Here is a 72,089-nt window from a genome sequence, read left to right on the forward strand (position 1 = left end):
TTCTGAAGGATGCCACAAAAGATCTGTTACATGGTTTTGACTCAAGTCCACGTTGTGACAGCAGAAAAGAATTTCATGAACGGGAAAATCAGTTCACACAAGCTCTCCTTGGGAATGAAAGCCAAAAGCATACATTATACACATTTCAAAATAATATATTGTTCTCTCTGAACCTTCCCCTTTAAGGAATATGCAAAAGATTAAGTGAAAGAAACATGAGAAAAAAAGAATGTGAGACAGAAAGATCGTGAGAGAGGTTACTCTCATAGCACTTTTGATCTGGCTGACACAGAGGTGTAATAAAAATTCATAAGAAGCCTGTTCTTGCTCAATTTCCAGGACAAAACCATTTGGATATCTATCCAAAGATGACTCAGCCTTGACATCTTTTGATTCCAAGTGCCCTATTTCTTTGTAACCAAAGGTATTGTGAAGTATTCACAGAAACACACACATTTCCCAGTGGGTTTTGGTGTAGCCTGATCAGAGTGGAATGGGATGAAAAACAAAAGCTAGAACAATCCTGGATACAAAAAGCCACCCCACCCAACCCACTACAGGAAGAGTTAAAACCTTACCATTTGTAATATACACATAGTTTATTATTTATATAGCTCTGCATGCACGCTGTACATAGTGTTTGCCTTGCACTCTCAGTATTAGAACTGTCAGATAATGTGATCAATACACACAGGCAATTTTAAGAAGTAGGATTTTTGCTATACAAATGAAAGTGAGGAATGTGATATGTCTTAAACCAAGGAAAGCTACAAAGCAAAATCCACACTGCCTGGAGAAGAGGATGTGGGAGGTGGGAATTTCAGAAGTGCATACACAGGGTGTTTACAACACGTCTCAACTGACTAATTATACTTTACACATGCCAAGCCTTTTTTGATTTTATAATAAAATCAAGAAGATAAATACATGTTCCATATATACCTGTGTTTACAATTTAGAGGACATGGAGTTAAACAATCTCTTAACAGCACCTGATGTATGCAACTGTATTACTGTAATACCTATGAGCTTTTATTATGGAAAAAGCCCAAATCTACTACCTGCTGTACTAATACAGAATAAAAGCAATTAACTAAAGAAAACATTACTTGGGTAGAACGATTATAGAAACCCTGGTGTATTTTAAGTTAGTAAATCAAATGTACACACATTTCTTGATTTCAAGCTATTGGTCAGCATGGTCATATTTTGCTCTGACCCTTAAGGCACTGAGCTGAAATTTTCATAGTTTTTTTTTCCTCATGTTATGTTCTCCAAGCCAGTCTAAGAATCATGATAGTATGGCCTAAGTTTTAGAGATGCTGAGCATGGGTAATTTTCACCTCCAATGTAATTCTGAAAAGTTCATCCCATCTGATATTAGATCATTTAATCAAGATACCTAACTGACTTTCAAGCTCAATTTTAATTGACCATCTCTGAAATCTTGACCTAATTCATTTCAGCTTCAATTAAAATCTGTTTGATATCACTATATATCCAGAAATAGTGCTACTTCACACAATCTGTGCCAATGAGATTGCAACCAGAATCTAACATATGGATTGCATTTAGAGATGTACTGTTCTGTTTCAAATATTATTTCAGTTTCCACTCTTTAACCATAAAGACACACACTACTGTGTATTATTTACACATTTGTATTTGCTGTGTCTCATAGCTAGGAGCTTTCCTAACACTGGATTTATTCAATAAGGAAGGAAACTGAGAAAGCAATGAATTATAGCAACATTTTCACATGGCGTGTAAGTCACCTTATTAATACAATGGAAGGCCAAAGACAACTGAGGTTGAAAATGACACAGCATCATCCAAAGTTTATGTTGGTGACTGGAATCCATGTAATTTCAGAAAGACTTGGATTAGGCTGTTTGGCTACCTTCCAACTAACTTTTTATATATGGGGAAAGCAACAATTACATAGCCAGCAAGTGTGGAGTTTGCACACATATTCACTTTGGTATGCTTATATTGAAGACTCTAACAGAGTTTTTACTGTTTAAAGCTGCTGTGGATGAACTAGAATAACCAAGACTATCTTGGAGAGATATACCTAAAGTGCAGCACTCTTCCAAGCACACTTAACTCTACATAAACTGTGAACAAAGCATGGAGCACAGAGAAAGCCAATTCTTTTTACTGGTAAGCTTTGTTCATGTTACCACGAAGCTTTTAGGACAAGTATACCCTGGGTTTCCCTCTGGCTTACACACAACATCAATTAAGTCCATTTTGGTTGCCAAATTTAAAACTGTTGGTGAGAAAGACAACCACCTTGGGGACATATGCCAATTTGAGTTCAGAGTTTTTTGTTTCCTACTTGCAACTTTTACTCACATATTTCTCTGGAAAAAGAACCCACAGAAGGAATCAATACAGAAGGTCACAATATCCCTTTTAATTTATTATTACTGCTATGCCCAGCATACCTACACTTTGATTTCTTTGGTGTGTTCTCTTTTCAGAGACTATGTGAAGCGTTTGTTAACAGTGCTGTGAGGGCAAAAGGATGTCCTGGAACTGGAATGTTTCCATGGGACAGCCAACTGTGGGCTGATTCCTGAAGACAGTGACAGGATCTAAGTTATTGCAGTTGTTTAAATTGAGCTGGGAGCATCTTAGAGAAACTATCACTAATGCCAGTAGAGAGATGGAACTGATTATTTAATAAGTATTTCCAGCTGTTCTTTCTAGTTCTTTCAGCTTGTGTTTGACAGTTGAATACTTCAAACACATTTGTTCTAGATCAAATAAATTAAAATCTAGTAAATAAGTGAGAATAAGATATTGTTAATATTCCCAAATGTGGTTATATGGTTCTCTCACAGACACTTACAGATTCAAAATACAAACTTTTTGCAATAATAAGCTGATGTTTAAAGTTCCAAGTGCTATTCACAACAAATATAGTTGAAATATAAATGCTATTAATTGTCAGGAAATACACCTGATAGGCAACCTATGACTGTCTGGATATGGTCCTGAGCAACTAGGTCCAGGTGGCCCTGCCTGAGCAGCAGGTTGAACCAGATGACCTCAGAGTTGCCTTCCAACCTCAATTATGTTGTGATTATGTGAATCTATGTACACAGAATTGGATATACAAGTACCTATTTTGTTTGGGAATTCAACATTTTGAAGAAGTCCCTCTTTGAGGGTCCAAATATTAAAGACATAAAGGGACTTCTCAGTAAATTAAGAACATTAAGATGACAGGCAGAATGTGAAAATCATACGTTATTAAAATACTGCATGAGGAGTGGCAAAGTGAAAATTACAGGTTTTGCACAGAGATGAATATTATTGCTAATAAAACCTCTAATGCATATATACTGAAGTTTGTTTCTCAAAAAAAAAGATTACAAAAAAGAGAGTACTATCAATTGGGTCAGTTATTTCCAGTTTCTCTGTATTCGGACTTCTCTCTCTAGAACTCTCAGTCTCTGATCAGGATGCAGTCCTACCATGGTACCTATATGTACTGGGTTTGTGTGGCAAGGTTTTGGTACTAGGGGGGGCTACAGGGGTGGCTTCCGTGAGAAGCTGCTAGAAGCTTCCCCCATGTCCAATACAGCCAATGCCAGCCAGCTCCCAGACAGACCTGCTGCTGGCCAAGGCTAAGCCCATTAGCAACGGTGGTAGCACCTCTGGGATAACATAGTTAAGAAGGGCAGGGTGGGAACAACAGGACACAAACTGCAGCTGGAGTGAGGAGTGAGAATATGTGAGAGGAACATCTATGCAGACACCAGGGTCAGTGAAGAAGGAGGGGGAGGAGGTGCTGCAGGCACCAGAGCAGAGACTCCCCTGCAGCCTGTGGTGCAGCCCATGGTGAGGCAGGCTGTCCCCTGCAGCCCATGGAAGCCCACAGTGCAGCAGATATCCACCTGCAGCCCAGGGAGGACCCCACGCCAGAGTAGGTGGATGTGCCCAAAGGAGGCTGTGACCCCGTGGGAAGCCCGCGCTGGAGCAGGCTCCTGGCAGGACCTGTGGACCCAAGGAGAGAGGAGCCTGTGCTGGAGCAGGTTTGCTGGCAGGACTTGTGACCCCGTGGGGGACCCACGCTGGAGCAGTTTGTGAAGAGCTGTAGCCCATGGGAAGGACCCACATTGGAGAAGTTCGTGGAGGACTGTCTCCCATGGGAGGGACCCCACGCTGGAGCAGGGGACGAGTGTGAGGAGTCCTTCCCTGAGGAGGAAGCAGCAGCAGAGACAACATGTGATGAATTGACTGCAACCCCCATTCCCTGTCCCCCTGCTCTGCTCAGGGGAAGGAGGTAGAGAAAATTGGGAGTGAAGTTGAGCCCAGAAAGATGGGAGGGGTGGGGGGAAGGTGTTTTAAGATTTGGGTTTATTTCTCATTACCCTGCTCAGTTTTGATTGGTAATAAATTAAATTGATTTTCCCTAAGTCTGTATTGCCTGTGACGGTAATGGCTGAGTGATCTCCCTGTCCTTATCTCAACATATGAGCTTTTTTTTTTTTTGTTATATTTTCTCTCCCCTGTCCAGTTGAGAAGGGGAGCAATAGAGCAGCTTTGGTGGGTGCTTGGCATCCAGCTAGGGTCAACCCATCACACTGTACAAAAAATATTCTCATAAGCTAAGACCTGGCAAACATTCATCTATGCACATAATTTTACTAGTAGCTGCACATGCCTAATTTCAGCTACACAATCACAAGGACTTTAAAGGTCAGCTCCCTAACCACAGCAAGACTGAGGCACTCTTTAAAACTGACAGTACCTGTAAGTAGATAACATCATGCATGTATCATTCTGTATCCCTCTTCCCCACTCCTTAAAGGCTCTAAGTCTTTTGGAGCTAGGATCAGGACTTTTTATGAGTTAGCAGACACGCCTAGCAAAATGCCTTTTCACACCAAGTTGGACACTGAACAAATAAATTCTTATACAAAGTAGGAACATGTTAATAAAGATGGCTGAAGGCAGAAAGGAGGGTATTCAAATCATCACATTTAGGTGCCTATGTTAGGAGGATGATTTGCCTTTACAGTAGATGAAAAGGGATCTCTCTCCCCAGGGACTAGGAAAGATTCTAGGCAGACCACCCTTCTAGCTCAGGTGCATCAATTATGTAGGATGAATACTGATACCTCCATTCATTCATTGCTTGTATTTAAACGTTGTGAGAACACTTTCCCTGATCAGACAAAACAGGACATTAGTTATGCCACCATAGAGATAATCTCAGAAGGAGAACAGATAACCTTTAAATACAAACAAGATTTAAATGTAATATGGACAGCAAGAACATGCATTCTGAAATAGAACACAGAGGATTTCACTAGTGCTTTGTGCAATGGCATTAGAACTTCCCTGTATCCTTGGGATACACTCCTACATGCTGTTGCATCTTAACACTGCATTTTCTGCACTGAACTTTAAAGGTCCCTTCCAACCCAAACTATTCTATGAGTCTATGATTTGTTTCAAGTTGTTGGTTTGTAGTCAAATGTTGACTAAATACTGCTAGCCTTTTTTTTTTTTGTCATTTCTGACTGTCCTTGTTTACAACAGAAACTCCTATCCAGGGTTTCTGTTACCCATAGTCAGGAAAGAATCAGTCAGGCAGAAACGGGTAAAGAAGAATGATAGGTTCCCATTTAACCTGTTGTAAGAAAGACATATAAGGCAACCTAGTTTGCTAGCCAAGCAAAATAAAGTCTGCAAGAGAAGTTATTTCTCTCTTTCTAAACAACACAGATGAACAAAAATGACCTAGGTTAAATAAAATGTTAGCATAACAGAAATTTTCTTCAATGAAACCCTAAATAAATTTAGGCCAAAAATTGGAAGAGTATATTTTGGAACACCCTTTAATTAGGAACTAGGAGGGGCAAGAAACCTAACTGGTTTCAAGGAGGACCACTGATAGATTCTTGTAATGCACTAAGTGATAAGGTTGTCTGTGACAGCAAAACCTGATCCCAGTTGTCTGGAGATTCTGGGTCCTAGATTTCCAGTTGGTTTGTCTGACTGCTCTCCTAAGATCAATAAAAGCTATGTTAATGAGAAGAAATATAACTCACATTAAAAAGAATAATAAATTCACCACAAAATTTATGAGCAGAAACAAAATAAATTTCTGCCTACAACCTGGACTAGGGAAATTGAAGCTAATGCCTAAGTAATCCTTTACAAACTATTATATTACTCATTCAAGAAGCACAGGACAATATTTTTTTTTTTTTTTAATTCTCTTTTGGCAATAAAAATATAGGCGAAGATCACAGCAAACTGTTGTTTTAAGCAAAAGAAAACCTAAAGGACAGGAAGGGGGAAAGATGTGTTCAGCTGCACACATCCAAGAAGCAGCAGCATTTCTTCAGAGGAAGGGAAGATTAGTGAGTTTAGTGAGTTTTATGTGGAGAATCTGGCACCTGCTAAGAAAACAAAAAATTCTGGAAATGCAATAACACAAATTACACACACTAGATAAACCAGGGAACTACTAAAACCCATTAATTTACAGGTAGAACAAGGTCTATGCTTTGGATTCATGAGTGTTCTCAAGAAAAATACATTTAAAAAATATTACTGTGAATGAAACAACTGCATATAAATTAAGCCAATTTCACTGGCTCTCAACATCGGCTTATGTCTGAGACTTGGTAAGTCACGTTTTTGTATGTTTGAGAAGCTTCTTTAAACAAAGCCCGGTCTGGTAGGGCCAAAATGCTGTAGAAAAGGCTGTCTGAATGGCACTTCCAAAGACAGAACATAGAAGTGCCAGAAAACTTTCAAGAAGCCTGGTCTCCTGAGGCTTCCAGACCAGTTTTGTTCATCTCAGAAATTGGCATATGTTTTGGAGAAGCATCAAACTTCCACTCGTTACCTAACAAAATCTTAAAGTTTGATGTGTAACAATTAATGTAAAATCTGAGCACACAATCCTGTTGTGTTCTCTATAGACATCATTTTCCCTTTGATCACCTTTATAATTTCAAAGCAGGGAAGCATTAAGAAGCTTTGTAGTCAACATTGGTCCTGGTAAAGATTTCCTTTTTATTATTTTCTTTGTAGATTTTCAGTAAGATCATCTTATGTTTAGTTTCAAGTCTAAAACTTAAATAAAAGTAAAGATCAGTCTAAAATGGCTTCCCACGTTTTCAGACTACAAATGCTACATTTCAACTCGATCCTCTCAGACTATTTCAGTGTTGACATACCCAAAATGTGCATAACTGCCACTAAACCTTTTGTTGAACTGGAATCCGACTTGTAACAGAAAGCTATGCAGAACAGGGGTTTCAAAGGCAAACTCAACCATTTAATAAGAAAGGGACCAAACCAGAGTCATTCCTCTGCTATCCCTGTGCAAATCTACAGCAAGTCTATTAATGTCAATGTTGACAGAATTGTGAACATATCTGCAAAATCAGACAATCAATTTAATTGAAATCAATGGAATTCACCAGGGTAAAAAGAAAGGGTGTGTCCTTGTATGAATGTGATCTGCAAGGCAGAGTTTTGTGACCTGAGGTCATTGCTACCTATTTTTCTTACAAGTCACATAGTACCATCTTATCTCTGCATCTAGGGCAATGCCACTACACACTGGACTAACCTGAGATATGAATCTAGACCACTGAAAACTTTCTAATCATCGGTTCCAACTGACTTTACATGATGCTGGTTTATGGTATATAGGAAAATTCCTTTTTTGCTTTTTTTTAGTCCAGTTAGGGAAACTTCGCACACATGGGGTACATGTAGCGATACAGTCATTATACATATTATCGGTAATACAGTAAAGTAATATTTCAAAACACTGTAGAAAAAGCAGTCTTCTCCAATGCAATATAGTATCGGCTACCAGGGCATGGAGCAGTTAGACCAAGTAGTTTGGGTTGGTCTCATCAATATCAACAATAATGGAAAAAATTGCCCAAAATATACAGTGCATTTTTTTCAAATATGTTGCACATAACATACTTCCCCAAACCAAATGCAATAAAACTCAGAAGTAGGATGAAAACATCCAACAGGCCAAACTCAACTCTAAGCACACTGAGCAGAACAGTTCATTATGGTTAGTACAAAGTGGAGGCTTTGCTGAGAGCACACATTGCCCGTTGTCAATAATGTTACGAAGATGTAAATAACATTAGGTAAATTCCACTCGTCCCAGGAGAGAAAGAAAAGTTTTGCTATCCATGAGCTATGGAGCTGCTTTATTCAGGATTTGTGTGATAGCTTCCCTGTTACATTCCATCTAACTGTTTATTTTACACGAAGCAATTCTAATGCAGCTCATTAAAAGTTCCACAATAGCAGCATGAGCCAATGTAGAAGCACATCAGGTGGGAATGGGAATATATATTGCTGCTCATGGGCTTCTTCATGTCCCTTTGCTTTAATCTGTTGCATTTCCAAGCCTAACATCACAATGCAGAACACATCAATTCACTTTACACTAACTCATTGCTACAAAGGCAGATGGCAGCTTGATCACTTCAACTTAGTTTGAGGATCACCAGTTGCATAGTTACCACAATTTAGGCAAATTCTGAACTAACAGACCAAACAATCAAAATTTCTCCTATAGTCTGAAATAATTCTAATCAGAATCAGCTATTCAGAAAAATTAAAGCAGCAAGATTCAGGTATAGGCTGTGCACTTTGATTGCAGATAGGAGGCACATAACAGCTACCACCTCATTAAGACTTTTTTCAAGGTGTAATAGAAATGTGAAAGAGTAAGAAGGAGCAAGGAAGAGACAGATACATGGTTCAATTCCTTACTATAGGCTAGCCAGAAAAGCCATAGGATATCACAGAACCTAAGGAACAGGTGGAGCAACAAAAGAATTATGACATACAATTGTGGAAAACAGTTTCTCTCTAAGGCTACGTCTGAGATGCTGAACTTGCATGCTACTTTTAACAAAGGTCCGAAGATAGTCTCTCAATGACAATGCTAACACATGTGATGCTACTCACGTACAAGACTCCGACAAGTTTTTTCCATTTTCCTGTCATCCCCCTGTACACATTCAGCTATTTTTGCATATTTGTTTATAAGTCAGAGACTGGCTGTTAGTAAAAGAAAATGACATTATAACTCCTACCAGCAATGGCAGAACTAGCATACAAAACAGCATTACCTAAGACAGAATAGCTTTAGAACTGCCAGAAGTTTATTCATAGGCCAAATTTAAACATTCCATGGTTACATATCTGGCTCCAAGAAATGTTAGTAGTGATACAGCAACACACTATTTTTGGTTTTTTGCATTAGGAAATTTATTTCTTACAGGTTGTGTGCTCTGCTAGTAATCTCTCTGTGACACACAAGAGCAAAAGTACAAAGTTTACAAGAAGCAAGCTGCTAATTTAAGGGCACATATATAAACCAGAAGCACTTTACTGGAGGAGTTTGAACTTACGTTGTTTGATGGCACAGCAATTTGCCCAGTGATGATGCAGGTTTTTAATACTAGCCTATGGAGAATTTCAGACTACTTAAAGTTACAGCCCAGTACTGATACACATCCATAATGGTAGACACTGAAAGATTCAGTCTTCATGTTGAGACAAAATGTGAAGTCATGAACCAGAAAAAGGTCAATTGCCTCCTATGACGTACACATGTCTTTCTCAACTCACCTTTTGGAGTGTTTTACTATATATTGCAAAATACACATTTGAAATTTAATTACATCACCTGCTTCCTTCCTATAAACAAAGTGACAGGAAGCAAAGGAAAATATATACTGGCTGTGAGTCTGGCACCTTCTACTGAAGAAGCATACCTGGTACAATAACCCAGGTACAGGGATAAAAAGATGTATTCAACTCCACAGGGATTACATATTTCCCATGCCATATAAACATTCAAATATAAGCTTGTTCTATGGATTGCAAGCTATCATTTATTATCTACCAGTTTTACTTTCTGTAGTCATACTTATTTGTGGACTATATTATCGGACACACTCCACAGCATGTCTCTCTTCTGAAAGGAATTTGGACTGGATTTATAACAAAGAACATATTATCCTTCTTGTAGATCTGGAAATACAAATAATTTTTCTTGGCAAGATATATCCTGTGTTTTTCACCCTCCTTCTGGGGGTCTCTACTATCTTTTGTCTTAACATCTGTATTCAGTCCAATATTTTATCCTGTGCACTTTCCAAAGTGCTACAATTTACTTACATGGTAAGGAAAAAAAACCCCAAAAACCCCTTGTTTGTAACATTGACATGGCTGGATACCCTTACATCTGTCCAAGACAAGCTACCAGTTCTGCATCCACAGTATGTCAGATGCAGGAAGAGGAAAGAGGTTTAGAACCAATTAATCTAAACCAGACCAAAAGCTCCCTGAAAATTGCTGAGATTTTTAAGTCCTACTGACAGCAGGTCTCTAAAGTCATCACTTTGATGGCTGTGACTTCACTAAGCATCCCTTCCAACATGGAGCTCATTAAGTCTGTAGAGTTAGTGTCAACCCCCACAAATCTTGAATGCTGTGGGTGATTACCATCAGAAAGCAAGCACAGATATTTCCTTGATTGAAAATGAATTGGTAGCAAGTAAATGGAGGGAACTAATCAGCACTGGAAATGCACAAAGAAATACTTTTAATGTGTCCCATTTCTATTCTGCAAGGGGGTTGTAATTGGCAGTCAGAAACCCTAATGCTTCTAATGTAATGTCAGTGAAAGAGCCATATGACTCTAGAAATCATGGCTGTTGGATTTGCTGTTTTTCTGTTGATGCAGCCAACATTCTTAATTCTTCACAGGAAAAGTCCTTCTGTATATAGTCTTTACCGTACCGTCACAGGAGCATGGACCCTTATGTGGCCTTCTGTTTTTCAGTGTGAAAATTTTGAAACCCTGTATTGGCTCTCAGGCCTCCATAACTAGGTAGAGGAGCTGAAGAGAATAATCTGGTTTTTGATGAGTTTGAGCAAGATGCCAGTTGGAATGTATTTTAAAGTTTAAAACAGGATAACAATGTAAAATGGCAATCTGACCTCCTCCACAAAAAGACTGATCTCTAAAACGCAATTTAGAATAGTGTAAGATTTGAGTCACTTGGGGTGAAATTCTAGCTTCACTGGAGAGACAAAAAGAATTTTCCGAGTGACTTCAAAGTGGTCAGGATTTCATTCCTGATATGCTTTAGATATTTTATTCAGAGGAGAAATAAGCTGTTGAAGTTTAAAAAATATGCTTCATTTAGTTAATTTTCAAATGTACCAAGATGCTGGAAGCATACCAATTCTTAACTTGTAAATGGGGAAGAAAACCTTTGAAATGTCACTTTAAAGAGAATAAGCAGGCTTCTTATTAAAGGGTCTTATTTGGCAACAACAAATTGTAGCATGCCTTCCCATTCCTCATTCTCTTCTTATAACTATTATTTATTGCCATTACTGGGATGTGTTCTATAATTGGATTCTGGCACAGATGGGTGGAAAGAGAAAAATCTTTCCAATCTGATTCAAAATAGGTTTTACTTTGTAAAGTACACATGCAATGAGTGAAAGATTATCTCTTTGCTCCCCAGTAGTTATTCAAACCATTTAGACATTTTAGTCTAGGGAGACTTTAAACCTGCAATTTCTGAAGTTGTTTTTTATAAACTATCTGTGCGATTTGGGGTTGGGATAATATTTTTCATATTTGTTGGATAGCTTGCTACTAATGGATTTTGGCTGAGCAAATGGCATGTTCCTTTCAAGAAATACACTTTGAACAAAACTTGCCTCTCACTAAAGAGTCACATACTTTGCAATCATAAATAAAATAAATGTACTTTACAGTCAGACTTAACAGCTGAAAATCACACATGTTGATTAGGCATGAATCAGTGATTCTACTTCAGTGTCTATTCAGAAAGCATATTGAAGGAATTAAGAAAAAATAAGCATAAAAAAGCATAATAGTATAACATAATAACAAATATAAATAACAAGAAGTAAGAAAATAGCACAAGGAAAAGCTAAACCTTCTCCCTCTGTTTAGAAGATGGTCTTCCACAGTTGAAGAACTTTTTCAATCAATTGATTACAATGTAAATGGCCAAGCTGAGAACTGTCAGCACATTCACATACTCTTCAGCAAAGCACACTCTGTTTGGACTTCAGTGTAATCAGGACAATACTCAGACAAGTGAATAAGAAAGAAAAATATAAGGAGATGTCAAACCATGCAAAACAGAAAGCTGGAAACATTTAACTAAAACATCAGTGTGTTTCAAGTTTTTTTTCCTTTCTATAAAGCTTAAGCTATAGCAACTGCCAGCAGATGCTAGTTAATAGTATCAGCTGCTTAAAAGTACTTTGTAGTTTTTACATAAAAATAATTGAAAACTTTTCTGAGCTTTATAGCACTCTTAGACTCATAGCCACCAACTAACATCCATTTTGGAAAAAATTGTGCCTTTGAGGACGACTTTACCCTTACCTGTTTGTCACCACTAACTTTGTTCTACAAAGGAGGCTAGCCCAAGGATCCCTTTATTTGTTTCAGACCAACTCAGCTGCCTCAGTTTAATGCATAAGTGCAAGTGGGTATTACTATCAAGTGGACTTGGTGTGAGGCGAATTAGAAATACATACAATATGTCTTCTCCTAACAGAGCTTTAGGAGAGGGATATGTTCAGCTTCTGATTGGTGACAAGCAATGGATGGGTAGTACCATCTTAAATTTGGGCAACTACATTGAGAAGATGCCTGTTTGTGGCCTACTTTGAACTAGGAAAGAAGAGCTCTTTTACTTCAAAGCAATCAGAGAGCAGATTCTTTATACTAGTTCCTCCTACTGAAAACCCAAACAAATACCACAAACTTGCAGAAATATTCCAATTTCTGTGCAAAGATATTTTTCTAGTGCCAGCCATTTTGAGTCTTATTTTAAAAGCTTAGTACCAGCTTGTTTTTATTAAGTGGTTGAAAACATTTGACTCAACCATTTTAAAAGCAAAAAACCTTAAAGTCTTTTCTTTCTTTAAAAAAGCCACAACACTGCCACTGAAAATTTCATATGCATCTACAGTGATGTTAAATACAAAGAGTGTATTTTTAAAAAAATATTAATAGTTTTAATTCTTCTGCATGATTGTGAGTACACAGAGGAGAGAAATAGATATCAGATATATCTGAAAATGTAAATGTTTAATGGAAGATCTGGTTAAATTGACAATTCAGTCTTTTGAATGCTTTCCAGGATAAACACAGCCCATGAGTATTTCTCTGAGTATGATTTATCGTGTATGCATAAGTAAAGAAAATGGCAAAGGACCCCCAACCCTTCAGGTAAATGCATGCATATCATGAGTTGTCTTCTAAACAGAACAGTGGCTTTCATCAGAATTTTGGATCTATCTCAGCTGTTCATTATTCAAAGTTAGCATTCAGTTTTCTGAAACTCTAGCAAGCAGGAACAACAAAGCTTAAAACCTTAGCAATAAGTATAGTACTCTAGCAATATATGACCTAAACAAGATACTGTAAATAAGTCACAAGGATTCTTTGTAATGAATACAGTAACGTAACGTTTTTTTCAGAAGTGCGTGACCTCTAAGAAGCATAGACTTAATCAAAGCAAACAATAATACACTACAATGGTAACTTTTACAGCAATACCTCAGCAAATGGGTTAAACTGATACATACTTAAGTACAATTCTTAAAATACAGGCTAGCCTGTAGAATACTGTAGGTTACGATAGGGTATATAACCAAGTGAAGTAAGGAAAATATCATAAACATAAATATGCACAAGCAAATTAGAGAATAAGAAAGCACGAGAGTTGCTTTCTTTGAAGAAGATCTTTTCTAAGATGGTGACTGACTGATGTGAAGACTTGTTTAGCAAGCCTAATGGCGTTAACCTCAGCTAGGGTAAATATTAGAACAGAATAATGCTCTATGTCACTCCCTCTGTTTACCTGTGTTTACAACTGTTCCAAGCATGCTTTCCATAAAGGAGTGTTGTGATTTCTATAACAAACTTAAGTCCCCAATAGGACTATGGGTTTTCACATAAATGGTTTGATAGTGGTTAGATAAGAGACCAAAAATTGCTGTGCTCTACCAGAAGAAATAAAGAATTAGTTAATATCATTTCATATCCAAAGTCCTAAGTGAAAAGGAGACTGTCTCTGAAAGTATTATTCATCCACCTTTCTGAGCACTTGAGATGCTCAGTCAAGTATGGTGTTAGTTGACAGAACCACCAGGTGACAACGGAGGGCAAGGTCTGCTATAATAGAACAAACTTATACATGGAAATAGCCTGAATCTGAGTCTCATCATTTTGATATAAGTTGCCAAACATATCTGTTCAAACCAGCATTTTTTAACATACCAAGTCATACCAGCCCTCCAGGGCAGAAGGAATTAAACTATCAGTTCCTATTCACCACCAAAAAAACCCTTAAAATTTGTTTCATGTTGAGACACCTCATTAGGGGTGGGTACTTAAATCTACAGACAGCATTATAATAAGTAATGATTAATTAAAAATTTTTAAAAACACAACAATTGAGAATTTGAACCCTTTAGAAAATTGCAGAGACTAGGCATGTGACTATCTGGAGGCAACAATTATTGTTACTATCTCTAGACAGTACTTGGCCCACACATGTCTATTAATACCAGACTTATTAGGTCTTGACAGCTTCTAGGACATCTGTTTGTTTCATTTCCCTCTAGTCTCGCCAAATGCTAGCAGCGAAAATCATACAGACTTTTTTCCTACTTCTGCATAACTTGAAAGACTTTTTTGCATATATGAATTTTGACAATAAACAAGATCTTCTAGTGTTCTGTATCTGATATATATGTACAGGCATGTGTATTCAAAGAACTGCAAAGGTGGGTAAATTTCTTTAATCTGAGGACATTTATCTAGGAATAAAGGTGCAGTTAGTGGAGATAACAAACATTCCTCAGAGGTAGGACAGTTTTAATAGATTTGGTTTTTAACTTGAACTAAAAAAGGTTGCAGAGACCAAAACATCTCAGCAGAAGTTTTTCACAAGCAAATCCCTCAAGTATTTCAGTATATTGCAAAATTCCAAGAAAGCATTACAAAATTTCAGAAAATAATATTGAAGCTTTTGGTATGGGTTTCCCCATTTTTCCACTTTTTAACATTAATTGAAGCAAAAAAGTCAGCACAGAGATCCTGACCCAAATAAAGTTCAGTCTAAGGTATAAAGTACAGGTTCTAAGCTATGCTGGAAGCAGTTTTTTAGTCCATCTTGCGTTTTGCTAGACTGTCACAGTATGCTAAATCTATATCTGAAAGGTATTTCTTTCCCATATTGTTCACAATTCTTGTAAAGCTTCTGTTGTTCTTGGCCATTATTTCAAAAGTAATAGTACAGATGAGGTTTAAATAGCACCAACTGAAAAAAAAAAAAAAAAGGAGATAGCTACTTGTATATTATAAATCAATCACAGGCAGTTGCTGATGCTTTGATCCAGATATTTTGCTATGACTATATGCCAAACAGCTAAACTATTTAGTTTACAAGGATCCAATTTTGCCCACTCGTTTGATCTTCACATGGCTGTATAAATAATTTGTTAAAGTTTTAAAAAGAACTTTGTGTTTGATTATAAACTTCATGTGAACAATATAATTTCATACATATACATTATTTGTAATTATTAAAAAAAATTTAGCCTCACTCAAGCTTTGAGTAAGGCCCATTCACAGAGTCAATACGTATTTTTTTATCTCAGTTTAAATTTTTCATCTTGTTTGGATGCACATTTCTTTAAATATTTTCACTCCCAGGAACCTCATTTCCAGTAAGAATGTTTCAGATTACAGATTATTTCAGAATCAAAATTTGATTTTCAACTACTTTTCAACATTTATTGAAAATCTACTGATCTAGATTATTGTAGCCACTAGTGAATTAATAATCATAAAAAAGTCAGGAAGTACTAAAAAAATTATGCAAATGAATCAAAATTCTTAACAAGCAGAAATAGCTTTTGCAGAAAATTGCAGCAACTGTCCAGTTTCAGATATATTTTGAGATACATGTACATGATGGCATGGTTCCCTACAAAGTATATTAATATGAGTCGGAAAGAATGACATCATTTATGATCACTCCCTAACAATACAAATAAATGTATTTCCATTTCCATCAAGAGATTTACACTCACTACGCCAGCTGAGAGTCTGATCCAACAGTGTTGTAAGAGTCCCACAGTGGGTCTGAAGTAAATAACATTTGATCACAATAGTGATATGTGTTTTCAGCATCTGTTTCATAACAATATGCATATTTTTAGTATATTCATAATACACTATTCTAAATAACTACAGAACTTTCATCATGCAAAAGAGAACATTACATTCCCACCATCTTAAATCTGACCTAGTTAAGATGTAGCATTATCCCATTTACTTATGGATGAGAAAATATGAGTTTTACATCCATAAGGAAGTGGAAAGAGTTTTTCCAGATGTTCTTCCCTAGGAAAGTACGATGCAAATTATAAACTCACTTGTTCAAAGAGTACATAAACTTATATTTGCATGCATTTATTGGTTGTACTTTTTAACCTACTTCCTGAATAGTTAAATTGAATAGCACATTAAATCAACTAAGACTTGATGAAAGTTTATGACTAGGATAAATAGTAGTTAAAAATTTAAAACCTGAGCTACACTGGTTCTTGTTACCTAAAATACATTATTTTACTTAATTACTAACAATAGTTTGCTTTTTGCTATATTCATAAGAATTATCACAGAAAGCTAATATCATTATTTACCCTACTGTGCCCAGGAACTGCATAGGTCTCAAATTTTAGTTTTTTTATCTATACAAACAGAATAGTCTTGTGTTACAGCTTGATACAAAGGACTTGTTGTAGGACTTTCTTCTGTATGTTATTTATGTTCTTATTACTCTGGATTTTAATATGACAAAAATCCAATATTATAAAATGGAAGACCTTATAACTGTAGTGGAATATTGGACAGGAAAGGGAGACTGGCAAAAATATCTCTTGTTCATTTTCATTTCACATTATGAAAAATCTGAAAGTACTAACTGTGACAAGAATAAAAATAAAATTAAATAAAACACATATTAATATGCCTATGTATTTTAACAGCATTATTAATTTATCTTTCCATAATTTCCCGTTGTTTGAGAGGACATAGGTTAATTCACAACAGCTTGACACATATTTTCTAAGACAAAAGATTGTTATCACCAGATAAAGAAATATTTCTGTCCAAAGATAGCAGAACTGAGTTGGATCTTTTGTCTAGGATACTTGGACTAAGACACATAAAATCACTCCCTGTTCTCTTTCCAGCATGCTCTCCCTCTGTCAGGGAGCAGCAAGGGCTGGCTGCTCCCTCAGAGCTGGGGAGCTAGCAGCCAAGGGGGATACCACAGACAGCAAGGCACGGCCCTTGCCAGCCAGAGGCTTGACATTCTCCCCATTTGCTTGTCTGTCTTTCCTCACCATACCAAACCCCAGCACTGTGACTGGGATTAAGGGTAAACTAGCAAAATTCATCCATTTACTGTTTACTGTAGGAAGAAATGGGCACGCTACCAACTGTGTGAGAAACTATGGTAGATCATCAACAGTGGGTAGGACAAGGATCAGTAGAAGGAAGATGGCTGATGAACACTGTTGTCAGTATTCGATGCCTACCAGGCATATGCAGAAGATATGAGTGGTTCTCACTGGAAAGAATACAGAAAAAGAGATAAGGCTCTCTATGAACAAGCTGGGATGGAAGAGGCATGAAAGGAGCCAAGATTAGTTGGCTCCCAACCTTCTGAATCCTCAACACAAGTTCAGATTTCTTGACAATTCTGAAACTTAGTATCACTGGATTGTATTAGCACAGCCAAGTACCACTAAAACACTTCTTCCACATAGTGTCTAACTTCAAGAAACACAGAACAATTCCCAGTGATAAAATGGGTCCCATGGCACTTTCATTGTAAGAGAGATTTTTGGTGGATTGGATTCTGTTGAATCCATCTATGGTATTTTTATGGAAAACAAACAAAATATAATTCTGAATTATGTCTCTGATCAAAATACAGGATTTCAAAATAGGCCCATAACATCACTGTGTTATTATTCATTGTGGATCTGTATATGACTGTTAAGAAGTTCCTGGATTATGGTAGTTTTGTATCAGTCATGCAGAAAATGCTGGATTTGGTCTAATAAAAAAGTTTAGTATGACATTATCCTGGATTTTTTCATGAGATTACTGATATTTCTTTACTGAATGAAGTTAAAAAAAACCCCACAAAACATGTATTTAGGTACCAACTGCAAGGAACTAACTTGAGGCCTTAGTGTAAGGACTTTGTCTCTTGACATAATAACATTCATGCTTGGTTTTTCACGTATGCATAAAAGAGGGTGAAAGTCATTGCAATGGAAGTCTATATCACAGCGAGGTAATAAAGGTAACTTGCTTAACAAAAACTATTGCTATCTCCTTTAATCAGTTATAAGTATCACAATTTAGGCACTCATTTGCCTCATACAAAGGCCGTGACAACACGTGACAGCACATCATACCAATCCTATGCCCGTGAATCCAATCATATCTTAACCCAGCCCCTCTAAACATGGGATACAGTCAGCTGTACTGTTAAAACAAACAAACAGAATACTCCACATGCATAAACATAAAAATAGAAGGATCATTCTTGAATGGTTAGAAGAGTTTTATCACCAAAACCTAAAGAGCTGTCTGCTCCTTCTTTCTCTAGTATTACAAACCTAGATTTTTCTATTTACACTGTCTTAATGCTATCCTAGCTACCTAAATGTGTGCTTTGGTGTCCAACAAAGAATGTTTTTCTAGATAGCGGAAAAGAATGGTGCAACCTTTTCCAGAAACCTTGATCATTTAAAGTCTTCATCCTAAAATTGAGTTGCAGAGCATTCCTTACATCTGTAAAAACATGCAGAAGTTTGTAGATCTATCACTTAATGGTAAGTCTGTAAATAGGCCTACATGTATCACTTACGGTAAGATAATATGTGAAGTAGTATATGCGAATCATTAGACATTGAATAATATAAGTTTAATGTATCAAAGTAAATGTAAAAGCAGCTTATTCCAACTTAGCTTTAGTTAGGCTAACAAAAAATTAGATAACTTAGAAACATTAGAAATAAGTGAGATGAGTCAGGGTTTGCCATGAAAAACAGCTTCACTGCAGAGTAGCCAATAGAAATAATTTTAACCTTATTTAGATTAAGATAAAAATGCATTCTAATATCTCACTTTCTTATCTAGATAATTTTATTAGTGCTTAAGATAATAAAAGAAGCATCTGGCAGCAGAACAGCATTCCTCTATCACAGAACGTGTGTTCTGCACAGGCTCCCATCTGCAAATGCAGATTGAAACTTAATTTTGTGAACTAACCTAAGTTATAGAAGATTTTCTGATATAATATATTGTCTTACTCTTAGTGTTCTTTAAATCAAATTTTGTCTTTAGAGCTATTCTTCCTTCTTCCATTTTTTTCTTTAGTATGCATACAACTGCTCATCGCATAATTTCACTCATTGCACGATTATGTAACAGGCAACTTCTATGACATATCTCTATTTCATTGTTCTTTATCTATACATCTTTACTGCACATTCAAGGTTTTATGTAAAAATCTGTTTGTCTATTACCATTGAAGACTGGTCTTTTTGGAGCAGGCTCCTTGAACTCCCTTAGCTCACAGCTAGTTTCAGGGCTGCTCAGGGGATGGAGCAATGGGGACGGAGAATGAGAACAGCTGAAGATCCCCAAATGCTCTCTACAGTCAATCGCTTTGCTGTCTTGGCCTCAGAAGAGAAGAAAAAAATAATTTCTTTATAGAGTTAACATTTAAAAAATACACTCTTTGCTAAATATTTCAACAAACATCACACATTATTCTTTTGGACAATATCCAACTTGCCACAGAATATTAATTTCCAAGTACTCTTTTTAGTGTAGTTCATGCTAAATTCAATACCATATAATTTTCCAATAGAAATAGTATAACTCAAAGTATTTTGAACACTATAATTCTAAAGATCAAGTCAAAATACTCATGACATAATGGAAGTTTCATCTGAATCACAGAATCCCAGAATTGCAGAGCCACTGAGATTGGAAGGGACCTTTGGAAATCATCTAGTCCACCCCCCTGCTCAGAGTGGGGTCACCTACAGCAGGTTGCTCAGGACTGTGTCCAGTTGGGTTTTGTATATCTCCAAGGATGGAGACTCTCCAGCCTGCCTGGGCAACCTCTGTTCCACTGTTTGATCACCCTTACAGTGAAAATGTTTTTTCTTATGTTTAAATTGAATTTCTTGTGTTTCTGTTTGTGCCCATTGCCTCCTGTTCCATCACTGAGCACCACTGAGAAGAGTCTGGTTCTGCCGTCTTTACTGCCTTGCACCAGGTATTTATACACATTGATAACATCCTGCCTGCACTTTCTCTTCTCGAGGCTGAACAGTCCCAGCTCTCTCAGCCTTTCCTCATATGACAGATGCTCCAGTCCTTCAGTCATCTTTGTAGCCTCTTGCTGGACTCGCTCCAGCAGGTCCATGTCTGTCTTAACACAGCACTCCAGATGTGTCTCATCAGTGCTGAGTAGGCGTGTAGGTTCACCTCCCTCGACCTGCTGGCAATACTCTGCTTAACACAGCTGCAGATCCAATTGGCCTCCTTTGCTGTGAGAGCACGTTGCTGGCTCATGGGCCAGGAAACCCAGGTCCTTCTCTGCCAACTCCTTTCCATGAGTAGCCTTTTCATGAGTAGCCTCACCATGACATTGGCCAGCTCCGTCAGCACTCATGGGTGCATTCCCATCAGGTTCTATGGAACAAAAGCTTGAAAATTAGTGTTTCCATCTATGGAGATGGAAGCCAACAACATTACCTCTCCCAGTAAATCTTTCCTGAAATGATTGCATTTAACACAGTAGAAAAATGATCCCCAGAAGCAGCTAAAATTCTCAGTAATTGAAGGGAATTAACGATACATGTTACGACCATTCCAATCTGCACACTAAAGGTCCAGCAACCTCACTTCTTAATAAAACTTTTCTATCATGATTCTGCAAAATCTATATAAACCCAATCCACAGTTCCTGACTAATATTTCCATCTGGGGTGCAACAGCTCCTGCAGTTGTTTCTATATGAATTGTTTGGCACTGTGGTCTATTTTGTCATTTAAATTTCAATCCTTTTTCCCTTTTGATTCCATCACAGCTTCAGATTTCAACTTTCCATAGCCCAAGGGCAGGAATATTTCAGTGGTTCTAATACAAATACCTTTCCAATTATTAGAATAAACTAATATAACAGTATTCTCCCTGTAATTCTCTTTGAATTATAAATTCATATGGTAAATTGCCAAAAATTTCTAGCAACATGACTGAAACAGAGAGACAGAGAAGTGGGAAAAGAGAGATGGAGGGAGGAAAAGTGAGAGGAAGGAGGGAGGGAGGCGCAAGATACTCTTGCCAGAAAGAGGATTTATTTGTGCTATGCACATAAAGAGAGTTATAGATATGCCATTACTAGAGATACAATTTAAATAAAGCAGCTACTGGGAAACAGAAATGTTATGTAATAGAAGCAAATAAATAGTTCAAAGATCACTGGAAAGAATGGGCCCTGAGTTTCAATGAATTTCCATTTTCTGGTAGGTACTCTTTCAAACTGGATTATTCTAAAGCTGCTGCATAAGTGCATCTCTTGTCAAAGAACAGAAAACCTACACAAGATAGAAATACTGTCTATGGTTTGGATTCTTCTTTTTTTTGTCAGTGAGGTGCAACTTCTACTGAACCAAGGTTAATAAAAGTTGAGAAACCTGCCCACCAAATATTTTTCAAACTGGCACGTTTCTATGAAAAGTTTTGGATTTGCCGAGTTCCTTTTTATTTCAGAAACACAAAGCAAAATTATTCACTAGATCTACATACTGAATTCAAAGTGAAACAGTTATCCAGTATTTTAGCCAAAGTATCTAGGTTCATTTTTCCAAATTATCCAAGTGGCTCCTGACATAATATTTGTTATTGTTTCTTGAGGGAACAAAAATTATATCGGAAATCAAGTGGAAGAAAACAAAACAATTAGATATTTACATACTTTGCCATGAGTATCTCTTCCGATTTTCTGAAAATGCTACAGATTATAAATACATCAACTGACTGCTTATGAAATGCCCATTATAGACAACACCTTGTTTTGATTTTGGTCTTTTGAATCTCAGGAATGCAATTCAAGACTCCCATGAGCTGATGAACATATGTTCCTATTTCATACCAAATCTGAGGAGATAAGTGGCTTAACAGGTAATATATCTGCTAAACATTCATTTCCATCAAATAAAATTAACTCCTCCAAACATAGAATCATAGAATGCTTTGGGTTGGATGGGACCTTGAGAGATCATAACTAAAGATCCTCTTTTATTGCCTCTGAGGTAGGTGTATAAAAGGCACTGCAGATTTAGTTTCATTAGGCTAGTAACACTTGCAATAAAGTATTCCTTTCTCATAGCTGAAGGCTTCAGGAAAATTAATAGCTTTACAAAATCATAGAATCATAGAATCGTTTAGGTTGGAAAAGACCTTTAAGATCACCCAGTCCAACCATTAACCTACACTACCAAGCCCACACTAAACCAATCAAGGGTAGACTAGACTAAACCATGTCCCAAAGTGCCACATCCACCCACTTTTTGAACGCTTCCAGGGATGGTGACTCCACCACCTCTCTGGGCACCCTGTTCCAATGCTTGACTACCCTTTCCGTGAAGAAATTTTTCCTAATATCCAATCTAAACCTCCCCTGGCGCAGCTTGAGCCCTTTTCCTCTCATCCTATTGCTAACCAAGTGGGAGAAGAGCCCAACACCCACTTCACTACAACCTGCTTTCAGGTAGGTGTAGAGGGCGATAAAGTCTCCCCTCAGCCTCCTCTTCTCCAGGCTAAACAACCCCAGTTCCCTCAGCCACTCCTCATAAGGCCTGTGCTCCAGACCCTTCACCAGCTTTGTTGCCCTTCTCTAGACATGCTCCAGCACCTCAATGTCTTTCTTGTATTGAGGGGCCCAGAACTGGACACAGTATTCCAGGTGCGGCCTCACCAGCGCCAAGTACAGGGGGACAATCACCTCCCTGCTCCTGCTGGCCACACTGTTCCTGATACAAAATGACACAAATGTTGAGAGTCTTCTTGAAGCATGACTCCAGCTGCAAAATCCAGGTATCCTTAAAACTGAAGTATAACAGGTTATTTTGTAATGAGACGAATATGTTACCCTTACTCTGAATCTTTGAAGTTGTGCAAGACAAGCTAAGTAGTTTGTTGAAGACACAAACCAGAGGAGGTCAGAGGAAACACTTCCACTGTGCTGAATCTGGAAGAGAGAGTCCTCAGTCAAGAACTCTTCCATAAAAGAATGCATGCACAGGATAGCAGTCCTACAATGATGGTGAAAGTGTCTCTAATAGCTGAAAATGTCTTGATATAAAGAATTGTATTTTATCACTTTTCTTAGTATCTGAGGTCAACTGCATTTGCAGCTGTGATTTTTGGATAATTCATATATGATACCTTCCTTTTCCATGTTCCTTTCCTGAACACAGTAAAAAAACCCTAGCAGGAACAATTTAATATAACTTGAATTTAACTTAGTTTAAGACAAGAATTCAACTCAGTTTTAGACACCGAAAAGATTAAAGATGGAACAAAGGTCCAATTAATAAGCAACAATAATAAAAACAAAGAACACAGAAGTGAGCAATTCAGTAATTTCTAATAATTAATACTACTTTTGTGCGTTGGCAATAATAGAAGCATTCACAATAGTAACAAAGAGCTCTCTTTTTTCACATTTTTAAATAGGTCTTTAACAGTGTTAGTAAATTTGGTTATTTCATTTAATAGTAAAGGTAGTTATGAATGGTAGTGTCTGAATATATGATGCAAACCTTCCAAATTAATGGAATTAGGAACTGGAAGGACAAATGTATGTTTGAATGAAGTCAGAAATATAGATTTCATTTTCTTTTAACAACTCTAGTTGCTTAGACATAAAGGTCAAATGATCCTAAGAAAGGAATAGGGTGTTAAGAATGTTTAGAGAAGATAAAAGAGATTTAAGAATCGCATCCGATAAAGCACTCCATAAAGTATGCATGATCTTTTAAGTATACCCTTTCTATCTCTTCAATAGTTTTTCCAACAAGTTATCGTACAGATGATTCTTAACAAAGCAAATCGTTAATACTATTGATCTATGACCAAACTTTAAAGAATTTAAAATAACTTTTACTAATATATGGACAATTTTGTGGCTTATCAGCACTTACTCAACTTCAGGGCAACTTGAGATTTTGAATTAAACTTTTCTACCTGATTTGCAAACAGTAGGCTTCTTGTGATTCTCAGCCTGAACACTTATGTTCCTTCAAAGATCTTGTGTTTTGACACATCATTTATGTGATGTGTCTATGTTATGATGTTATGAGATGACTTTCTAGAAGAAATAAAGTATTGCTATTCCAGTTGATCCAGATGCTATTTTTTCCTGTTCAAGATTTATTAGATGATTTAAAATAATGTCTACAGAAACATTATTTTAACTATGCAAAACTCATAAAGTTCGAACAGTTTCTTGCATGATTTTGTGCCAGATATTTTAATTCTGCAGGCCACTAGCATCACATTTTCTATTGTTCTTTTCAGTCTGTTTGTATTCTTTTAGGACCATGTATTTTTATATCATTTTTAGGAAGGCTGCCTTTTTGTATTCAAAAGAAGCCCATATATGTTTAGAAAATAATTTCTGTGGTACGGCCAGATGGAAACTTGCCATGAAATGAGGATCCTGAAATGATCCAACAAGGACTCAAAATTTCTTGAACTTGCTAGCATGAAGGGATTGTGAAATTATTTCCACTACAAGCTGCTCCCTCTGGTACACTGGTATTTTTTCATCATGAGACAAGATTGTTAGCTGTAAGAGAACTTCCCACTTTTTCTGCGCAAGTTTTTTGTACCACTACCTTGACAGACGAATGGTATTAGGAAACATAGGAAAGCCAGAAAATGCTACACTTTTATTACCTTTGTAAATGCATTTTTTGTCTTGAAAACTAAGAGGTATTAGCAAGATGTGTCCTGGATGGACCACGGAAATTTTCACCCAGGAACAGTCACTGTTTACAGACCGAGCATTTTTGAAACTCTTACACATGGAGTTTTACTGGTCGCCTTGGAACCATATTATAATCCTGGCCAAACCTGGGGAAAATGCAAAGTAAAAACCGTGTATTTCATCATGAGATTTTTTTTTTCCCCCTGCTCTGCTCATGGCTCCTACGTCGTCTGGTTCGATCAGATGCACAGCCTTTCTGAGAACCCTATGTGCTATTAGCAGGCAGCCACAGTAGTGGATTCCCAAGGCTGTTGCTTAGATGAGTCCAGCAAAGTAGCGCAGCTCAGTTTCAGCGAGGAAACAGTTAAAGCGCTCAGTGCTCCCCTGTGCCCGGGAGGCAGCCTTTGTGTTTAACATTGGCAGGGGCTCAGTTTGGGCTGGAGGTTTGTTTTAATTGGGGGAGGGGGCAGAAAAGAGGGGACGCTCTGACTTCTTCAGTCTGTCTCTTTCTTTTACTGATTTAGCGGAGGTGGAGATTTTCAGTCCCACCCAGTCAGACGCAGGCAGGAGGATCTGGTAAGACTATCCCAGGAAAAGCCGCTCAGAGGAGATTCTCAGCAGCACAGCACAGCACGGCACGGCACGGCACGGCACGGCACGGCAGCAGGCGCGGCATGAGCGGGAGCGGGAGCGGGAGGCGGAGGCCGGCGGCGGACGCGGGGCGGCGGTGAGTGCGCGCTGCGCTGCGCTGCGCTGCGCTGCGCTGAGCTGAGCTGAGCTGCGCTGCGGGCGCAGCCGGGCAGGAGCCGCTGCCCGCTCCCGGGGACAGCCCGGCCCCGAGCCGCGGGCCGCCCTCAGCACCTCTCGGTAACGCTCGGGTCATGGTTAGGTGACGCCGGTGCACCTCTGTGTGCGTGTCTGTGTGAGTCAGGGGGAGAGGGAGAGGGAGCAAGAGACAGGCACAAGGCGGCTTGGGGTAACCATTCTTAAAGTTTAACAATATATGGATCTTGTCAGATGCTCCATTTAGGCTGCAGGGGAGGTAGTACCGATTTGCCAAGTGCACGGTGGAATTGATCTTTTGATAGCGTTACAAGCCGAGAATGTTTTCTTTTGTGTTAGAGGGAGAAACACAAGGCAATTACCCCAGGAGCAAAGAGCGCTCGCTGTGTGTGCTCGAGTGGGAGACAACCGAGAGAAACTCGTCTTGTCGGCAGTCTTTATTTCAGCGCTTTCGTGCCCTGGTTAAGTTTATTGCCTCCTGTTTACATCTCGGCTGCCTTTTGGGCAGATTAATCACTGTTAACGTTTTAGCTCGTCTTTAATACTTTGAACAACTTCATTTCCGATAGTATGGTCTCTTCTTGTGAATCTCGGCACGGGAATTTTTCTGGCCTCGTACCCCAGGCAAGTTAAGAATTTTGTTCTCGGCATCTGCGGCTACTTCTGCAGGGCTGTAGGAGCCCAGGCACAGCACATGCATGTGGCCTCCAGATTAACACAACCTCACACACTCCAGGTATTCAGATTACATGTGAAAGAGAATACTAGATTACATTATTACAAAAAGTTATTACGGATGCTAGTATGTTACTTACATGAGGCAGTTTGCATGTTATATTCTGTAACAACATAAGTACTTTGAAAATATGCACAGAGGAATGAAGGACGGTCAGGAATCTGTAAGAAAATATCCTGAGAAATTATTATATTAGAAATTTTCTAGTTTTGCTTCTTATGGAAAAGTTTCTTCCGGGAGAGGGAAGAGATGGTAACTGGCAATTTTGTCCCTAGCTTTGCATGCTGGCTGCATGGTTGCCATGCTACCGCCATGTTCATATGATATATACATCAAATTTTCACAAGGAACGTCATTAAATAAGGAGGATACTAATATAACCACTAAAGCATAAGACTGTCATTCTGTTCATAGCTGTATCACATTTACCTGGGCAAGTATGAACTTGGGAAAGACATTGAAATCATTAGTGATTCAGTTTTTCCATTTGTAAATTGGGGAACCATAGTCACAGTCAATAATAAAAGTATTAATACTTTCCTGAAAAGAGTTACAAATAGATCTCTTCTTTCTGATATGATTTAGAAACCTAAAGCAAAAGCACTTACATCATGCAAACTGTTGCTAACCGCCCTGAGATACCATCGTAACCAGCATTTAATAAAGAAGGATTTACTAGTTAGTATATTAAACTTTAAAATCGAGTGCACAGGAACTCACAGTTGGTCAGATCCTCACCTCAAATACACCAATATAAAAGACTCTAAACGTGGCTCCCTGGTCTGTGAGGGATAGCACTCTACATGCCAGACAGGAATAATCAGGTTAACATTGCATGTGCTGCTGTATATAGGTACACACTCACTTCTACAGACCACACACAACAGAAGAGGGTAATAGTAAATATTTATACTGTTGCTGCCTCCAGAAGTCCTATCAGTAAATTGTCTCCCACATTCTTTCTCTGGTAAATTTCTTGTTATAAACTCTTGACTTAATAGCCCCATAGGGAACAAAATTGGGATTCATTTTTTTTAAAAGGATCCTCCCAAATTCTTCATGTTAGTCCCTAGAAATCAGAAAGTTATAAATACTTTACATTCTACTCTTCTTTTGGCAACACTGCAGCACTTCGTCTAGTTTTGCAGATACAAGCCATGTAAAAATATCTTAAATTAAACTGAGGCTTCAAGGAAATGGACTTGAGTGGCCTCCTTGGTTTCACTGGAGGTGTAGTACCTGTACCCCCTGTGGCAGGGAGCCAGCTCTGGTGGTTACACATAGCCAGTCGTACTTACTGGGACAGAATGCTACGATGCTTCCTTTCCTATCTGGAAATGTCATGAATTGTTGCTTAGAATACTAAACCAAGTATTTTTTATCTTTAAAAGAGCTTATTTTTTTATAATTACCTTCATCATGCTAAGTACTGAACACGAGTTGCAATGACATTCAGGAACCAAATGACACAAAGTTTGAAAGGCTTTTCCCAGCCAGAGGTCTACCCTGAGATTATAAAAGTCTTCCTCCTAATATTTAGGGGCTTTGGATCTGGTCCAAAATTTGACTTGAAATACATGTATTGTCAGTCTTCATTTGAAATCCAGGTAATCATAAAGTCAGAGAAAAATAATATAAAGCCTCATTGTTGCAATATATCAAAAAGACTCAGAAAATGAACAAATTTACTACCTTTAACTATTAATGCAGTGCTGTTACCTTACTTTTTCAAAGGAAAAATAATAACCTTTTATTTTAGCTAAAATATCATTCAGCAGTCTCCAAGACCTCTCTTTGCTTGTAGACTTTTCTTGCAAGACTGTATTTTAAAACAGAACTTCATCCACCATATTTTTCCATTCATATACAAATAATGTCTTAAACTAAAAGGGGTTTTGGGATCTCATTCGTATAAGCTATCAGTTACTTACGGAATTTTTTGTGTTTGCCTTTTGTCAGGCAGTTAATGTGGCTAGTAAGATTTCAGAGTAGCACAGTGATTATAAGCAGGTGTTTATACACATGTGCTGAAGAGACTGTATATTCAAATACCCTTCCTAAGTGAGAAACAGGGTATGTTAGTCTACGTCTTGTATTGATTCTGTGTTTGTTTCTTCTTTTTTTGTTTTTGCTTATTGTTTCTCTCTGCAGGTAAAGAAGTGAGAAGGATCTCACTGAAATACTGAGAAAACCCTGTCTCACTGAATTTGATTTTTTGGGACTTCAGGATGGAAGCCTTGTGTTTAAGAGTTTCCTTGCTGCTGCTGGTTCCAGGATTTGTCCTCAGTGACAGCTCTGACAGATATGCTGCCAATCAGAGTGACTTGGGAAACTACCTTTCCACTTTCTCAGGGATCGAATCCAGCATACTCCTCACCACCAGACAGCCCCTGGTGTCCAACCAAACTGTCAAATGCTCCCAGCAGACTAAGATCGCTGAAACTTTTAAATACATTAACACGGTGGTATCTTGCGCTATTTTCATCGTTGGAATGGTTGGGAATGCAACTCTGCTGAGGATCATTTACCAGAACAAGTGTATGAGGAATGGCCCGAATGCACTGATAGCCAGTCTGGCACTAGGAGACCTTATCTATATTGTCATTGATATTCCTATCATTGTGTACAAGGTAGGATGCAACAACAATACATTCTAATTGCAGTTTCCTTACAAGTACCTGTCTGTTCTCTATGGTTACTTCTTTGTCTAAGTAGTGCTCTTTGGTCAATGAATAGTCCACTTAAGAAAAAATACAACTTTTTTCTGTTCTACAACAAAAACCTTGCTCTCAGGTCTCACCTCCGTAAAGAAAAAGTGTATCTCCTTTCAAAGATGATGTAGCTCTTAGCTCTTAACCAAAGAGTGGCCTTGGGCATTTCACAGGAATCCTTCATTTATTCTAGCTACTATAGCTAGCAAAAGAATTTTTGAGCGAAGACTTTTTATAAACTGTTCTCCTCCTTGATGGACATAGAGCATTGGACTAGTTGCTATTTTTGGAATATCCTATCCTTACTTTATGTTTTCCCAGAAAATACTCTCTGTGATCTGCAGGCTTCATGTTATGACTTTGCAGAGAGAGATTATGTCTGTTGAGTGTTAATGATTTAATTTAATATTCATTAATAGCAGATTCTCAGAATTCTTCCAGAGTTAGTAAAATCAACTCTATCACAGAACATTTTTCAAATACTAAATTTAATCTGGATTTGTCAAAGTATAAGGATCCTCAGGAATTCTTTCATCTGGTATAAAGTTATCCTGTCCCAGTTTTTTTTATTTTCCATTTTAATTAAACAAAGCCATAAAGCAGTGCGTTTTCTGATGCAATATATGTTTACTAATGTAACTTGCATGATTCCAGGACAGGCTTGAATGAACAGAACTGAGTCCTTTTTTAATATATCTCACTGATATTAACTTATCTTAGAAAATTGTCAAAGAATTTTCTAAGTTTCCATCTGTATCTTTGTGGATTGTATACAGGTGCATAGCTGATAGGATATTATAATTTTCCTTTTTTTTCTCAGTAAAAACTTACAGCGTTTCTGTTAGGAAATAAAACACTAAGTAATATAATGAGAAAAACCCCATTCCTCCCAAGTTTGGCCCTTAAAGATTCTAGAGACTTAACTTTTATTTACATGTGTTTTAAACAAAACATTTTAATGCATAACTTGATAATAACTAGCGTCCTGTGGTTTCAGATTGGATTTTAAAATTAAACAGTGAATTGAAAAGACGTATTTTGTATCTATATAACTATTGAAATCATCACTATTGACCTACATTATAACGTAGGTATTGATAGGACAAGATCATAAAAATTTGAATTCATTAATGGATTAAAAATATGTATATGTGCATACATTACATTTGCACAGGGGAGGCATGTTATCTATGGTAAAATGCAGTACCTGGTTCTGATATTCCAGTAGTATAAATTACAGATAAGTCTTTTAACTTTATCTGGTTTTAATATAATATGAATTTGAAACTAGGACAAAAACTGTTAATAATAATGCACGTGATTTAATGGAAATTCTAGTTTCCACTTTTCAACATTCCGCCTGGAAAAGTAAATAATCAATTTGTTGATAAGATAGCAGATATCTGTAGAGTATTTTGGATTAATGAGTTGATGAGAAAGATTAGCCTCTGCCTGATTTGAGATTCACCTGTCTTCCATAGCTGTGTGGATGCCTAGTGGGACATAGGATTGGGGTTCTGCATGTTTTCATTATTCTTAGTGAACTGGACTCGTAGCCTGGACTGCATCTCCCATGATGCATTACAGTTTCCTCCCTGGTAAATTATCCTGATGTCTTTATGGATAATTGCTAAGGCAGTGTTCTTACTTCTTGTGCTATTTCTGATTAGAAGTTTTAAGGAAAAATGGCATGTGTTTTTTTCAGAGCTGAGTTTGGGAAAGAATACATATTTTATTACACAATTTTTTCTAACTTTTCAAGAGCTCTGCTGCTTCTTCACAAAGAGGAATGAAAATCTGGAATTAATTTTGCCTCTCAGAATTGCCTTTTGATGGTCTTCTGAAAATTCTTTAGAAGTTTAGTTAAAAGTAACAAACACTTTTTTTTACATTCCATTTACTACTTTGCAATACATTTTTTCTATTAATTTTCTGACACTTCTTTGGCATTCTATAGGTTCACTTGCCTTGCTATATCTCATATGATGAACAGAACTGTGGTCCTGAATATCTCTGTACAAATGAAATTTCCTTAGCCTATATGAAAATTTATTTCTGTACTGCAGAGAAATATTTGATAAATAAAGGCTGTGAATGAAACTGCAGCCCCTTGACATCAATGTATGTCAATTCCCACATGTTAGAAGGCAGAATTAAAATCACATTTACAAGCATAATTCTAGCTTTTAGTAATTTTTTGAGGGCTTGAACCTCCAAAATAAATTACTTAAAAATTACCATATACAACCATCTTGTATAAGGTTAGCTACGTGTATTCTGATACAGGGAAGCATTTATAATATTCATAAGGGAGCTTGAGTGCTTCTGATAAGAAATTCTATTATTATTTATAGTCCATTTTCCATATAAACCATTCAGTAATATGTCTGCTTACAATAGGAGTTGATTTTAAAGTTTATTAAATGTCATTCCTGTTTGTATTACTAGGGATCCTAAAATCTGTGGCACCATTTAGCCCCTCTTGTTGAGTGACAGTATGAACGGTGGCCACTGGAAATATCACAATTTGAAAGTGGAAGTGATAGTCTTTTAGGGAAAAAAATTAAAGTGGTTTTCTTTTTGTTTTAAAGTTTAAATTTTAAAGTACTTTATACACTTAGTTCTGAACTTTATTTTAAAGATTCTTTTAGCTTCAGAGAACCATGTATTAGTATCCTATATAAACAAATGGTGTCAAACACTTAATACGTTATAAGTCAGATCTTCATTTTTAGGAGGACAAAACAGCTCTGAAATCAGAATTAGAGTAAACAAGCATTCATCTGCATATTAAAATAGCCAATAGTACAGTATTAAGATGGCCACATCGTATAGAACAAAATATGTAACACTATGTAATTATAATGTAATATCAGAAATAGGTATAATCACTTTCCTGAAACATAAGGTAGCCTTAACTATTTTGAAACTACTTTCAAAAGAGAAGTAGGTAATGTTACTGATATTCAAATCCGCTCTACAAATCCTTAGAAAGAAGCAGCTATAAGATAATAGTAATTGAAAACGTAAGGTCACAGGAGAATTGAGTCCATCACGCTGTTATGCATTTACACAATTAACAAAGATGTGATGCTGGAAAAAAACCCAGAAATTATGTAATTTATGTCAGCTAAAGATATGGTCACAGGTGTTTGACATTTTTATCCTTTCTTCACGGTACAGTAGGCTCAAAAATTCCCCCTTACTTTCTCCAATTACTGTAATTATATAGTGGATTCCCTTTAGCAATGTGTTAAATGGATTGAGATGTGAGTAATATTCACTAGCCTCCTTTGAAGATATTCTGGATGTATTAAAGCCCCATTACACTTAATTACCACTAGTATATCCACCTGTAGTATCAAATCAATATTAAAAATTGTAACAAATTGAGTTTTACAGGAAGGGTGCCAGTTATAAATCTAGCCTTAATAGACCAAACTAAGACAATTTAATTTTCAATCACATGTTTATAGCACCCGGACCCAAATAGTTTCCACTTTACCGAAAACATACCCATCTCAGACATTCAAGATGTCAAAGCCTAAAGCCTCCAATTCGGTAAGAATGACTTCTTTGCAGTGAAAAGAAGATTGAGAAATACAACTTTATGTTTTATGCTGCTGTAGAGGTAGGGTTAAGGCACTGAAGAGGAGACAGGTTACATACCTCCTTTTCTAGTACCATGTGCCATAGCACATAGGTGAAAGCTGCTGCATCACCTGCATTACCCATCACTGCCATGCGTATTTGCAGCAAACAAGCTAAGTTTGGACCCAATGCACAAAAACTTCTTTAGAGGACTGCTTTCCATAAAGAAACTAGACAGTTTTCTAAGGCTATACATAGGCAGCAGCAGAATATCCACAGCACTATTGCCTTGGCTGCACTAAAGCTCTGGAAAGCCCTTATGGCTGCTGCTGCTGTCTCTGTGTAAAGTTTAGCAGAGCAACAGCAAGAACAACAGATGCTCCCCACAGAAAAAGCTGTCCATAGCTCTTTCTTCAGCTTATGGAGCTAGAAACACTCTAGGCCAAGGCTCTCACCTTCGGAATGGCAAAATTCAGTCTTAAGTATGTTATTGGGAAGTCCTGAGGTGTCTCTGCTTCCATTTCTATGCAATTTAGAGAAAAATGTTTAAATGAGTTCTATTTATTGAAAACTGACCTACATAGGCTTGACATAAATTATATTGCCTTACATCTTAATATGCTTAACTCCTTAAACCATTAGTTTATAAAGATGTAGATTAAGCAAATTTGCCAGTTTTTAATCTGTTTCTTTAAATGTGAGTAACAAACATTTTCCTAATTATTTTAGTGGTATAAAATGAAAGACATCTACCCAGAAAACAAGCAAGAGTGCCCACTGCTCAAACAGCTCAAAAAGATGATGTTTTCTTTAATAAACTAAGCTTTTTTGTTAGTAAATTGATATTCATGTTTACCTTAGTTGCAACAGCATCTAAATCTGAGTAGTCCACCTAGAACACTATGAGTCTAAATATAAAAGGTAGCTGGCAGTAAGCTAACATCTTCAGCCATTTTGTTTTCAGTAAAGGAAGACTTAGCTGAGGCATTTCTAGTCATGGATGTTTTTTAACATCAGAGCAAATGCATACGTTTTAGACCAATCCCTTCTTAATCGCAAACTATGTGGCATATCTGATTATCTTTACTGACAGAATAAATAGGAATAATAAATATAAATATAATAATATAAATATAATAGTAGTATTATACATAAGCAGGGATTATAATTAAACACATTGGGACTGATTGTGTAGGCTAATAGAACAAGTGATATCCACAGTAGTTATAGTTTTGGGCCAAAGGAGTATAAGGCCAAGCCCACAGCACGCATAAAGTTAAGGGTACTTAGAAAAGAACCCCACCCTTCAAAAGCAAAATTTGTCAGATGTGCAGCGTATATTTCTCAATGAAGTACCAACAACACCAGTAGGAAATTCTGAGGCCACCAGCTTAACAACTGAATTCTTATCAGTGATTCTAAGATCGCTTCTTTGGTAGCCCAGTGTGACGCAGAAATCCATATAACTTGCTCAGAACATGACCTATTATTTGGGTGTATGTCTCCACGTAGTGATCATACATAAAAGAAATCTAGGGGTAGCACAGGAATTGATCGCTGAGTCCTGAAGGCAGAAGTTACCCAAAATGGAACAGGGAAGGGAAGTCCATCAGGAATCTGTTCTCTCCATTTAAAGATTACAGCTTCCTAGCAGAAAGTGCTTAATGTGCATACCACGGTAGGAGTTAAGGAAGAGATTTTATATTCTAGGTCTTAGTTCAAGATCCACTCTGCCTTTAACTAATGGCTGTACTTTGAGGGGGTGGGATATATGTTCCCTTAAATGTACAGGCAGCTCCTCCCTCATCTTCAATTTCACATCTCACACCTGCCTTGCTGTTCTGTGGATTTGTAATACTGTAGAGTACCTAGAGACTCTAGATTTAACAGAATATTTTAGCATGTTCGCTCTCTTTATTTTTCAATCAGCTGAACTCTACAGATAACAAGGAATTGTTTTGATTGCGCATATCCAGGATTTACCAGTTCTACAGTAATTTCTGAGCAATCCTGTCACTCTCTTAAGGAACACACAAAAGATAACACAGCTGGAAGAATAACAAAAGTAATATTTTGCCCAGGGATTCAAAAAAAATTTTTCAACAAATCACCATGCACATAAGCACACCTTGCAGCTCATCTCCCTGAAGAAGAGCAGCACAGCCTGAGAAGCAGTCTACCTAAAAGGATGGGAAGTTAGCCAACACCACGGAACAACAAAAAAGAAACTAATCCTACTTTGTAAACAGCAAAAATACCACAGGGGAGATGTCTAGAGTTGTTAGGAATGCTTTACCACTAAGTAGATTTTTTTAAGAGATATAAACATTTTAACAAGAATGTAAAACTTAAGATTTATTTTTTTACCAGTTAGTCTAGATAGAATGTTCTGCTTCAAAAGCAGGGCATTTGTTTTCTTACCTTTCAGGATCTCTTGAATTATAATCTATTTTCTCTTGTGTAAAAACTATACATTCCCTTCTATAGCTGCCTAAGCAGGAGGAAAAGACTGTACACATTCATGAAATGGCATGAGACCCTCTGCTACCTCCACCTTTACTCATCTGGGCAAAGATGAGCAAAATAGCAGAAAAAGCTGTGGTAGGGCAATTCAGAGCAAAAATGTCTTTGATGGTTCTCACACATCCCCACATAACCTTTCTTCCTTCCAGAAAAAACACAGTCAGTCTTTCATGCAACCAAAGTGGAAAAAAGATGGTTCTTGGTTGTAGCAAAATTAGGAATGTATTTCCTGCAAAGAACAACTGAAGAGATGCAGTGTGCCTTCTCTACCCTGGCAGTATCATGAATCTAAGTATAAGGAAAAAACCAAGTGATACGAAAGTTAGCAGAAGCCCAAACTATCATGTCACCATGATATACTCAATATTGGTCTTGTGCCCTGCATTATAAAGGTTAGACTTGTTCTTTGTTTTCCTGTACTTTTCCTCTACTCGCTGTCCTTCCCAAAGTTGAGGCTTTTCACTCCTGCAGTGGGAATGGAAGGAATACCTAGAGACAGGCTGTGTTCTCTCTCCTTCACCCTTACAGCTCTCCCTCTTTCCAGTGAAGTGGTGGAGCACAGCTGAGATACGTATGTGGGATGAGCAACAGTCTGTGGGTGCCAAGCAGGAAATGGATGAGGATTGTCCTGCAATGCAATTCTCTCTTGGATATGTGGGTTGTAGAAAGAAGAGAAAGGCTTGAGAACACGCAGTGAATTCTTGTCCTATGAAGTTTCGTGGGGACAGAAGGGTCCCAGCTGAGTCACTGAATCAAAATACCACAATCGAAATACCACAAGCAGGAGACTCAATCCACCCTTCTTCCTAACTAACCAGGGTTACAGATCAGAGACAGGAGGAACACTTCAGTCAGAATCATAATTTTTTGTCACTTAATGCAGTCAGCTCAGTGGTACAGACCTTGGACACTTCTGTGTTCAGTCAGATTTCACCTGGATTCTAACCAAAACACCAGGTACCCTATTTGGCCCATGCCTTAAAGCAGACAAGGGCATACATAATTGTAGAACACAATTTAAGACAGAGCTTTACCAAGACAGCTCAATGTCTCCTAGAGGAAACTAGCCTTAAAAAACAAAGAAAAAAACCCCAACCCCCAAATGTGCTGATCTGACAAAAACAGAGCAACTTCTCTTGTCTTTCATCCTGGACTATGTTGCAAGGAAAGGAAATCACCCCAGAATACACTGATTTTGTAACTCCTACTCCACAGTTAAGAGATGCTGGTCAGTTATACAACTAGATATTATCTATACAAACAGAAATCTGCTGGTTTGGTCCCTTTCTCCATTAGTGCACAAGTATAACAGAAGTCATGGAATAAAGAAGGTATTTCTATTTGTCCTGCTGAAGACAGAGCAGAAATTCTGACTGCCAGGGTTGTGCCAGAGTTGTTCCATCAGTATCACTGAATATTTAAATGCCATGAAACTCAGGAGAGTTTCCTGCATGGGGGCAGCATGAGGGGTAAGCACAATCTGTATGAAACACATTTCAGTTTCTGGGAAACAGATCGTGTGTGTCATCACAACGAGTGGATATAGGAAGAGGAAGGCTCTAGAGCACTAGGATGAGAGCAGAGCAGCAAAGAGCAGGTATGAAACCTTTGCTTTCATCCTCAATGCCATGCGGCAGAGAGAGAGGACCTCCTGATATGTGGTTGTTGAACCAAAGCAGTTTTTATAGAGTAGCTCAGAGCCAGTTCATATCTAGCACCTAACCCAGTCCATCTATTTTGGGCTGAGCTCCAGGGTCATCATCTGCCTGTAAACACACGGTATCAGCCTAGTGTTAGATAAACACTGTGGATGCACATGAGCATGTACTGGTGAATACTCATGTGGTTGGATTATAACATTCTCTCTTTTAGACTATATCTAAATTGCTTGGGATGCACAGCGGGACTTTATCTATGTTTTGTACATCAGCTGGCATACTAATGGGGGTTAGAAAATAGTAACAGCAGTAGAATAAAATCAACTGAGTGACATTTAAAAATCATTGCAAAGGAATGTTCTCAGCACTGCTGTCTTGTTTGTTTCAAGCTGCAGCGTCAGGGCAGAGGCCATATAAAGCAGCAGAGAAGAGGGGATGCTCAAGGAAGCTGTGGCTGTCTGGTCACTTTGCTAGGTTTTTAAGACCGATGGTAGAACCTTGAAATCTTGGTTTCTGATTTCAGTGTAAAAATATGCTGTTGACTACACTTTTTTCTTGCTCAGGAATTGCACCACAGTTGAACTGTATGAAATACTCCTAAGTTGCAAACTGCACAAGGGGAAAAGTACATTTCCTTTGCCGCATGCCTTATTTTGAAACCTCAGAGATTTTGTGAGTGGGTTTGCAAAAGCACAATCCATTTGACCAACTCATGGAGAACTGGGATACAAGTTGGGGTAATCAGCCTGATTCCTCCTATCCTTGTGCCTTGAGAGAAAATGTAATCTAAAATTTTACACTCATTTCGTTTGGATATTAAAACATGCAAAAGCACTGGAAGAGCAGAGCCAGTAGTTCCAGTTCTTATATTGTACCTAAGCAAATCAGGACTAATTCAATTAAATTCCTGGGCCCATTTTTTTATACAAAATAAATGTTTTATTTCCCTGTGAAATAACTCTGAAGTTTCTGTACCCTGCTAGGGCAGAACAGAGGGAAATGGACTTGTTTTGATGTAAAATTAGTAAAACCAAAGACAGGATGCTGACTAAAAATATCTACAGAAGAAAAAACTAGCACCTGATCCAAGGGGAAGTAATGAATGCATAGCTGATGTGGAATGATAATGGAGTATACCCACAGAAATGATTGCAAAGTTAATCTTAAAAATCAAATAACTTAATTCTGATCCAAGTGATCTTGATTAAAATCAACTTGAAAAGAATGTCTAATGATTTGGTACTGATGTTACTTCAATTAGTGGAAAAGTGTAAGAAACAAAAGGAATAAAATACTTTTAATCTTAAAAAAGGAGAGCTTCCTGGGGTGTGCAGAAGATGTGTACATGCTGGAACCACGATAAAGCTTCCCCTGCAAGGAGTAATGAGTTAGTGAACCTTTTTCAAGTACAACACTTTTCTTTTTGAAGCTAATATTTGCCTTGTAGTAACAGAGTTTCACAGTCACTACAAAGTGCTTGTTCATTTCTATGGCTCGGTATACGCTGCAGCCACAGTCAGTGCACATAAATGAATAGGTGGCTATCTTTCAGTTGCCTTTTAAAGTGTGATCTATAATGATAAATCAGTTTTGGGACTCTGGCTGGCACAGGGCATTGACAAAAGTCTGCTAGGGCCTATTTGCCCTGGCAGTGCCATTTATAATTTAGCCTTCACCCAGTGGTGCCTTGAGAACTGTTCCGATTTTACCCAAACCCAGACAAGAGTCTGGAGCTGAAATTTCACGTGACTACAACTGGTTGGAGAATTACCATGGATTCAGATTGCCCCTTCTTTTTCCAACATTTTTTCTGTATCCGCAACGTAAACTAAAGCCTCATGCAAGAGTTCTAGAGAAAAGCCAAAAATATGCCCTGCGAACATTTGTTATAATATTGCAAATCCTCCTGGAGCTTTCAATGTATTTCATTCAGTCAAAAAATACATATAACATCAGAGGAACTAATCAACAGCTTGCAGGTATAATCTCATTACCTTTGTTACTGAAGGTACTGACAATAGTTGACTCACCAATCCTAGTGATCCATTCCCTAGCCTTCTGGCACAAGGGGGATCTGCTTTCATCATCAAGTATGATTGTCATAAACTGGAATACCATTGCAAAGGTGCTCACATTTTCTCTGCTGTGATCTTGGTGGTAAATAAGATACCCAGCCCTCCTTGAAGAAGGCAAGAGTTCTCAATATGCCAGAAAACATGCAGCAACATATAGTAGCAGAACAAGAGCAAGTGGAACCACATTTATATGATATTCTAACACTCTCAAGAAATAGGGAGTAGACAAACTTGGATTGATGCTATAGCTTATGTTGAGAAATCTCATTCTAATATTCAGTGGAAGAGGAAAAATAATCCAGTAAAAAATATAATGCCTAACAGGTAACGCCTTTCCTTTTAATGAGCAGTCACACACATAAGTTTGTGTCATAGTATTAACACCCAGTTGTCTGAAAGCTAATATCTGTCTTGAAATACAAGTAATCAAACAGCAATATGAATATGGTACTAGAGAGACATAGGCAGCATGTAGTACATAGCTGCTTCCAGCATTTCTGAGGTATTATTTGGGGAAAAAAAAGCACAAGTAAATTAGCATTGTGATGAATGGCTATAAAAAAGAGGGGATGTGAAAAAGCCAGATTAGGACTGACTATAAAGACAAGATGAATGCCTACAAATCTGGCATTCTGTGATAAGCATCCTGTACTCTACAGCAAAGCGCTCTGAAGAACTCATGCTGTGAAAAAACAAAAAGGTAACTGCTACCTTAACTGAGATAAAGACAGATGTGAATTTTAACTCCCAAGAGTTAAGATTTATATTGTTAAAGGTAGTGATAATCAGTACGTTTCAATTTAATAGTAATTTAAATAGAAATAAAATGTTTACTTTGAATACTACAGTCCTGAGCTATAACCAAAATTTGTTTTTCTAATTCTGCAGACAGAATCCACCCACTCTTACTAGATGAGTGTGTTCCAGAGCCTAAGCTTGTACTGAAAAAATTTTCTAGTCCTTATAGTTGCAAAGTTAACTGTCAAAACGTGAACTGACTGTAAGCAAAGAAGTCTGCCCAAGTATGACGATGGCCTGGCAGAACAGGTCTGCAAGAAAGTAAACTCTGAAAACAATTCAAATTTCTATTGATTTAATCATGTTCCAAACAGTATAATCTTTGTTGAGTTTTAACTGTAAAAATGTTAAAAATACATGATTAATAGGTTGTGTTTATCATTGAAAGAACACAAGTAATTTCTGCATGTAGAATGCAATGGCGTCAGTCCTTGCACATTTGTGCAGATGAAAGCATGGTTCCTTGTTCTCTCTTTTCCATTTTACACTCTTGCCCAGGGACAACTAGACTGTGGCACATCACACATACTCTATTTATTGGAGATGCTTGTTGTGCCACCAGTTTATCTCCATCTCAAGCACTTGAAAATAAAACTGTTGTGAAGTTTAAATGTATTTTAGTTCCATAAAATACTGGTTACAGACCAGTCCCAGGTCTGGATCTGACTGTCTTCAAAAAGTCAGCAAAATTAGGTTTGAGAAGCTTTCAGAAGCTTGGGTTTGGCTTATAATTTTTGTTGGCTTATAATTGTTTGGCTTATAATTGTTACGCCACAGTGTAACATTTGCTGTCTTCCTCTGAAGCAAATAAAAACATCTCCAAATTTAGATGGTACCATCAAAATATTCTGTGTTCTAGCCTTTGTTCAGTAAGGCTTAATGTAAATCCAATGACTGCACAGTAGCAATAATTATATCCAGTAAGACAATTATTATTACTGCCTTTAAAAATGTGCCCCCTGTTCATATAAGGGATACAACATCCACTATGATGCTGACAAAGTTACACATCTGGCTCAAGCATTTGATATTTTCATTTCAAGTCTAATGCTTTCTATTACACAACCACTTTAGCAGAAGTTGGTAAGAGCATAAGAACTGCTGGGCTGAATCACACAAAGAACTCCTCTTATTCAGTATCCTACCCCTGACAAAGGCTCAGCAGCAGAGACTTAGGGAAGGAGATTAAAAAACCAGTAGTGCAAGAGTGACTCTTTCCCTTCTGAGTAATTTTGTACATATACTTGTTCAAAGCTTTAACAGTTACAGCTAGAAAGATTACTGTTTACATGCTAATTATTCACAACTATTCACTGAATCAATGTATTCATATTTGTTCTGTAAATGCCTCCTTGGAAATACTAATCTAAACCCCAGCCACTCATTCACGTTTTTCTAAATGGATGCTTTTCTGTTGCCTTGTAGTACAGCCCACATGTATGTATGATGATAGTCTTTTAAAACACAAGATGGAACAAATTATGTATGTACAATATTTTCTCCACACACTTAAGAATCTGGCAGCGAATATTGTAATGAGCTACATAGTGGTACATTTACAATGACCAGAATCTACTTGCATGCAGCATGAGAATTTGGCTCTGAGGTATTTCATTATGAACTGTGCGTTACGCTTTGACTGCTTGGTTCTGGGACATGGTAACTGCAAGCATTTATGACAGGGTTGAGTTAGATTTTCATTATTCAATACTGCTGGCTGAATCACAATAATAAAAAATCTTTTAACAATGCAGGTTACTATTACAACAGCTCAAGGTCAACACCTAAGTTTAAACTTTCACCCTCTGTGCTTCTATAGTAGCAGTTACTTCCCAGATTCACTCAGTACTAAGGATATGCTTCAGGTATGGAGAATTCAAGGTTACAATGGCTGTGTCTAAGACAAGAAATAATTACAATTGTTACATACTTGCTAAGTTACTGTTTAAATGTTCTGATTACTTTATACCTTCTTTTTAGCTCCTTGCTCAGAAGTGGCCTTTTGGAGATTCTGAATTTGGACAGTTTCTTTGCAAATTCCTTCCCTTTATACAGAAGGCATCTGTGGGAATCACAGTACTTAATCTCTGTGCCCTTAGTGTGGACAGGTACAGTATGTTTCACTCTTTTGACAGACACTGTTCTTGCCTTTGCAGTTTTCCTAAAACTGGGAGCACTCAGTATGGTTGTCTTAGCAGGCAGACTACAGTATAGATATAACTAATATTCTGTTTTTTGGTATCCTGCACCACATCTGTGGCTCAAGGTATAATATGAAGCTATTGGACTAATTAACTTTACAGGTTTTTCAAAGGTATTTAAAAGCTCTAGTAAAGCATTAGTTCAATTTCCTTTACCAGACAAAAATTTATCGGGATTTGACTCAGTATTCAGACTTCTTTCTTTCATATGACCTCATGTTTGTTTTGTATTTGAACAGGGTCATAAAAATAATTTCTTCAATTTCCTGCCTATGGACCATAATTACAGTGTTTATTTTGATAACTTTTATAACTAATTGAGTTTTATTGAAAAACACATTGGAAACTTGCTTGGATTGTTTGAAAATTAATGCCTCTGTTAAAAGTGCTTGGGAAGGTACATAACCTTTTTGATAGAACAACAGCTAAGATGCTTTTGAATATTATTCTTTTATGCTTTTTTTCTTCATACATATAGGGCAATAGCAGATGAAGACTTCACTTGTGTAAAAGCTATTTTTATTGGTCTTGAGTTTACTTGATCATGTTCTAGTCCAAAATAACAGTAATTCTGATACAGAAAGTACTGATAAATAAAATGCATTATGTGTATTAGTACAGCAATGCCAAGGTAAAAGAAGCTTTAAAATTAATCCTGGTTTGATTTTACATAAACAGTTGATGTACAAGATTTGCAACGGATGAGTAACTTAGTAGTATCCATACCTGAAATACAGTTCCTTATTACATTAGTAACTTGTTAGCTGAAGCCAGAAACAAAAAAAAATGTAAACAGGCAAGTATTCTATTTCCATTTTTGAGTCTGAGAACTATAAAAAGAATTCTGTTTCTCAAACAATATCTGCCCAGCATAAAATACAATCCCATGGACTTCTTTAAGGAATAAATCGTAGATCAAGCACATATGAAACAGAGAGTTTGTTAGATAAGTTTTCACCAATGTGGTTTCACTAGATTTAGTGAAATCTAGTAGGCTGTTACACACACTTTCATAAATTGGAAGCTACCTCTTTATATATGCAAATATATATTTTTACAAGCACTGATTTCCTAATCCTCACAACCACCAAATGCTGTTTCCATTTGAGTATAAAGTCTTGTATGGGATCAGACTCAGACTATTTAATTTCCTCCCCCAGTTTACATGTTTTGCCAAGGACATATTCTTTATCATCTGGTGCTACTCTAGTAAATGGTTGCAGAGAATGTGTGTTAGAAAACAGATGTATACAGCCAGATTCTGATATTGGCTAACATGAATTGAATCTAGGTTAAATCACCATGAAATCAGGACCTGAGAGCACCTTCAACAACTTAGGTTGGGCACTGGAAGCGGCACAGTCACATTAATACAAAATTCCACATCAGATAATGTTTGCTTTTTAGTATGGAAAATGAGTAAATATGGAACTGTGTGCTGTCACAGCTGGACTGTTTCTGTTCTACAGGCGAGTTAGTTTTCAGGAGCTTTTTTAAGAAAATATCTCATTTATAGTTATTTAGGGTGTCCATATATGGAATTGCATTCTACGAAGTAGAAAAAGATAGAGTCAATTGGTATAATGAATTCAGAGCTCCAGAGCTTTGATAATTGTTGACTCTCTGTCCCTCTTACAGACCACAGCCTTAATTCAGAACAAGATTTGGTTTTTTTCCTACCAGGACTCTTCTCTGTGCTAACTACTTCCTATTGTGAAACTCCACTCATTACTACTGCCCCTGGCACAAAGTGACTTGCACTGACAGTGTATTAAGGTTTAACTGTGCATGCCCAAGGGGAACAATGTCCACTCACACTTGGAGAGGGTTTTAAGAGGCTGACAAAACCACCAAACCAGCCACTCACCCTTCAGAAGCAGCTCACTTTTGTTTCAGATGACCCCCAGGCATTTTTAAAATCTAGGTCATGATGGTGACCATAGTCTGACTCTTTTTCTAAACAGTGCCTGACTGTGACTAAGAGGAAGGATATTTCCCTTCCTGAACTTTTACTCTTGCTTATGTCTTGGGCATAATGATTTTGATGAAGAAATGGTTTCAAGAAGAAGAGTGAAGATATGGATCTCATTTAATATGTATACACACTCTTCTTGCCTCCTCTGCATACCATCTGGCCCAACTTTCAGTAAGTGTATTAGATAAGTCAAGATTTTACCACTAAAACAAAGCTCTAAGAGCTTTATTGTATTAAGAGCTTTGCAGTCAACACATTTCTGGCTATCTTTAAAATGAGTAACAGCTGTGATCTCTCCCAATGAAGAGGAACAGATCGTATCAGCAACAGTAGGGTCATTTAGGAACTGTTCTGACACAAATCTTGACAGTGACTGCTTCTTACGTCCTTGATCAAGTCTCTTATCTTTTCTGTATTGCTTTTCCCCCTTATAAATGGCTGATGACACTCACAGAAGAGAAATATGTTTTTCTAGTGGGCCATTTGAACAACTAATTTTCTAATGCAGTCAAAAGGAATGGGGAAACAAAAGCACCTACTCTGTAAGACAGCAGGCATAGGGGACTGGTAGTTCACAGACAAGCTATAGCCCATTATTTAATTTTCATATAATCCTTGATTTAACTTCATAAGGCACAATACATTTTCTTTTTTAATTCTTATTAGATACCACTATGGTAAAATTCATCCAAATTGTTCCAAAACCAAATCTGGGCCACAGCAAAAACCACAACCATGCTGCATTAATGAGACCAACACTGGAAGGCTAACTAGAGTTCCAGAATTATTCTTTACCAAAGAATGACGAATCACAGAGAGAAGAGTGTAGAAAAGCATCAGAAATTATTCAGTGGCCTTACAGATCTCAATTTGTTGCTTATCAAAAACAACACTTAAGAAGCTACTTAAATATAATATCCAAATACTGAAATACAGATGATGTATCAGATATCCATGGGATCTTTAGCTTAGCAAAGAAAGATATAATAAGAACCTAGAGAACAAGGTGTCAGCCAGACAAATTCCAAATGAAAATAGGGTAGATATTTTTAACAATGAGGGTGATTAACCACAAGAAGAAACAGGGAAAGGTGAAGGTGTCCTGCTCTTAATGTTCTCAGATCAAGACAGGAGATCCTTCTGAAAAAAATGCTTTAAGCAAGTTATAACTAGATAGGAGTGCAAAATATTTAATTGTATGTATGCATACTTCATGTTGTAATGATCTCTTGTCCTTAAATACTGTGCATCTTTAAATATAAGTAGCAGGAGGGACTGCAGAGTCCATGAAAAGCAAGTTGGAATAAATAGCTAAGCATGGGAGAAGAGGGAGGAGAAGAAAACAGAGGAGAGACAGCAACTGAAGGGCACAATATACTAAAGTTGACAGCACATGCATGAGCAGTAGAAAATGAAAAGGGGAGGGAGAAGAGCTACAACATTAAACAGAGAAAAGGAAATAACCTGGAAAAGAACTTAGTATTTTAGACAAGGTTGGAGGCAAAGGGAAGCAAACAGAAAAAAGAAAGTAAGACAAAACACACGCACACAGATTTTAGATTGGGGAACTAAATGTAATGCACGATGCATGTATTTTGTGTAAATTCCTTGACAGACACCCTATCAGGATGCCTTTCAAAGATGTTTTTATTTTTAACCTGCAAGTCCAAAATGTAGTTTGCTTTAGTATGTTCAAAATCTTTATACAAACATTTCTGTTAAAATGATGTACTGAGAACCTGTCCGTAGTACACCTGTGACTATGCTGTGTATGGTATTGCTATAGATATTAAAGCAAAAGCTTCTAGTCTGTTTAGTGCAAGCATGATGGCACACAAGGCTCTGACACCTTCCAGTCATGTTCTGTAATAATGCTTTCTGAAGTTTTTGTGAGGGGCTTACAGGCTGATCTTGCATTCATGCATCTTCTTTCCTCTAACATTGAGGCTACAAGGATTTAATTCACAAGTCTTCCATCCTGTTAATAAGTACACTTCCAAACGAAAAGGGGGTGTGATACAGGAAATCAGAAGAAATGCTGTGTGTGTGAATCCCAAATCAGTGTCTTGGTTAGAGGAGGGGTGAGGATGCCTTTTAATAACTCCAAATTTTACTGACCTTTATAGCCTCGGTTCTATATCCCTTAACTAATGCTTTTTCCCATCAGAAGCTCTTCATTCCTTCCATCTCAGAAATTCAAAATCCAATAATTCCCAGTACACTCAAAGCATCCTAAGCCAGAGTTGTCAGCTACTCTTTTCCTTAAACCCTTGTTATCCCTGAGCCTTCCAGCCCATGCCAAAATTCTGTATTCCTTCCAATCACCTACCATCCCACCCTAATCCTTCCACAACCTAATCCTCCAACCTAAAGCTTTCCCATCTAAAATCCCCTGCTCCTTCCTTCCTTTGCCAAAGCTCACTCATCCCTGCAACTCAGATTTTGTAACTACATACTTACAAATTGTATCCTCCTGGTCTGCTGAGGGTATGTCCTTTCCCCACACCTTTCACCTTCCTCATGCCTGCTGGTATGCCCTTTTGTACTCCAGTTAGCTGCTGTCATCAGCTAAAATTACCACCTCATTTGCTTTTCTCTGAAAAAGGTTAACCCTGGCTCATGCCTTGGAAAGGTGAATAGAGGTGGCAGCTGCATAGATCCAAATGTATCTGCCAGGACTCAAGGCGGCAGAAAATGAGGGCATGTCTGAGGAAGAAAAGAATACTTGCCATAGTCAGAACAGTAAAATGACACAGCTCCTTACAATTTATAATCTGCTTCAGCGATTTCTTATTCTGACATTTTTTAAAGCAGATGAACAACCTTTCTTGACTTTTTTTCTCCTCAGCTAAAGAAGGCTATTTCATCAGTGGATGCCATGATATATCCATGTAGCACTGTAATTCCAAATGGGAAGGTGCTATTATTTGGGGGAAGTAAAATAAGCAGTTTAGAAACCGTTACATCACCAATGACAGAAAGCTCTCCAGCATGTATTTCAGATTATTACGAGATCAAAAATAATATTTGTTCTTTGCATAATTTTCAGAGAGAAGGTAAAGAGAGGAAGAGGAAAAGGGAGAAATGCATGGGCTGTATTTGACACCTCTTTAAGAGTTCTTGCATTTTACCAAGATTACATTTATGAGACGCATACACATAGGAAAGCAGGTTTCAATAATTCCACTTTTTACATAGAAACTTGCTGTCTAAGGGATAAAGTAGTGGGAAAATATGTTGGGTTTAGCATGTACAGATGACTTAGCCATGCGCTTCAGTTTCTCATCAGAAAGGTGATGCAGACGCTGAGATAGCTGTCAGACAGTCCTAACTAGCACTCAGTTGTAGTCTAAGGCAAATACAGAATATGCTAAATGAACCCAATATTTTTAAAATGGAATAGTGTAAATAGAACAAATGCATTTTCATTTCATCAGGAGTATTTTCACAGTATTTCATTGCATGGAAGCTGACAACTTCAGATAGTACTGCTGTTACAGCTGAGGCAGCTGAAGGAGATAGCTGTTTTGTATCTATTAGAATGGCTTGCGTGCCTGGAAGCTCTTTTTCTTCTGTTACGTCAGTTGATCTAGTGAAAGATATAGTCTGTCCTCACAAACCTTGCCCACTTTAATTAGAAATCATTAGTGTAGTCCACATAGCAGAATTCCATGCAATCCCGTGCCTAAGCAACACAGTTACAGCCATGTCTCTGCTATCCACCCCTTGATACGCTCTGCTGTGGCTTGAGAGCTGGCAGAGGCCCTGGAACAGGCGGAAAAAACAAGCAATGCAAGTCTAAGACGTCAGCTTTAGGATTTTACTTAATATATAAAATGGAACCAAGATCTTTGAATTTAAGGAAGAAACTGAAGGTTGGAAACTAATGCCTGTCTCTTTCAGGTATAGAGCAGTTGCCTCCTGGAGCCGTGTTCAGGGAATTGGAATCCCTATGATCACTGCTATTGAAATTTTCTCCATTTGGCTTCTGTCCTTCATACTGGCTATTCCAGAAGCAATTGGTTTTGCTGTGGTACCGTTCAAATACAAGGATGAAGGTTACGTTACCTGCATGCTCAATCCTACAAATAATTTTACCTTGGTAAGTAACAGCCTTCCTTCTCTTTTTCGAATCCACAGTATATAGGTTAGACAATTAAGATACTGCATTATAATACGCTTTATTCATCTGTTAAAGTGCAAAAGGTATTCTAATGTATATTGTACAAAGCGGATCCTTAATTTACAGTGACCCGTCTCTACTTTCAGCCAGAGATACTAAATGGGACTTTACAATATTTTCATTTCTTCACTACTGAGGTTTCTTAATACCGAAATTTGCAATTTGAGCCTGCTTAAAGTACAACCCAGAAATGTATCAGGGTAGCCAGAGCCTTGGAAGGTATTGTGTTTCCAGGTGTAACACCTTGGAGCTTGTAACTGTCAAAAACCATGTTTTACCATGATTAGTCATCATTTTGCATGCAGTAGCCAGCTCTTTTGGCAGATAAAGAAAAGGGTGGGGCCATGCTCGAACATAACTTTTCCTATTCTATATTCACTTACAAAGTCAAACAGAGAATAACCCCCTTCATTTACAAGAAATCATGACTAGAAATCTGACACGCTCACATCTCCAACCTAGGTAGCTTGGGCACTGTTAGCTGTCATCTAGATACGGGAACTCAAGAGCAAGAGAAGTGCCTGAGACACACCAGGCTTCTTTGGCATGTTTCATAGCCCTCATCCTCTGTGCTACTGCAGCTTAACAGCTGCCAATACCTACATTAGCATGCTCAAAGTAAGCCAGGTGAGTAGTCGCTACAGAATTAGTAGATCTTTACTGCATTTGGGGATAGTGATTATCCACCTGGCCTTAGACTGAGAAAGTGGGAAAGTGCTATCTTAAGTCCTTCATGACCCCAAAGAAGGGCCAGCCACCATTCACCCAGTAATAAAAAAAAGAGTAATATTCTGTTTTGTCTTAAGAGAAGGCAGATAGTGCAAGGTCTTAAGTCTTGAGAGAAACTCCATATTTTTGTCCGGACTAGAATTTTTCATGATAGAGTGCAAGTTTCTCTTTTTTGAATGTGTGGCACTTCTCCTTTTGTTGGATCAGAACATGGCTTGGGCTAGAATTGGGAAGGATAGGGCAAAACGGAGCTAGGAAATTTAGAAAATAAAAAGTGTGGATGATCAGTGTTTTTCACAGTTTTCAAGGTGCTTTTCAAAACACACCCAACTTTGGCAGGGTTACACAGACTGCAGGGATGGCAGAAAGAGCAAGAGACAATTGCAAGAGAAGACAAAAGGAACTCCCTAATGGCAGTAATTAATGCAGGTGAAGATGGAGTGGAATTGCCTAGGACTTACTGTATCTTTGTTTCTAAACTCTACAAAGTATATGACTGTACATACTGTAGTTATAAGAATATGATTTATGAAATGCACACTGCAGCAAATTTCCCTTTTGTAATGGCTGTTTGTCCCCACAAATGTGTCTGGACAATCTTCACTTCCTCTCTCCCTAAGAAAAAGAATAGTTTTCTCTCCCCTCTTCTCAAAACTACTACAGTTCAGGTCTTCCATAGGCATGCTACCTTTTACAATTATTGTTCTGTTCTTAATGTGGTAAGTAGAATAGCTTGTTTTGTTTTATTAGCAGGAATTAGTATCTTTTACTTGCTCAGCATAATTCAAAAGCTCCAAATCTCCCCACGCCAGTTTGATTTTCAAGGAAACAAACCAGCGTTTACGTCCAAGCTGAGAGTAAATGTTGGACGTGTCAGTCAAAATGGGGAGTGTTATGTTTCAATGCGTTGCACCAAGTACAAACATGAGATTAAAATGGAAATACCATTTTAACCTTAACTGTAGTATTTACTACCACAAACACCACAATAAACAATCACTAAACGTTGGGAAGGATTTATGATTAACTTTTTTTTTTTTAATGGAAGCTTTGTTCATGTTTAAAGCTATCCTTGAAAGACTTAAAAGATTCATGCTAGACCATGATGATTCCCCAGAGGCTGAGCGCACTAGGAAACTTGTTTAAAATGCACATTTCCTGTAGAAAACCAGTTCCATGTGGGCTTTCAAGACAAACAAAAGAATGTCTACTTCTCTTAAATCAACCCAATTTTGTACTTTGATGTAAGCTTTGTGAAACTCAGATTCCACAATTAATCATTTACAGACATTTTCATGTAGGTTTTATAACTTCACAAAGCCAGGTCCTCATACAGAATTGATGTGTTGGTCAGGGTTGTGACACAGAACTTTACGTGTGTGTTTTCTTGACTGACAGGCAATGCTAATGAAAGCTGGTAGAATGATATGACAGAAAGTTTTCCTTGTAAACATAGCATGGCTTCACACAGTACACATTTTGTTGTGCTGCCCAACCAATATGATTCCAGTCTGACTTGGAGGAATTTGCCACGGAAAATATAATTGTCTCCATGTATTTGTAATCCTTTTCTCTGCAGAAGGAGTGGTAATTACATTTCCCCTCAGTACAAACTCTTCAAATATGAGGCATATTCTTTTCTGGTTTGCTGCTGGCAGAAGCTCTGTTCCCAGTGGGGGAAATTCTGCTCCCAAGGAGAGTGCAACTATGCAGCAGACTGTAGCACCTCCCCACGCAGGGATGAGGCTGATGAGGAGGAGGAAACAAGCTAATCAACACAATTCAAAATGCCCTGTGAGGTGGGGTTGTGGCCTAGATACCAGCAGCATACTTTAAATTAGCAAGCTCTGTAAGCAGCTAACTCTGTTGGGGCAGAGGGAGAAAAATCCCCTTTTTTTGTGAAACTCAGATTCCACAATTAATCATTTACAGACATTTTCATGTAGGTTTTATAACTTCACAAAGCCAGGTCCTCATACAGAATTGATGTGTTGGTCAGGGTTGTGACACAGAAAAAAAAAGCATTCCCTTTTTCTTAGTGAAACAACTTTCTAGCATAACTAAACCAGATTTGAAAATGAACATTATTAAATACTAGTCTATTAATTGCATCCCCTTTTTTCATCTTTCAGAGTTTAGTACCGTTCTGTTTTAAATGTAAACAAGATGTCAAAAGTTTGACTTTTTCAAACAGGATTCATATAATCCTCAGTTATTAGCATTGTGACATTTAGTATGGGAACTGTGATGTTACAAGAGCACATCCGCTAGGAATAAACAACCTAGGGGAAAGATTATGAGAAAGAAGGTTCCCTTTTACACACATCCATCTCAGTGACTAATAACATAGAGACAGGAAGTATTTAAAATGTCATATCTCAGTGCACACTTTTGGCTGAGCATAAAAGTTAAAAACCAAGATACAATATTTTCTCAAGTCTGAAAATACAATCGTCTACAGAAAAGAGTAATTTTAAATGTTTTGTCAAATGTAGTATTTCCTACAATACATAAATGTATTAACTTAAACAACAGCTTAAATCACAGCTAACACTTAAAATTACACAGCAAAGTACCGCTACTCTACCAAGTCCCTCGTGTCCTGTCACAAAAGGCAAATGGTATGAATGGCAGGCAAAGGGTTAAAACTAACTGTACCACTAGAAGCCACACGTCCTAAGCTTTCCATATATCAGACAAGTGGCTCCTATCTGCCCAGTACATAAGCAAACCAACTACCAATCTTTTCACTGATAACAAAAGGTGATTAAACTTACAAGACGTTTTGAATTTTCCTTTTTTGGAATCAGGACAGAAGCCGTAGAGGTAAATGGCATTTCCTGAGACAGGCTTTTAGTAAGATTTGTTATCTCAAACTGACACTGTCTACATTTTGGCATGTCTTTTTCATGAAACTGGATTCCAGTTTTCATGAATAAGTGTAAATGTTCAGAAAACACACAAAAAAATTAATTCCAACCCAAGACAGATTGCAGCAAAGGTACAGGCAGGCTATCCGTAAGGTAAAATAAATGTTTACACTGCCACAGTTCCCATTTTGATGTTGGTCCAAACTGGATCAACAATAAGAAAGTTTACATAATTTTTGCTGTTTACCAATAGACAGATACCAGCATACCAACTATCACACTTTCCAAGACCCTTCTGTGGTACTTTCCATTGAATCATAATAAAGTATCTTCTCTTTTCTTTACCTTATCTACAGTTTTACAAAGATGCAAAGGACTGGTGGCTGTTTGGTTTCTATTTCTGCATGCCACTGGCATGTACTGCCATCTTTTATACGCTAATGACTTGTGAAATGTTAAACAGAAGAAACAGCAACTTGAGAATCGCTCTCAGTGAACACCTTAAGCAGGTAAATATTAGGAACACCAATGTTTGAAAACACTGTTCTTCTCTTTTTGGGTTAGCTTAGAAACGTTTCGAAGTGTACTTCAATACAGTACATTACAGAAATAGAAAGTGAGTATGTAGGTTATTTATGATGTTAAGGTATTCATTTAAACCTGGAACACAAGACTAAATCACAGTGTAAGGAGGTATTGAAGACAGCATGCTCAGGAAACTAGCCAGTTTCTTTCTCTTCTTAAGTATGTATGACAGTTGTGCTCTCCTGCTCTTTAACCTCAAATCACTACTGGCTAAATGCTTTGAAATTTAACTACAAAGATTTGCCAAAAAAATGTTTCTTTTTATTTGTAAAGATATGACTCCATGGGTCCTCCCTACTTTTGGCATACTTTGATATGCAACTTTAGTTTCATATAAAAAGCAATTGTAGAATAACCTGGTTTAGAATGGAGTGCATTTTTTTTTTCCAGGGTTATTGTACTGTTGCTGTACCACTACTGTAGCTGCTTTGAAAAGAGCAACAGGAGAATAGTACAAACAAATGATCATAGAGTCGAGTCACTCACGGAACCGTCAGATCTCACTTTGCTGTTTTCGCAGCACTGTCTGATGTTTAATTCCTAACTGAAATTTTAAAAACAATCTGTAGCTTTTCCCCTGTGTTAACATCAGCCCCTCAAATTCTACTCTTTCAAATTCCTCATTCACAGATGTGAATCCCTAAAGCAGTCCCCTCTGCATCGGAGTGAGCTCTCTCAGAGGTTCCTCCTCTGCTGGTTCATTCCAGATCAGGGCAGACCGGAAAATCCTCCCCTTGTGCAGATCCTCCACTTTTTCCCCTCCTCAGGCCCCAGGGCCTGCAACAGTCTCCTAGGGCCGCAAATAAGCTGCTCCACCCATTAGAACTAGAATGGTATGTACGGGGTGGGGGAATCCACCCTCCAGCTTTCCCATCCTGACATGCAGTGCCCAGCAAGCTACTTGGACTGGTTGCCGGAGGATGACTTTATGTCCCAATTTAAAAATGCTTGTCTTTTTAACTATCACCTTTTGCCCTTCTTTCTTCCTTCCTTCCCTTTAGCCTTGTCCACATTAATGTCTAGTCATGATCCTTTTCCTATTTTGATAAAAACTGCTATTACAAGAAAGAAGAAACTGTAATAGTCATATTCAAAGCCTAACAAGACTTACTGTAATCAAACATTTGAATTTGAGTTTTTTAATGACAGAGCCTTGCAATGCTTGTAATTGTTATATTACAGTGGCAGTTTCAGAAGTGGTATTCTTACCCCTTCAACTGCTTCTCTTTACCAAACCCATGCCTACCAAACACCACTGGTATGCATTGTCAAAAATACACTAAAACATCTGTAAATCTCTAGAGCCATATAAAATATCCATTAAATTGAGATTATTTCCTGACTAAGTATTATGAGATTAAGCTGTAATACAGACATTTCTAAAATTTTGTTTGTAGAGGAACTATTTGCTCTAAGAACATCAAGATCACATAACAAGGATCACATAGCAAAATTAATATACTGTGCCGTATGCCTTTATGTAACATGATGCATACTAAATAGAAAATGATACATCAGAGAGAATTTGACATCTGACTAGGTATGTGGCTGAATGGAGCTTTTATTGCCAATTGATTTAGGTGCCTTGGGTTTACAGATTGCCCCACATCAAGGATTAGGTACAAGTGGTTTATCAAGCAGGTGTGATCCATTTCCCTCATACATGAAAAAGTTTTCTTGCAGATTATGCATGTTTCTGAAGAAACCTACTTTGCTGCCAACATTACTACACTACAATCACCTACCAATACGAATTAGGCACTCAGTCATATTTATCTTTACTTCTTTTTCTAGCGTCGAGAAGTTGCAAAGACAGTTTTCTGTTTAGTAGTGATTTTTGCTCTTTGCTGGTTCCCTCTCCATTTGAGCCGAATTTTGAAGAAAATGGTATACAATGAAAGAGACCCTGGCAGATGTGAACTGCTCAGGTACTTAATTTTCTATGTCAATCAATTGTTTATACTGAAAAAATATAATGTCGCATACTTGAAATTTATGTGAGAAATGTCATTGTGCATGCAACTGTAGTGTTAGAGGAGCAAACACTTTATTTTATGACTTTTCAGCTGCATCCATTTTCAGGGGTTTCAGTTTTAATGGGGTAGCATAATTTCAATAAATGTTGTCTGTCACCGTCACAATCACTTTCCTCTGGCTTTTGTGAACTTCTGTGAGACAGGTTGTTACAGACCTGGCATGGAACAAGATTAGATTGAGGGAGTTAGGTAAGAGATTGTAACCACAAAAAGCACGGATGCTTCTACAGTATATGAAGAGTTTAAATGTTTTGCTTTCTCTTTTGTTGCCTAGTTTCTTGCTGCCATTGGATTATATCAGCATCAACCTGGCAACCATGAACTCTTGTATAAACCCAATAGCTCTGTATTTTGTGAGCAAGAAGTTTAAAAACTGTTTCCAGGTAAGATCTTCTTGGTAAGATTTTATGTCCAGTTAATGTACTGTATTAAATCACTTATCGCTTATCTATTTTTAGCAGGTGGGAGAAGAGGCATGCAAAGGAATCAAAGGTTATAAATTGTCTAGTTTACCAGTTAGCAGCTCATATAGCACACATACCAAACTGAAAGTGGAACTATCCACTTTATCTGAAATGCTAAACCAGTAAATAAGTTTGACATAGTCCTCATATGTAAACATGTAAACTGAGATAGACACGCTCTTGTAAGTACTACTTATCTGCATGTGACATGTACATGAAATAGAATTTGGTTTATAACATATTTCCCACTGTAGATGACGACAAAGAACACATACACAGGACACCAAGCTGCCTGCAGTTAAACAATCCCATTAACGACTAAAATTTTCAGGCTTGAATACCGAAGCAGGCACCTGAGTTGACTTTGGCGATTGAATACTCATTATGGCTTTTACCTGCATTTTTCCAGTTCCTACACATGAAAACATATTTTGAGGCTAAAATAATTTCCTTGTGACACTGTGCCTCTGCAAGTCCCCGTTCACCTAATAAATGCAATACCAGAAGAAAGAAAATGAGAGCATATAGTGGTAAAGAAAGTAATGAAATGGAAAAGGAGACTGAAATAGCTTTATCTGCAAAGAAAAACAAAAGACGACAGGACTGTACCACTAAACTTTAGGTCTGCGAATAGGCAACTCAAGCTACTGAAAAAATGTAATCAATTATTAGAATAGGGAATACCTGTTTGTCTGTAGCCTGCTCAGACTTACAAACTCTTTTAAGAGAGTATTTTCACATGATAAATAAGAAGTCAGCTTTGCTTTTTACAGTCCCCTGCTTCATTTGGGAACTGTGGAGAGGATAATATGCCTGAACCTGTCCTTAGGTGAAAGGGAGAAGTAACAGTGGGTACTACTACGCTGCTCCTCACATCAGTAGTTCGTTCTTCCCATTTGTCTTTCCAAATAAAATTACCATCCAACAATTCTAATTAAAAAATTTTCAGCTATAATTTAGTCCTTCCCAGCTTCTCATTATAGCTTACCCTTTCCCTTCTAGTATCAAGGTTGTTAATTCAGGCAATCTTTCCATTTTGTATTTTGAGTTTCTCACCCTACCTCTGTTGCTGTTTTACATACCCACCCATAGATAGACAGTACATATACCTTAAGTCTCTGCAACACTCCCTTCTCACTGTGTTCACAGAAGTCATAGATCTACTCCTGTTATTGCCATTGCTCCTCTGAGGCCCTAACTCCTTCCCCTAAAGTAGAGATCCCCTCTACATAGAATTAGGCACTAGTTTTTGTGAAGGGAGGGGAGGATAGCTGAAAAATCCTCTCTGCTCCTTTCAGAAGAGACAACTGAACATACTAGCCTGTGAAGAACCTGGGATTATGATCCTGAATGACCTTCTATTCTGAACTGTGAAAAATGATACACCTCAATATATTCACTGTCCCTTTTCCTAAACAATTTTGTCTTCTAAGATGTGAGAAGAGGCCTAAGTCACAGGCTGGGGAATTTTCTTCTTTTCTCTTACATGCTAAGCAGCATGAGGATCCCTAAGTTTGGAGTGCAGTGATAAAGAGGAAAAAAACCGAACCCAGCTCTTACAACATGTATTGAGTTCTGTCAGTTCTCATTCTATTTACCTTAGTCAAACAAATTTCCCTTTTGATACTGTGAGTTTTTCTTAAATAACAGGCACAGGCTGGGCCTAATTTGCTGCTTTTGTGATGTTTAATCACAAGAATTGTTTGCATCCTAGGATAAAGAATTTGCCTGAGTGCAGCTATCACTCCCTTCAGCTAGAATTGTCTGTTCATTTCTGCATAAAATATATGGCTGGCAATCTGCATAGAGTTGATACATTTGTGTTAACCTTTTCCTTTTTTTTTTTTTAATTTCCAGTCATGTCTTTGCTGTTGCTGCTCCCAATCTAAGAGTCTAGTGACTTCAGTGCCCATGAATGGAACAAGTATTCAGTGGAAAAATCAAGAACTAAACAATCACAATACAGATCGAAGCAGCCATAAAGACAGCATAAACTGAAAATTAAGGACTCTGATACCACTTCAGAATCAAACAGGAAAAAAAGTCACAACAAAGCTATTTCAACAGGAAGCCCAGTGACTGTTCCATAATCAATTCAGACGTGTGCACCCTTGTACCTAATTCTAGAGGTGACTGAGTAGATTGACTGACTATAACTGTGATGTTCTGTCAACTGAGATCCACTGGATGGTAATTGTGTCTCTGAAAATGTTATTGATGTGATTATGACACAAAAAAAATGACTTGAACTACACAGGTGGTTTGCTCTTCTGAACCAAGCAGGAACTGTCCAGTGTCTGTGACTGGTACAATACAATCGTATTACCCAATTGTAACCTAGAATTAATCACGGCGGAATTTTTCAGAAGATATCAAAATGGAATCTGTCTGTGACTATATTTTCTCTCTGCCCATTTGTCTTTTAACTTTTTTTGTGTGGTGGATATATTCCATGCACCAGTATGTTTTGCATGTTGTTGCTGTTGTTGTTGTTGTTGTTGTTGTTGTTTTTCAGGTTTATGTTGGAAAACGTTTTGGTTCACACCAGTATTTTATTTACTTATGTTGCAATGGGTCAGGATATTAGCTGGGCAGTTCACTTTTGTAGCACTTCAGTACTCAAAAATAGGAAGAAACCATTTAAAGTAGCGTCAACATTTGGCACTTAAGCACAGATTAATACCATAAAATGAGGTGTTAATAATACAGTACTATACTGTGTTATTTATTCTAATGCTCTGTACAAAATAAACATAATAAGCATAATCTATATCAGCAAAAAGAATGAAAGATGCCCACAGAGGGGCACCTTACCATGTGTTTTTAATTAACCTGCCATGTTAATTCTTAAAGTATATGAACCTATTAATCTATTTAGACTGTAGCTGTGTTAAATCTAAGTCGAAATGAGGGTCAGTGGAACACAGTGAAACATTATCAAAGCTGTCCAAAGAGTTCTGAGAATATGGTTATTATCATAGCAGCTACGTACAGCACTACTTACACATTGTGAACATGAGGTTATAGTCATAGTGAATGCAGAACTGCGGAAGTCCATAACAGTTGGATGTGCACAAGGATATTTTGTGCCTTATGCTTACAGAGTTCTTTGTCTTATTCTCGCAGCATTGAAAGATTTTAATGGGGTTTGATGGTTTATTAGAATTGTTAACCGTACAAATGCTATGAATAATATACAGAAAATATTGCTTGCATACATGTAAACTTGTGATTTACTTATTATTTCCATCCATTATGGTTACATGGCAAGAGATTCCTTGTTTGGCTATAAAAATTTTTAATAGGTAGCCTTTCATTAAATAGTGGAATTAAATAGTGTGGTGTCATATATAATATGCCTCATGCACAGATCTGCTAGGAAATTTATAGCATCTGTTGTGCCAGGCTAAGAAGCAGTAATTAAAATTCCACAAATTTTTAAACATCCATTACATTTCAAGTGAAAGATATAATCCTGCGTATTTTTATTTACGAGGTCAAAATGCTAGTAGTGCATTCTGTGACTTCTGCTGCACAAGTTTCCCAAATGTTTACATTCACACAAATCTTCTAAAGTATATTAAAAAACCAAGTCCTTTAAATCAGTTTATGTATTTTTGTGTGCTTTTGTCTCTGTGACATATATGCGTGTATAAATACATACAAATTTATGTTCGTATGTTATAAATGCAAATACAGTCTTCTGACAGTGCTCTGTAGTAGTGCCGTAAGAGCATGGTATTGAATGAGACTTGGCTGAATTTTATTCAAAACATTTCATCCTCAAACTGTATAAAAAATCATAGTAAATGAGTAACAATGCTTTCCTTTGAGAAGGTTGAATTACTGAGTCTCTGTACATCCTGACACCTTCACTGATCCTTTGACAGAATGTACTGAGCAGATGATAAAGGTAAACAGAAAACAGACATGAGGAATGGATTTAAGTTGTAAATTGCCCCTTCTTTATTTCAAAGCAGGAGAAAGCTTTGTGTGCATTCCCCTCTTCTGTTACTTATCTGATGGTTAGATGAACCAAAAAAATCATACTATACCAGCAAAGCAATAATCTGATTGTTCAGAGACAATCTTTTCTACCTGTCTACATAAGACGGTGAGCAGTAGAGACAATCCAGGGCAGAAACTTTAGGACTCAACTTCTACAGAAAAAAAGCATCTACCTGCAAAAGTTTCAGACCTTGAAATGGACCATTTTTAGGTTTTACCAGCACTGATACCAACCACAAGTCATGGAAAGGTAGCACTTTTCCTTCCAGCATTAGCACTTCAAACAGCTATTTCTTTCAAACCAATAGTTGGCTCTGTTATGTGGCAGAGATATATGCATGTGCAGAGACAAAGAATACTTTAAGCCAGTTCAGCTTGATGGAAAAAACATCTTCCTACTCCCCAAAGAGCTGACTGACCTTAGTGGCAGCATTATAAAATACAAACCTGTTTAACTAAAGGAAAAAAGAGGGTGAAATAACAGATATGAGAGGTGTTTTTTTTAGAATGCTTTAGAATGATTTTTGGAAGCTTACTTAGGGATCAAAGCCTGCAAAAACTAATTGGTGATCCTCATTCCATCTCCTCCAGCCAGTGGAAGGACAGGCAGAGCTTCAATAACAGTGACAAGTGAGGTCTCTGGAGGTCTTGGGCTCTTTTTTGCTATGCATGCTCTTTTGTATATTCACTGGTGGCTGCTGCTCCCACTCACAAACCAATCATATGGACAAAGGGTGTTACGATGTGGCAATTATGGTGAGGGGGGAACTGTTTCTGTAAAACTTACTAAGGCACTTACTTTTTAAATTCTCTCCTATTCTTCCCACTGATAATGGAAAATATTCCTCCTAGTATTGTATCTACCCTCAATTCTAAAAAAGCTACCCTTCCAAAAGAACCAACAACGGTCTTCCACAATTCTGAAATTCAACCTTATTTAGTTTTAACCTTTCCTTTCCTGCCAAGTTCTGCAAAAAGGTGCTCTGGCATGTCTCAGTGTGCATCAAAAACCAGTCCAGGTTTACTTGGGATTTTCCTCTGCTGTTGCACAGAAGCTGCTTTCTCTTTTACATCAGAATAACTTTCCACAACAAGTATCCTTCCATCCTCCGCTTATTTTATAATGTTTTTATGTCTGCTGTTTGCATTCCTCTCAGCTGAACCAAGCTTAGCTTTTCTCTGCAGCTGACAGGATCTCTATTCCACAAGCTTCAGATTAATTTCTTACACTTTTTGTAACATCTGTTCATCATAATCAAAATCCATTTAACTATCACAATCATCTTTTTTGTGGATTTCACAATTCCCAACTCTTTTCAGTCCAGGCAGTGCAAAATTTCATTGACTGTTTCCTCTTACATACAGTCTAACATCTCAAATTGAAACACTTTGCAGTTCTTTTTAATTTTAGAATCAAGTTATTCTTCTTTATTTCAATATGCCATTTTTTTTCAAACTAAACTACCTCACTAAACATTTCCTCTTTGGTATACTTTATACTTACTTGCTTCAAAGATACAACATACATAGGTTTTCACTTATATTTATGTTTGTATTTATTTACATTTGAAACTCTGTGCTTCAGACCTGACCTAGCCAGCTCCTGTGCTTTGGAAAAAAGTGCCTATGTAGTTAATTCATCATAAATCTCACCTGATAGAACTGTTAGCTTGGTTCTGTGAAAGGAGGCTTATGCAAACCTCATGTCTGAATATGTTTATTTTTGCTTTTAATACAGTCAGTTTCAGGTGTTTACCTGTCTGTCTCTCCCTTTTTCAAAACCAACTACGAACCCCCTACCCAATTTCAATAAATTTTACAGAACAGAGTTATTATAGTTATGAAGCTACAGAGAGTTTCACAAAACCTGCAGGATGGGTAGAAGAACAATATCCTACTCATGCTCTATGCAGAAAATTGCTGAAATGGAGTTTACATGTACTCAACAGATTCACATGATAGAGATATGTTATGAACATTACAGATGCAGAAAAAGCTTTGATCAGAGCTTGCAACTTGTAAGACATCTGAGAATCAAACCACAACACACAAATTCTTGGAAACCAGTATTTGTAAGTTCCATTGCTTTTGGAATTATTTGCTTTTTTGCTGGTTCTCTCTCATCATTTACATATTTACCACAATCTTGTTACTGTATCATTTGATTCCGTGAAGCCTTACGGGTTTCAGTTTGTGAGAAGACATGGTACAAATTCAAATTCTTCTGCATTTGTATGAACAGATTTCTGCTCAAATGTCCCTGAGGCAAAGCATGCATTTTCATTAGAAGAAACACACTCGGACTGTATGCTAACATTGCCTTGCAAAATTTCTTCCAGACAATCAGTTGTGCAAAGCTTGGCTCAGCGAAGTATTCCTAATTTACACTCCTTACCTTTTCAAAGACTAAAAAAAGGCAATTATCTCCAAAATCAAAGTAAGAGAAGACACATAAAAAGTTTACAGAACCGAAAAAATTCCCAAGTTGCATAGGGAAAAAAACAACAATCAAAACCAGGCATGTTTAAAATGTGGTTCTAAAAGAAATGCAGCTTATCATTAGTCCAAGTGTGGGAAAGGAAGATAAGAACTAAATAAAAAAATGTAGGCCATCTCCAGTTTCTTTAACGGAAGATGAAATTAATTGACCTCTAGTATCTTATCTAGAATCAGCTTTTTCCCTGTACAGATACCACTGCTTCTGAAATGAACTGTTGCTTGAGACACAGTTTTGCAGTCTCATTAGTTACAATAGCTTATTATTATAATAAAGCTCAACATAATAAGTGTTACAACGGATAAGAAAAAAGAATTTATTCCGTTCTTCAGCAGCACTCTGCCCACATTTCTCAGAGTAACTGATGATCTGCAAACTGCTCTGAAATCAATGACTTGGAAATACTTGGTGCATCTCAGAATAAGGCCTTTACTTTAATCTTATGCCGTCTTAGTCCTTGGGAGTAAAAAGGCTGAGTCTACAGGTTACTGAATCAAGCATCCAAAACGATTAATGAGAATAATTTCTAAGCCATCCAAGAGAACATGCATTCTGCTATATATTTTAAACATAGGGGAAGATCAGAAATCCATCATTACTAAACACCACTGTGCCATCCTGTAGCCACACTTCCTATTTATTGAAATCTCTGTGTCTAAAGTTTCTGTGTCTTTTTCCCCTCCAAAACTGTTGTACAGTGGCCTCCTTGGTATTGGTCTGAATAAAGTATACATTTGGATTAGCTTTATTTCAAATATCTACACAGTATTAACAAAGCATCCATCTCCAGATACATGGTATATTCCAGTACAGAAGCACAATTAAACCACACTATCAGAAAAGTCACAATTTTTTAGGGTTAAGTTTTAAACAGAAGATTAACATAGTGCTCTTGGAGCAAATGAATACTACAGTTCAGTACTACTACTGGAAAATATATTGGGGGGGGGGGTGTCAGAAAAAAAGAGAAACTATGTCACTTTGGCTAATTCAACCAGAATTAAAATAATAATTAAAAGAGTAGATGTTTACATGAATAATGTTTACATGAATAATGAGAATGTGCAGTTATTCCAGTTACATGAGCTGGAATAAAATACTGTAAGGGCTATAAATCTTTATGCTCCAGTATATAAAGTAGGCCTAAATTCTGGGGATTAGGAAGACGTAACTATCTAATGCAAGATTCTTTGATTTCCCTGCAATGTTTCTCTAAAGTATTAGCTTGAAGAGACATCTCAACCTCAGAGATAATTGTGAAGAAAGAGAAATGCCTGACTGAGTGTTAACTAACATTGCCTTCTTGTATGCAAAAAAGTCTTTGGCTAATATTTTTTGTAATATCCAGCATCTTCTGGATTTCCTTTATCAGAAATGAACTGCAACACCACCAGTGCCAAGGACTTCTCCAAAATCAAGGAATAAAATGTTGAATTATTTCCTTTTTATGATCATTTGTATATATGAGAATTTGCTTGCACAGAACTTTAACCAGTGGTTGTTCTTCTATATAAAGTGCATTTATATACCGCCCCCTGCCCCGATCTTCTCTTCCATTTACTTAAAAGTGTGAGCCATTTAGAGAGAAAGCAGAAAAAAAATACTGTGTAATTTAACTATGAGCACTTCCATACCACATATGGCTGTACACTATGGTAACAAAAGATGTGAATAGCCCATTGGGCAATCAAATACAGAACTGTTTTAGTATAAAAGTGCTTGTTGAGAAATAGAAAAAAATGAATACATTTATAGCAATCAAAGTTTGTTTCAATATTCAATATTCTAGAACAGAGACTAGCACAGTAGTAAATTTGAAAATTGGGTGAATTCACTTGATGGCAAATACAAGAATTTGGCCTGAACACTCAAATTTGTTTAAGTTTATGTTTGAAATACCACTGGGATAAAGCCATGATGTTAATCTACAAACAAAATTATTGGCTACAACTTCGGTGTAAAAAAAGCAGCTAAAGAAAGATCAAATTCAATTCTAAGATTTCCAAATTTCTCAGACTAGAAGTGGTCTTATGTATCAACTGTATCCCAGTTCTGTGTTTCATAACTAATTGTTTCCAGTTAAGGACTTTTATACATTTTATCAATTTTGTTTTATTTTATTTTTTATAATCTGCTTGGAAAGTATGAAAATGGCATCAAGACTTAGTCAGTCTAGCTTTACTTACCCGAGATTATAATTTGCTCACACAAGAACTGAATGCATCTACACTGATTGAAATAATAAGAAAATGAAGGAGGATGTTATTTTATTTGCCAGCTGAAGGTATTACCTCAATCAAAGCTAAAACCAGCCATTAAAGTAACTTCAAGTTTCAAGTAGTAACTTGGGATAAAATGCTGAACCTACTGAAGTAAATTATAAAGTTGCCACTGATGTCAGTAGGACTGGGATTTCAGTCAGAATGTATGATGGAGTCCCATCAGTGTGGTAACTATGGCAATGTGACTAAGCCCATTACAGCTAAGCAGGACAGAAGTAAAAGATTCTGTGGGGCTTGCATGAATAATTGCAAAATTATCATCTCATATGCTCAGGTGGGAACAGAAGCTTTGGCACACTCCTCCCATAAAATCAGCTTAATAAAAGAAGCCAGAGGTAACAGGGTTCTCCTCTCACAACACTCCACCAACAGAGACAGGTGGCCAGAAGAGGAGAACAGGAAGATTGTCTACTCGCTGGGAACAATCCTCACTACAGAATACTGACATTCTGAAAATCCAGAGTATTGGCCTGATCATGTCCTTAATCCAAGATGTAACTCTTACTTACACAAGTTATTGCACAGACATCAATAGAATGATCTATGTCAATGTACTTAACTGCATGTGTCCTCTTCACTGTTCAGGCAGATACTGGAAATGTGCAGTTGGCTGGAATATCCTAACATTACATATCCCTGACATGCCTACTGCAATTATGCAGATCAGTTTTACTGAAACAACTCTGGTCTACACTGAAATCAATGTGGACATATTATAGTGTGAGCACATATCTCTCAGAAATATAGCAATCCTATGTCAGAGGAATCACAGGATCAATATTTATTACTGCAGGGGATGTAGTATGTAGTATTCCTGAAGAAGTTGATATATACAAGAGAAAAGTATCTCCGTGGGGGTTCACCCTGCTGACTCAAACTGAAAACCCTTACAATTCTCCTGATATATAGACCGCTGGGATCTGCCTCCTTTCAGAAAATTTAATCTTCTGTAGCTGATTACGTATTTAGCTGTTCTAAGGATGTGTTTTCTAGGCTTTGGGAAAAGAGAGTTTGCACTAACTAAACACTGCATGAGAACTGTCAGGTACAGTCATTCCTACTTTGCACTTTTTGCCATGGGTATGTGATTTCACAAATGTTCTGTATGCAAATAAAATAATCAGGTAAAATAACATGGAAAATGTATTACATCAAAAAGAATTAGATGTCACAAGAAAAGGAGCTCTCTATAACAAAGCCAACCTGACATACTTCTTATCAAGCTCCACTTGGTAACTGTAATTAATTTTTAGTTAATCTGCTAGTAAATTTCAATAATACATCCCTTGAATTGAAAATAAGCAAGCCACACAATGCTTAATTTATTGGATAATTGGTTACATTTTTCCCTGTTGAGTCTCAAAATTGAATACAGATAATTAATTTAATATACTGTCTATGTCTTAGTCCAAGTAAGATTACTTCACCACTACTTTGTAACCCAAATTGCCATGCTACGCCTAGAACTGGTTAACAGTTCCAGACATGTTAGCAACAACTGGTTACAGTGGGTGCCAAGATGGAAAATGGAAAGGCTCAACCAACCCAAATAAACAAACAATGCAATTCAAGAACAATTTTGAGCTCACCAGGGAGCTGAAAATCTATTCCAAATGCTGCTTCAACTACATGTTGTATAAATACTCTAATAATTTTTTCCAAAACTATGCTCTGCAAGCCCATGGCAACATAGGCTCCATAACAATTTTATAAAACATGAAAAATGAGACTTTATAATGTTTAATACTAAAAGTTTGATAATAAGTAGTGATCTGCAAGAAATTTTAAGTGTTAACTCTTTTTCATTATCCAAACTCTGCAGAACCCTGAGAACTCTGCAAATTCAAAAGATAATGGAAAATTTCTCTAAATAGTCTAATAGACAAGTTAGAGAAATTGGAAGTTGTGTGTTGAATTCCAGTTTCTCTGACTTGGTGCTTACAGTTTGTCCTTGACATGTCTCTTACTATCTTGTCCTCTCTGAGATTCTTTCTTATCCTTGACTTATCACTGCCAATAAGCAGGATGAATTAACTTACGTTGAACTCTTGACTGCTTCCACTATTTCAAATGTTAACATTATCAAGGCCTAAAGCTGGCCTTAGGTATTACTGCCCTATACCAAATGTTTCAATGTGAACATACCTTGAATTGTCAGGGTAGTTCCTGAAGATAAAGTAATTAAAATGTAACAGTTGTAGGGCAGGTGATTATAGGACACAGAATAAAATTAATGGGAAAAAAAGCAATTAAATATTGATATTAAAATGAGTTTTCCATCTTGAGAAAAGGCTTTCTATCAATTTTCCACAACTTTTCTCTCAAAGCCTCTTCAGAATCACAATCAATAAAAAGATGAATGCTTCTGTCTCACATCAAGGAAACAAAAGGTTTCATGCAATTGTTATACTAAGCTAAGAGCAATAAACAAAATTTTGAACTTTTAGATAATACATAGTATAGAAGATTCTGAAGTCTAACTTGCAATGGAGTAATATTTTTATTACAAACAGTTCCAGAGCTGTCAAACTACAGATATAAATGGCCAAATTATCTTTAATCTAGATTTGGTATTCGTAATCTCACTGCACAAACAAAAAGCTCAGCCTAGACAGCCTAAACTTAACCCAGCAGCACAGCAAACAATATAACATGCTACTGCAATTAATGGTTACAGGTACCCAAATGAATTAATTTTGAACTAGATCAAGCAGAGCTTTGGCAGTGACGATTTTTGTTATGAATTTTAGGAAAGAACCCAAAATCTCTTCAGGACTCTAATTACAGAATTTATCCTTAAAGAGGAATCGAACATAAACTAGCTTCTTGTCCCAAAATTGCATGTTTACAAGAAAAAGAAAAAAAACCCCGAACCCAAAACATTTGTTTCTATCGGTGGAGTTGCAGGAGCGCTGCATTAGAAATTTCACCAATATAAACACTGCCTAGAAAAAGCCCTTTCAGGTCAAACTTGAAGTGTATTAACACAGAAATATGTGGAATTTAACAGTGTGGGAGTTTACAGGTCTTGCTGTATTGTTCATGATCCCAGCGTAGCTAGAGAATTTACATTTTAGGACAGTCAGCCCCATACCTGTCACAAGTATTGCTTTAAAAAGAAAAAGGATTAAGATGATGAAGGATTTACTATAAACAAGGAAGTAAATCAATTTAATTTTATAATAACATCATAGAATGGATTAAACCCTAAAAGGACATAAACATAGACAGAAGATAAATGGCATCAATTTGTGGAAGAGGAAAGGAATACATCTAAAGAAGATAATCAGAAGCTGCTCTCTAATGGGAAGATGGAATCATGGAAACAGACCTCCAGGTGACTGTGATCACCAAGTAAGTGATGTGTTTGCAATTGAAATGCGGCAGCAAAAAAGAGAAATGCAGTTTGGGATGAATACATAGAGACATTAAGTGTCACAAGGTAGGGATTTAATATCTGACGGTAGTGTGATTATATGTGGAATAATTGCATTCAGAATACACAATTGTGATTTAAAATGTTCAGTTTTGGTAGCACATAGTTTAGGGAGTGGACAAGCCAATTTCTTGAGAGGTCCTTCAAAAGTAAAGGCAATTTTTTTAAAAATGGTACAATGAAAAAATTAATGCTATGAAAATAGATTAGTTCAGAACTCTCTATGTAAAATTAACACATTCCTGTCCAGCACAAGAGTCAGCTCTATTTTGTATATGTATGAGCAGTCTCTGTATTAAGAATCTAAAAACCTAAAGAAGTCATACTGAGTCAGACCTTCTTGTTACCCATGATGATCAATAGCAGACACCTAGGGAAGGGTGTAAGGACAGTATAAGCATACAGTAACACTTCACTGGTAGATTGTCCAAGCCTTCACCAAACTGAGAGAAGAATTGGTACATTTGGAGTAAATGATGAATTTATCTTTTTGACCCTATGTAGTCCTTCAGTATTCATAGCATCTTGAGGCAACGAACCCAGTGATTTGTGTGAGGCTATGCTATGAACTTGCCATTTGATAATTTCCTTCAATATCCCCTAGTTCTTTTATTAAGAGTCAGTAAACAATTGTTCTTTGTTTACCTTGCTACTCATGAGTTTATAGACTCAGATGTCTTTTCCAGGCTGACTAGTTTGTTTACTCATGTGTTGTATGAAAGCTGTTCTCTACCATTGGTCATCATTTGCCCTCTTCTATATTTTCCTGAGTTCTACTATGCTATTTTCAAGATGGAAGGGATGAAAGAGACACCAACGTGACCTAGATGCAGCAGCATAATCACGATCTATTTTGTTCTTTATCCCTCTGTAATAATTCCTAACACTGTATTTGTACCATGAAAACTTAGTTGATTTACATCTTTGAAGATGGATCTTGTAAAAAGTCTTCTGGAAATCCAAATAGATTATATCAACGTGACAACCCTTGTGAACATGTTCAATGACACTCTCAGAGAATGTAATTTGTGAGCTGTAAGTTCCCTTTACAAAAGTCATGTTGATTCTTCTGAATATGTAATGTTTAGCAATGCAGCCATTAATTTTATTCTTCGTTATAGGTTCCGCTGGTTTCCTGAATACAGACTTTAGCTTATTGATCTGTAGTTTCATGCAGAAATCTCTCTCTCTCTCCCCCTTCCCCCGCCCTCACCCATATATTTGCTGTGCACTGTTTCACCTACAGCTAAAAGCTCATATGAGTTTCTTTGGAATAGTTAGGTAAATACCATTTTGACCAGTGATTTGTCACTGTTTTGTTGATCTGACCTATAAGCTCTTCCTTGGTTCAAATCAGATCTTTAGAACCATTATCAAGACAGTTTTGTTATGGAAAGCTACTTATGCTCCAATACAATGAATCATAGAATCATAGAATCGTTTAGGTTGGAAAAGACCTTTAAGATCATCCAGTCCAACCAGTAACCTACACTACCAAGTCCACACTAAACCAATCAAGGGTAGACTAGACTAAACCATGTCCCAAAGTGCCACATCCACCCACTTTTTGAACGCTTCCAGGGATGGTGACTCCACCACCTCTCTGGGCAGCCTGTTCCAATGCTTGACCACTCTTTCCGTGAAGAAATTTTTCCTAATATCCAATCTAAACCTCCCCTGGCGCAGCTTGAGCCCTTTTCCTCTCATCCTATTGCTAACCAAGTGGGAGAAGAGACCAACACCCACCTCACTACAACCTCCTTTCAGGTAGTTGTAGAGAGCGATAAGGTCTCCCCCTCAGCCTCCTCTTCTCCAGGCTAAACAACCCCAGTTCCCTCAGCTGCTCCTCATAAGGCCTGTGCTCCAGACCCTTCACCAGCTTTGTTGCCCTTCTCTGGACATGCTCCAGCACCTCAATGTCTTTCTTGTATTGAGGGGCCCAAAACTGGACACAGTATTCCAGGTGCGGCCTCACCAGCGCCGAGTACAGGGGGACAATCACCTCCCTGCTCCTGCTGGCCACACTATTCCTGATACAAGCCAGGATATAGGCTAGCTTTCCTTCCACATCAAGGCTCCTTCCACCATTATGATGTTGCCCTTGCATAGTTTCCTACTTAGGCCAGACAAGGCCATGTGTAGAAGGAAATTACAAAACTATTCCAATTCCACCTGCAATCTCCAAATAGAGAGGCACATCTCTTCAAACAATCAGCTCAGAAATTGTTAACAGTGTCATAGATGGGGCTGTTCTTCCTGCTTGTTATTTATGCTGTCCACTACATTACAGAATCACAGGCTCACAGAATGGTTTAGGTTGAAAGGGACCTCTGGAGGTCATCATCTCGAACCCCCCCTGCTCAAGCAGGCCTACCTAGAGCCGGTTACCCAGGACCATCTCCAAGGATGGAGACTCCACAACTTCTCTGGACAATGTGTTGCAACACGGTCACCCTCACAGTAGAAAAACATTTCCTTAGGTTCAGTCATTTTCTTATGTTTCCTTACATGTATATGTGGCACTTAGGCACATGGTTTAGTGGTGGACTTAGCAGTGTTAGGTTTGCGTTTGGACTCGATGATCTTAAAGGTCTTTTCCAACCTAAACGATGCTATGATTCTATAATTCTTATATTCTGTTATTATAAGACTTAGTTTTTCATTGCTTGAAACTTGCATACTAATTGTTTGGGTCAAAATTTTTCATGCTGGTCATCTTCCTTATGCCAAAGATGTGTTTTCTTACAAGAAAATATCAACAATCACTCATTCCCTTCCAAAAATAAGTCTACAAGTCCTATCAGGCTTTCACCTGAAATGTTCTTGCTCAGATACTAGAAGCAGGTACTTAAGAGTAGCATGGTACCTCTGGGATGCAACTTTCATTGCCTTGTGGAACTCCAAAGCAGGTCAAAGTACAATTACCTGGAAAATCATCAAATAAGTCATTAGTAATGTCTTTGGTTTTAGGGGCCAGAATCCCCAAGACACCATTTCCACTGAATCTCTCAGAGATTTCTTTTTAAAATTTTCTTTAAAAATTAAATGTTGCAGCTTTATTTTTTCACTGTTTGTTCATGTGGGTTTTTTCACTGTAACTCCTTTTTAAATTGCTGTATTTGGGGTTCTTAATCACAGATGACAGAGTAATAGGCATCTCACCATGTAAAGGTTTGTTATTTTACGTTTTCTATGGACAGTTATGTCTGGGAGGATCTGTTCACAACAAGCAAGGCTAAAATCTGTCTACTTTGTATTTTGCTAAGTGAACAACTGCATTCTTCAAAAAGTAGTTGCAATGGTCCAGTCCTGTTTGTCATGCCATCCTGTTTCAAGTGTATTACAGTATGTATGTACTTGAACATGTATGTACAGTGTTCACAACTGACTCTATATATGCCACAATTGCACATGGATTCACCTAAACTGTACTTATTTGGGACTTTGCATCTTTCTCCCAAATAACAAAGACATTTCTCCTTCCTTAATTCAATTTATGAAGTGTGCTTAGATATGTTAAGCGTGTCTGGTTTCTGATACTGCAAAACCATAAAATTGTAAATTTTTGAAGCTGATTATATATTTTTTTCTTTAACTATATCTGTAACTGTAGCTGAATAAATTTTCCTTTAAGCTTTCCAAAAGGAATCAGCTTAGGGATGACAGAGCATGCGAAGTTTTGTCTACAAAATGTATAATTGCAGAATCATAGAAGTAAATAAAAATAGGGTTTTGCAAGGGAAGATGTAATTTTGAAGATAATTATGTACTCTCTACTCTAGCAAAATTCACACTGAAATGGACTTAACTGCTGTTTTACATGCCAAACTGGATTTTTGGAAGTCAGTGGAAGCTTTGCCTAAGTAAGCAGGGTACGGACCAGATACTTAAGAGGTGAGTCGATTTCTTCTTTCAGATGTTGTCTGAGTGTCTCGCAGAACTGAATTAACCATTTGACTCAAAATTCTGTTCTGAATTATGCAAAAGCAACTCCCAGCCAAATCCGCGGGAGTGCTCACATGCACCTGGGAGTGCTGGCTCAGAGAATAGGACCAAGCCTGTTGTGATAATCATCCCCTGATGTATAAACGCTCTATGTTTATTGATGTATAAACACTCTACAAATTAACGGAAACAATCAAGTTCACTATTCCTGCCCCATGACTGGAATACCAGCTGTAGGACACTGGCTAGGAGTCTGAAATGACTAATGTGAACCTTTTTGCTGTATTCTCTCTTTGCCACCTCCTATGGACTTTCTTCAAAATACATCAGAAGAAATTTCTTGTTACTTTAGCTTTGAACTACTTCAAGCACACACAGAACAAACAACATTCCTACCTGGAACATGAAATGAGCTTATGTTAAACTCCAAGTAGCACAGGCATGAGAGGCAAGTGTAGGAGAAAAAAAGCAGTTATATAGAAAAGCTCCATTTTCAATGGCAGCTGATATTCTTGTTTCTAATGGAAGTTAGAGAATGCTAAAGTTTGACAAGGTCTAGCAGTGGATAACAGTCCAAAGAAACACTACAGACTCGCCTGGATTCACTTCCTCTAGCCATGGTAACTAAGAGCTGAATTTGGCTCATGACTCCTCCAGTACCTTTTTTCTCCTGGGCAATGTGTGTCTAAATAATTTGTAGTTACAAAATATTTTGATGTGGTTGTAAGTAAATGTAAGTATGGTTTAACGTCTGGCAAAATCAAAGTATACTTGCATTAGAATAAGCACATCTAATTTATAAAACAATAT

At 37.4% G+C, this 72,089-nt stretch overlaps 1 protein-coding gene across 2 annotated transcripts; it reads left to right on the top strand.

Annotated features, from left to right (window-relative positions):
- The first annotated feature begins 28,940 nt into the window (after nucleotides 1–28,940).
- EDNRA (endothelin receptor type A) lies at nucleotides 28,941–57,109 on the top strand. Of its 2 annotated transcripts, XM_075709207.1 has the most exons (7): nucleotides 28,941–29,342; nucleotides 42,049–42,176; nucleotides 48,148–48,346; nucleotides 52,383–52,535; nucleotides 54,406–54,539; nucleotides 54,922–55,030; nucleotides 56,969–57,109. In XM_075709207.1, exons 1-7 carry the CDS (start codon nucleotides 28,941–28,943, stop codon nucleotides 57,107–57,109), a joined length of 1,266 nt encoding a protein of 421 aa, XP_075565322.1. The 2 variants fall into 2 exon arrangements, with proteins under 2 accessions (XP_075565322.1, XP_075565323.1); XM_075709208.1 differs by lacking the exons at nucleotides 42,049–42,176; nucleotides 48,148–48,346.
- The last annotated feature ends 14,980 nt before the right edge of the window (nucleotides 57,110–72,089 follow it).

The sequence above is a fragment of the Pelecanus crispus genome, chromosome 4 (assembly GCF_030463565.1).
Source record: "Pelecanus crispus isolate bPelCri1 chromosome 4, bPelCri1.pri, whole genome shotgun sequence".
Taxonomy (NCBI): Eukaryota; Metazoa; Chordata; class Aves; order Pelecaniformes; family Pelecanidae; genus Pelecanus; species Pelecanus crispus.

Excerpts from the sequence above, each read along its gene's own strand:
- EDNRA (XM_075709207.1), top strand. The coding sequence starts at position 28,941 with ATGGAAGCCTTGTGTTTAAGAGTTTCCTTGCTGCTGCTGGTTCCAGGA. Across the intron at positions 29,343-42,048 it reads TTCCTATCATTGTGTACAAG|CTCCTTGCTCAGAAGTGGCC; the intron begins GTAGGATGCAAC and ends CCTTCTTTTTAG. Across the intron at positions 48,347-52,382 it reads CTACAAATAATTTTACCTTG|TTTTACAAAGATGCAAAGGA; the intron begins GTAAGTAACAGC and ends CCTTATCTACAG.